The following is a 72,089-nucleotide window of genomic DNA, read 5'->3' on the forward strand; positions in this document are numbered from 1 at the left end:
TCAGATGCTGCTCTCTTCTTGATAGCATGCTGACGAATATTGGCGTTCGACACTTGCATCCTCTACTGCATGGCTGCAATTACAACGAAAGTCAGTACAATTCAGTAAGTAAAAGAAAAATCAGAAATAACCAACCAATTATACTATACCTAGACGAGGGACCAAAGTAAGACCGGCATCATAAAGGGCCTGTTCGGTTACAAGCTCTTTCTGTTTCGGGACCGCCATGTCTTTCAGCCGGTAAAAGTCTTCTTGGTCTTCGACCTCTACTGGGCTGTTGTCGTTGGGACCGATTCATGGATTGTCCTAACGAGAAGAAAAATCTCAAGGAAGGAAAGAAGAAGCAAAGAAGAACTGGTTCTTCCATCCATGAATGGATGATGGAAGATCGGCAATAAAGGATAGATCTTTTGGAGGTTGAAGAACCACCACCCTCGGACCTTCGGATGAGGTCGGAGGACAAAGAAGACTCGAAAAAGAGAAGGACGAGGCATGGTCGGCAACATCCGATACAATAAAGCAAAACTAATTATCAACCGAACTGAGTTCGGTGCCAGCTGAGCCGGACAAAGTCCGTAATAATCCAAAATATTTCAGACAAATTTTGAGATCGAAAATTGAAGATCCGCCCGAAGATCTTTGACATAAAAGGCCATCTGACCCAAAGGAGGGTTATTCACCCAACCATCGGCTCCAAGGATGAAAAGTTGAAACAGCTTCGGAAACAGAACTGCTCCCCGAGCCGCTCAACGTTCTGTTCCGAAAGTGAAGAGACCTCCACCTCCGGACTTGATTGGGATCGTCCCGAGAAAGAGAAGTCTTAGCCATTAGAGCAACTCTAAAAAAGACGAGGATTCTAGAGGAAAGAACTCAAAAAGAAAAACGAACTTGCCTAAAAGTTGGAGCGATAATCTCGAATGTTGGGGCAACAATTCGGCAGAGTCTCTGAACCAAAGACAGTGAAAAGTAAAAATTTGACTGAGAACGATCCTATATATAGGATCCCTCAACGGTCGAGATGAAGATGGTCAAATCGAAGATTTACCAGATGATGACAAATGGCAACATCTGGACCAACCATTGATCGGATGGTTCGACGCTCCTACTCCAAATCAAGCCACGTCACCTCTATCTGCATGAACAACTCCGACCCAATAACATTCGGACACGTGGCCAAATCTACTTATCAAAATCATATCGTCCGATGCTGAATCGATTTTCCGAAACGATGCCTGATACTGACAACTGATACCGAATTGATCGATCAGTGCGACAGACGACTGTACCTGCCAACATGATAAAATAATCGATCACCCATATCTCGAAGAAAACAGTATCAAAATTGAGACTCAATGTGACAGAACTCTCTTCATCCAACGTGATAAACCATGTGCAATTCACACGTCGGCTCACTTTGGACTTGAGAGTGGGGGGCAACTGTTGGGGTAAACCGACCGACCCCCAACTTTGATCACTACGACTCCGACTATGCATCGGTCGAACAGATAGTTTCGATTCTTCATCGACCGACCGAGCTAATTGCACCGACCTACTGTCGGCTAATCAACTAAGATCGGTTGACCGACTAGTATTCAACTACCATCGATCGACAGCGGACGACTTAGACCATCGCATACGTCGGTATGACAGAATTAATAACCGATGGTTGCTCATAAATTCTGCCGACATAAAGTCGGTTATACCGACGTACGGTCGGCAATCTGCTCAACATACCATAACCGTCACAAACGGTTATTGACTACGTGTCGCGGCTATTAAGGAGAAGTAACGTCCTACTAATTCTATATTTATGGCCGACAATTTAGCGTCATAAAAAGCGAGACCACATGCTCGACGGTTATACCAGAATCACCTATAAAAGAGGGAGGTAAGTGAACAGTACGGATAAGCCAACTTTGGACCAAAGCTCTGCTGCTTCATACAATCAAAGTTACTGTTCACCAACTTCCTCTGACTTAAGCATCGGAGGGTCTCCACCGGACACCAATCCGATCTGTGTGGACGCTGTCTTGTAGGTGCTCGATACTAGTGACAGGCGATGAAGAGTTGGCTGCAACACATACATACATACATGATTGTTCAGAGTATTCTCCTTTTACATATCCTCTGTTTTTGTTTTGAATATTGATTTTTTTCAGTTTAAGCTGATTCAGGATCCTTTCAGCTAGGTTCACAAGCTGGCTAGTGCGGAAAATGTAGAGGAGGTTGTTTTTTCAGATAGTTAAAAGGTTACCAAAGAACATTAGAATTATTATGCAGGACATTGCATGAATGCAGAAAACTCATTATAGGGTGCACTAACTGAAAGAAGTGCACTTTGGCATGCTATAGTCCTCTCATATAAAACGAGCATAAGCCATTGAGTACATGGTGTATATACATATTTGTGCTTTTATTAACTGTCATTCTGGATTCATATTGAACAAAAGTGATTTTAACGTTTCTGTTAGTTCATGAATGTGGCCCATGATGTAAAATGCGAGCTTTAGTCTTTGTGGTGTTAGACCTTTCATGTTGGATCTGTATTGACTTTGATTCATGCTCCTTGGCAATGCCGAACTGTCTAGTTTCATAGGGATGTGAGGACCCATCATCATGTTTGCTTGATCTCTCCAATAATATTAGGCTTATTTGTTTCGAGCTTCCAGTAAACCAGTGGCTGTAATAGTCATTGAATACGATTACAAGTGTTGCAGTTTGATTTGGGATGGTGATCATTCAGGCAACACGGTTGATTGGGTTAACAATACAAGATGTGAATGGGAAGTTGCTTTGTCCTTTGGTGACTAGGCACCTCCATATTGTATACATTTTTTTGCTTGATTTTAGATATCTTTTATGGTCGAACTATGACCAATCTGAAAGCCGCATTCGACTGATGATATTGGATCAATGCTAGGTTGATTCTGAGTGATTGTATCTCTTTTTCATATAGTTTTTCTTGTTTTGTTACTGTTTTCAGAACCATTTTTTTTTTTTTTTCTTTTTTTTGTTGATTTACGTTGTGTTTATTTTGTTTATACATTTTAGGTATGCACCTAGTTGCTGGACTTCGTTTTAGTTATTACTTTGCCTCACTAGTCACCCTTTGTGATTCTCGTGTCCTTTGCATGCAGCAGTTGTTGATTCTTTGCCAAAGTCTTTGACACATTAAATGGGATGAGGGATAGATATCCTTTATGTAAGCTTGTGTCACCTTGGGCATTATCAAGTGTCATACATTGTTATTCATCTAGATTTCACCTCGAGGCTACATTTAGTTACCAAGTGCTCATCCTATTCTTTCTTTGAATTTTTATCTTGCCTCGTTGGAAGTATTCGGTCTGCTTTCTTAAAGATGTCCATTGCTTTATCCTTTGAAATTTTAGTGAAGATTCTCATCCTTTTTTCCTTCTACGGCAACACTACCTTTTGTTAAATGCTCTAGCTTTCTATAAATTGCTATCTTTACCTTGTCGTCCATATTCTAAGTCTGTTCTTTTGCTTATTAATTTTTGCATCCACATATCGTCGTAACAATTTTTGTGACTCATTTTATTATTATAAAGAATCATATTCAAATGTCTGTGATTTATGTTATTAATTTCAGATTAATATGAAAAGGAAAAAGGAGTAAAATGCCTCAATAATTGACAAAATTAAGTGAAATTATGACTCAGATATATTGCAAATCTCGAAGTGTTTCATGTTCTCTTATTTTATACAGCTAAAACGTAAATTATGCTTAGGGGTATATTGCTTATATCATGCCATATCTTTCTATCTTGTGATGTTTTGTTTTGTAACATTATTTACAAATCCTTGGAAAGGTTATTAATTTCCAACCAGCTTAATTAGTGGTTGCTCATATAAACGAGCATAATTAATTAGGAGCCTAATAATACCTAGGAAATAGGGTTTCCACGTTTGCTTGATAGCGTAGCAAAGTTTGGTTGGTCCATTTTCTAATCTTCTAATCTACATGAGGCTGGTCCATTTTCTCAATCCAACTTTTGTGTTGGCTCACGTCCATATCCAAATGTGTCATATTTTCATTATTCTTCTCATATTTCTAATAAACTTTAGAGGAGGCTAAGCGACAATTTGGATATGTTTTTTTTATTTAATTTCATAAAGTGAGATATTTACTTTTGTAATTGCATAATTAACAATTAGCCTTTTTAACGAAATTGTGTGACGTAGCAAAGTTGTTACATCCACCAGAAGTATCATATGGGTGGACTGGATACAGCTATATTATTGTTTATTGTTCTTTTATTTTTTTTATCCTTTTTTGTTTTTTAACATTATTTCTTGTTTCTTAATGAAAGTTGTAGGTTTGTTTTGAGTTAATAAAATACAAAGTGGTATAATATCCTGCCCAGAAACATATATTTGCACTTACTTCTAAATTGTTATGATCATGCTCATATCCATACTTATTTAAAATAATATGGATACAAATTATAGCATTATTCGATTGTACTTTTATTTGTCAAATAGAAAGTAAGAACATATTACTAGCAAAATAAAAATGAAAGAAAAGGTGGGAGACCTACTTGTACTGCAATAAATTAGTTTTCAATAATAACTTAGGTTTTAATTTTTTTTTGGAGATGCACCATCAAGAATTGAATATAGAACTCGCTCCAACTTCATTTTGAAGATGACTGTCTAAAAATTGGATCCAGACTTATGACCATTAGGGCTTGTGATTTACCCAACTAACAATTCCCATGGGAAGCCATACCAAAATGGCAAATATTACATATTCAATTATTCATTTATAGTCCTTTTATTTTTTAGAGAATGATAAGTTTTGTGCAAGCTCACCGATCCTAACCTACAACCTAGATGGTAGGAACTTGGTCTAAATTACAGAAAACTCCTCCTACATTGATGTTACGTGGAATTCTCTCCCTATTTAGAGGAAAGTTCCTGCTAAATAAGATGCATGCCGAAGTTGCAGAGCCAACAAAAACTTGCCACGTACCCCATGATAAAAGTTTCCTACTGCAGCTTTTGTTTATTATTACATGCTGCTTTCCTGCTTCCGCAAGAGAAATCCCAAGAACCCAAAGAAAAAAACACGGAGAGAGGAGTGCTCAACTTCAGAGAGAGGAACAGAAAGAGAAGAAATGGTTCAGCCGGAGATAGAGGGAGACCGGTGCAGACGGCACCCAAAGCACTTGACGTCAATAGGAGTATGCCCCTACTGCCTCCGAGAAGCTCTTTCGTGGCTCTACTCCGCTGACTTTGCCGGAAGCTGTGCTTCTTCTTCCACTACATCTCTCTACTCTTCCCTCTATTTCTTCGATGTGTCACCTTCCCACAATGATCTGAAGGGGTCGAGACCGTCTCTCCATTTCAAAAGGAGCATCGAGGACCGAGAGTTGGTCAGTCGGATTGGGGGAGGAGGAGGAGGAGAGATGAGTGTTTCGGTCTAAGCTGCTGAGTGCTTCAACACCTCCCAGGAGAAGTCTTCTACCCAGTCTGTATAATTAGCTCTCTCAGCCTTTTTTTTTTGGGGGGTGGAGGAGGAGGGAGGGGAGGGGGAACAAGCATGGCGCTTGGGTAATATGTGTCTTGTTGGTTACCAGCGGTAGCTTTTATTTGTGTGGAATTAATTAGAGATTAGTGTCTGTTTGTGTACAGAGCAAAGAAGAAAGAATTGGTTGCTTTCATTAAAAATTGTGGTTTGTTTTGCTTTGCTCTATGTTTTTCCTTTGAATCCAGATCTGCAGGATTATAAAGGGAAGAGCATAGGCACTTGTATGATCCCAGTACACCATGCTCTGGTTAACAGGTTGACTAGGAAAGGAGATTGCAAACAAAGATCAGTCATCATGATCAAGACATGATATCAATGACATAGTGTCACGCCCCCAGTCCGAGATCGAAGCAGGAGGTCGCGGCAACCGCCGCATACTTATGAAGAACTCTCTCCATAAGCATGCAAGGTATCTCATCACAATATCAATGCATCACAGCAGAATAAATTCAAATAATTATTATTCAATTTTAATTCAAGTAATTAAAATAAATATCTTACATGCAATTAAATTTTACTAACAATAAAACAATAGATCTAAGTTCAACGAAGTTGACAATGCTAAATCTTGCCTCTAAAACTGTCCCAATATTTCTTCCCACGCTCAAAGTTAATTATCTGAATCTGAAAAAAATAGAAAGAAAGATAATGAGCTAGATAGCCAGTAAGTAACAAATATCTTAACTAGATATTTCAGATATTATATAATTTTAAGAACAATATTATAAATAAATATAAAAATATATTTCATGCTGATTTAATACAAATCCAATATTTTTAAATATTCACATATAATATAATCATAAATCCGATTCGATTCAAAACACTCGTAACTCAACAGCCTCGACTATGACCAACGTTTAACCCCCATTGGTGGGATCCACTGAATACCAGCACACAACCCCCACTAGCAGGGTCTACAAACACCAGCGCACAACCTCCACTGACAGGATCCACTGAGTACCAACGTATAATCCCCATTGGTGGGGCCCACTGAAACATAGTTAGGCTGAGAGTATAAATCCGGTCTGTATCAAAATACTTTGTATCATAATATATCATAATTTTTCATTGAACATGTGCATAATCGACGTACTATAATATTTCAAAAGTACTTTCCTTTCAAAACATAATTTATAATTCATGCATAATTTCAGAGAATAATTATTTATTTTCAGAATAAATATGAAATATCTCGAGAAATGATTCATTACTTACCTTTCACGGAGCACTGAATGAATAGATCGACTAACTTCTAGGAGATTCTTCCGTGCCTATTATCTAAAATTATATTTTTATATTAATTTTAATTTAAAATTAAATCTAAATAAATCTAAAATCAAAATCTCACTTAAAATCAGACTCTTTCCTAAACTCGATCAAAATCATCAAAATGAAGCCTTACACTACGCTAATTCTAGAGGAATAACTTTAGAGAGAGAAATCCATCAAGAGAGAGACAACCTAGAGAGAAAATAGAGAGAGAAAGTCCAATTTCAGAGAGAGAAAGTAAGGGTTCAGACTGAAAGAAGAGAGAGAAACTCTCTCTCTCATTCATTTTTTTATTATTTATTTATTTATTTATATTTATATATTTTTCTTTTCTTTTCTCTTTTTCTTTTTTTTTCTTCTTTTTCTTTTCTTTTCTTTTCTTTTCTCTTTTTCTTCTTTTTCTTCTTTTCCTTTTGTTTTTCTTCTCGGGCTCCTTCCAGACCGGAACAGGGGACCGGCGGGTCCCCTCCTTTGCCGGGCCATTCAGGCCACGGCCGCCACGGCAGAGGCTGGCGGTAGAGGGGGGCCACTCCCCCGGTTATGGAGAAGCATGGCCGACGGTCGATTGCGATCGCCGGCGTCGAAAAATCCAAGAAAAAAGAGGCCAAAACAGAGGTCTCTTTTCCGACCAAAAATCGGCGACACCCGTCGCCGGCAGTCGCGCACAAAGGCACGGAAAGAAGGGGAAAGAAGAGAGGAAGAGAAGGTGAACTCACTTCGGCCTCCGGTGCCCCACCGGCGAGCAATCATGGCGAGAACAAAATGGGTGTCCGCGGCTCCAAATCGGAAAATCAGGGAGAAAGAGAGGGGAAGAGGGCCGATGATCGGCTTCTAAGGAAGGAGAGGGTCCTTTTATAGAGAACCCTAGGACTCCTGGTAGTCCTAGGATTCCGATCTTCGAGATTTGATCGGAGAAGAAGACTCCTACCGAGAGTCTTCTTCCCGATCCCTTGTTTCTCTCTGTTTTTTTTTTTTTTTGTGCTTGGTTCTTTTTAATTTGGGCTTGGGCTTGGGCTATAACATTCTTCACCCCTACAAGAAATTTCATCCTCGAAATTTTTCATACCTGTCACCATTGTATTGGAAGCCTGTGCATTTGGTTGAGTAAGCGCATAAACTCTTCCCTGGGTTTTAGAAATCTGTCCACCACCCTTATGTTGTCCTTCATAAGTTCTTTGGCCAACTTGATTTTCAGTATTTAGCGGGCAGCTAGCAATTTTATGATCCATCAGACCACATTTGAAACAAGCACCTTATTCCAATGGCAATCCTTGTCTGCATGATTTTTGCCACATCTGGAGCATTGCTTACTGTCAATCGTTGAGTCTTATTATCTATTGCTCCCTTAGCTGAACTTTTGATTTATTTATTATTCTGCCCTTGTGTATCATTTAATTTTGCTCTCTTTTTTTACTTTCTTTCCCTTTCCATATGTTCTTCATTGACTTCTCTTTCAATTATCAGTGCTTTGTTTACCACATCTGCATAAGTTTTCAATTCATATGGAACCACTTGTTTTCGAATCTCAGTTCTCAGTCCCATCTCAAACTTGTGAACACGTTCTTGCTCACCATCCACTAATCTCGGAGCAAATTTTGCTAACTCTGTAAATTTTACTTCATATTCAGTCACACTCATACCCTTTTGCTTCAAATAAATAAACTCTTGCTCTTTCTGGATCCTTATACTCCGAAGAAAATACTAATCATAGAATGCAATCTGAAATCTTTCCCAGATAAGTATTTCGCCATCTTGTTCATACTTGCGCTGTAGTCGCTGACACCAGTTGTATGCTTCTCCTTATAGTAAATAAGCTGCATATCGAATCTTTTCTTCATCAAGACACTCTGGACAGCGAAGGCATTTTCCATCTTCATTATCCAGTTATCAGCCTCCAAAGGTTCAGTAGTCCCCTTGAAAGCTGGAGGAGCAAGCTTTTTAAATTCTGAAATGTTGTTCCGTTGTACTGGTTGCTCTCCATGTTGTGGTGGTGGATGCTGATGTTGTTATGTATCTCGTTGTATCTGCTGTTGTTCAAGCATTTGCTGTTGTATTTGTTGTTGCGTTTGTACCATCCTGATTAGGGTCTGCATTAACTGAGCCATATCTGGTTCCTGACGTGCTCTCGAAGTACTCCCATTAGATCTACGACTCCCTCCTCCTGAGGGGTGCCACTGGTCAGATGAGGAGTACTACCATCCCGTGGTTGTGATGTCTCTCTTGCAATTCCTTGAGTAGTTCTTGTCATTCTACGGGGAGGCATGATAATCTTGTAGTAGTAAAACCTTATTAGATTCATTTATCTATTTGTTAGGATGGGTTTATTATGATGCTCATACTTTATCGTCCCAATATTTCTAATGTTTATCCACCTACACTCATATTATGTCTAATTCTATGTGTCATAATTTATCCACTTATGCTCTGATACCATATTAATTGTCACGCCCCTAGCCCGAGATCGCGAGCAGGAGGTTACGGCAACCGCCGCATACTTATGAAGAACTCTCTCCATAAGCATGCAAGGCATCTCATCACGATATCAATGCATCACAGTGGAATAAATTAAATAATTATTATTCAACTTTAATTCAAGTAATTAAAATAAATATCTTACATCCAATTAAATTTTACTAACAATAAAATAATAGATCTAAGTTCAATGAAGTTGACAATGCTAAATCTCGCCTCCAAAAGCTCTGTCCCAATATTTCTTCCCACGCTCAAAGTTAATTATCTGAATCTGAAAAAAATAGAAAGAAAGGTAATGAGCTAGATAGCCTAGTAAGTAACAAATATCTTAACCAGATATTTCAGATATTATATAATTTTCAAGAACAATATTGCAAATAAACATAAAAATATATTTCATGCTGATTTAATACAAATCCAATATTTTTAAATATTCACATATAATATAATCATAAATCCGATTCGATTCAAAACACTCGTAACTCAACAGCCTCGACTATGACCAACGTTTAACCCCCATTGGCGGGATCCACTGAATACCAACGCACAACCCCCACTGGCAGGTCCACAAATACCAGCGCACAACCCTCACTGGTAGGATCCACTGAGTACCAACGAATAATCCTCATTGGCGGGCCCACTGAAACATAGTTAGACTGAGAGCATAAATCCGATCTGTATCAAAATACTTTGTATCATAATATATCATAATTTTTCACTGAACATGTGCATAATCGACGTACCATAATATTTCAAAAGTATTTTTCTTTCAAAACATAATTCATAATTCATACATAATTTCAAAGAATAATTATTTATTTTCAGAATAAATATGAAATATCTCGAGAAAATGATTCATTACTTACCTTTCACGGAGCACTGAATGAATAGATCAACTAACTTCTAAAAGATTCTTCCGTGCCTATTATCCAAAATTATATTTTTATATTAATTTTAATTTAAAATTAAATCTAAACAAATCCAAAATCAAAACCTCACTTAAAATCAGACTCTTCCCTAAACTCGATCAAAATCATCAAAATGAAGTCTTACACTACGCTAATTCTAGAGGAATAACTTTAGAGAGAAATCCATCAAGAGAGAGAAACAACCTAGAGAGAGAAAGTCCAATTTCAGAGAGAGAAAGTAAGGGTTCAGACTGAAAGAAGAGAGAGAAACTCTCTCTCTCATTTATTTTTATTATTATTATTATTATTTATTTATTTATTTATATTTTTTTCTTTTCTTTTCTTTTCTCTTTTTCTTTTTTTTTCTTCTTTTTCTTTTCTTTTCTTTTCTTTTCTTTTCTTTTCTTTTCTCTTTTTCTTTTTTCTTCTTTTTCTTCTTTTTCTTCTGTTTTTCTTCTCGGGCTCCTTCCAGGCCGGAACAGGGGACCGGCGGGTCCCCTCCTTTGCCGGGCCATTCAGGCCGCGGTCGTGACGACGGAGGCCGGCGGTAGAGGGGGGCCACTCCCCCGGTTACGGAGAGGCATGGCCGGCGGTCAATTGCGATCGCCGGCGTCGAAAAATCCAAGAGAAAAGAGGCCAAAACAGAGATCTCTTTTCCGATCAAAAATCGATGACACCCGTCGCCGGCAGTCGCGCACAAAGGCACGGGAAGAAAGGGAAAGAAGAGAGGAAGAGAAGGTGAACTCACTTCGGTCTCCGGTGACCCCACCGGCGAGCAATCACGGCGAGAACAAAACGGGTGTCCGTGGCTCCAAATCGAGAAATCAGGGAGAAAGAGAGGGGAAGAGGACCGATGATCGGCTTCTAAGGAAGGGGAGGGTCTTTTTATAGAGAACCCTAGGACTCTTGGTGCTCTTAGGATTCCGATCTCCAAGATTTGATCGGAGAAGAAGACTCCTACCGGGAGTCTTCTTTCCGATCCTCTGTTTCTCTCTGTTTTTTTTTTTTTTTTTTGGGCTTGGTTCTTTTTAATTTGGGCTTGGGCTTGGGCTATAACACATAGTCATTGGGGATTACATGAGATAATGATTGATTCTGTATACGTTCTCTTCTCTTGATTTGATCACAATGATCATATCTTTGATTTTGGTTTTACCCTCATTATTAATAATCTGCCTTTTGGCTGGCATAGGATACAGTGCTTAGTTAAAGCTTTTGGCTATAATATTTTTTGTCTATATTTCTTGCACACAGTATCTTATATTCCCTCCATCTCAATCCCATGTTAAACATCCAATAGGTCCATTAAAGTCCTCGAGGTCTTTTTTCAGTGAAGCATAGCCCAAATTGAAATAGTTAATAGTAGGGAATATAGGACGTAACATAATTGATTTGTATATTAGGTAATGTGGCCTAAAATTTAGAGTTTAATGACACAACGACACGTCGACACCCCTAATCAGGTCTTGATACATTATTAAGATAAAAGGTTATCGTTGCCTTTAAGCTTTTCTTATTATGAAAAATTGGTCCCAATAAATGTGACAGACTTATGTAAAGAAAATCATGCTTGATCTAGAAGGAAAAACCACAAGGGTTTAGTTAATTATTTTTCTTTTGATTAATCATGATTAGTAAGTGTTAATTCAGCCAGCAATCCATTCCACATCAGGAGCACAAAGCTTATTCCCAGGGCGGTGGGCATCCGAGCAGTCTATGTGGCCCTCCATATCTGACTGGCTAGAAATAGCCTAATTTTCAAGTCTATGCGATCCTTAGCAAAGTTTATTATGGGGAGAACCTCGGCTATGGTAGTGGAGATGATTGATATGACGTTCGGACTTTCAGAGATCTGGAGTGTAGCGATCCATGGAATGTTCATCTTTTAGGAGCCTCTTTTTCCGTCGTTTCTGAAGGTCAACTTTAATGGAGTGTTAGAGGCAGGCATGGTGGAGCCAGCATTGTGATTCACGGGCTCGACTCCAGATTGGTAGCGGGGTAGAGTTCCGTGTGACTTGGACGGGGATCGTGTTTGCCAGGAGGACTCTAGGAGCGAGTCGACTTGTTATCAAGGGCAACTTTGCTGCGAGGGTATCTTGGTTGTAGAACTGTACGAGTAATGGAGCCACTCATCCCCTCTTGCATGACATCTCGATTTTACTAAGAGGATGCACTACTTTAGTCATCAGGCAAATCTTCTGAGAGGTGAATACTGCAGCGGACTAGATGGTAGTTTTTGTAGCTGAGTATGCTAGCGATATCTTATGGACCAAGGTTGGAGATTTTTGTAGAAAACTCTGGGATCTTTTATTTTCTGACTCTCTTGATTGTATTCACATAAAAGTTATTTGAATAAATCATCTTATCCAAAAAATAAAAATAAAAAATGAGAGCACAAAGCTTGATGTAGTATCTGGTTGAATTAACGAAACCACACCCTGCATAATCTTAAATCGCAAAGGCCATTTATTTTGTTGGTTAGGTGCGTAGTTCATCTATGAATGCTGGATTGCTTAGTGTGTCGGCATGCTAGATTGGATTGATGATGAACTCTAGGACCCATGGGAAGCTTGATAGATCTACCAATCTGTTCCAGCAAAGAACAGAATGCCAGCATGAGAAATTTGTATATGGTAGATCATAAATGGCATGATCATAGTGTTAAAAAAAAAAATTTGAGTTACTCAGATTTTTAATAATTTGAGTGTTTCCAAAGTTTGAACAAGTTGATTCATGAGAAATACAAAATAATCAAATAATATAAATTCATAAATAATATATAAAAGATGTTACAGCCAAAGTAGACCTGTCAACAGGTCGGATTCGGATCGAAACCTGAATATCCAGATCCGGATCCGATCTTAGTTACTGATACTAGATTCGGACCCGAATATCTGACGGTCTATTCTTGAAGTACCAGATTCGGACCCTAATGGGTCTCGGATATCCAAATCTGGTTCCAGGACCCGAAACTCATATTCAAAGTCTCACAAAAAATACCTAAAAATTATACAATAACCTAGACAAACATCTAAAAATTATACCATCATATGATCATACAAATAAAAATATAAAAGTTGTTCAAATTCAACAAGTAAAACTCATCCTCAATTTGCTCCACAGGTGTGCTTACATTTTGTTCAACTTCAATATTAAAATTTTCAGCACTTGATATTTTCTGAAATTTAAAATAAATCACATAAAAAAAAGTCTACAAATTGATCCACAGAATATTACTAATACATTCACAGTAATAACATAAGAACATTTATCAACAAATTAATTCACATGATATTTACCAATGCTTATCTAAAAAAAAGTAGATCAGCGAGGGTGCGGCGGATCAGCTGCCTTGGTGTCGGGGTCCGACGAGCGACGGAGAGGGAGAGAAAGTCGAGACAGTGAAGGATAGCGGCGGAGAGATCGGATCTCGATAGAGAGAGCAGTGGAGAGGGAGGGGTGGTTCAGATGGCGGTGGAGACAATATGAGCAGAGGGAGGGGGCGCAGAGCAGTGAAGTCGCGGAAGGCAGTGACAGAGGGGGAGAGGCGAAGAGGAGATCGGATCTCGATGAAGAGGGAGAGGAAGCCGAGAGCAGGAGAGGCGGAGAGAAAATTAGATCTCGACAGAGAGGGAGAGGAAGCCGGGAGCAAGAGAGAAGGGAGAGCTCGGTGTCATCAGAGAGATCGGATCTTGATGGAGAGGGAGAGCGAGAGACAGAGAAAGGGAGAGAAGGAGATTGAGAGACAGAGAGAGGGAGAGGATCTCTTTTGTCCACGGTCTTGGTGTCGGGGTCCAACCACCGACGAGCAGATTTCACAACGGAGAGGAAGAGGCAGGGTGCCCAGAGCCACAGAGCAGGAGAGGAACCGAGAGCAGGAGAGGAGGGAGGGCTCAGCACCGTCGGAGAGATCGGATCTTGATGGAGGGATCTCAGTGGAGAGGGAGAGCGAGAGAGTGAGAGAGAGAGAGAGAGAGGGAGACAGAGACAGAGAGAAGGAGAGGATCTCCTTCGTCCACAGCCTTGGTGTCAAGGTCCGGCCACCGATGAGTGTATCACACAGTGGAGAGAAAGAGGTAGGGCACCCGAAAGAGTGGGAGGGGAGGAGAGGGAGAGGTGCTGTCGGGAGACTGAGAGACTCAGAGAGAGAGGGAGATAGAGAGACTTAGACTGTTGGATCTCTGATCTAACAGCTCAAAATAGTTTTAATATATATATATAATATTATATATATATATTATTCGGATCTCGAGTCTATTTGGTTTGGATATTAAATATCCAGATCCTATCCGTTTACATGATGGTTTATCGGATCCGGATAAATGGGTCCAATACTAGTACCAGACCCGGATCCGTCAGGTAAATACCTGTGGATCTCGGATCTAGATCCGGCCCGTTGACAGCTTTAAGTCAAAGGTTCATAGCTCGGCACGTAAGGTATTGTCCGCTTTAGTCTACGGCCTATAGTCCGAAGGTTATATGGATCATTTTTGGGCCTCACAGTTTTACCTCTTAAAAGACGCCTCACGTGGAAAGAATGATCCCTCCCTATATAAGATAGATTCCCCTTTGAATCCAATCAATATAGGATTAATGATTTCCTTCTTTTTACACTGCAACATAGCCCCCTCAATCAAAAGAGAATCTTTATACTCCACAGACCGTATCTGTGCACTCTTGGCACGTGAGGTATTATCTGCTTGGACCTACGGCTTATAGTCCGAGAACTATATAGACCGTTTTTGGACCTCACAGCTTTGCCTCTTAAAAGGCACCTCATATGAAAAGAATGATCTCTTCCTGTATAAGATAGATTCTTCCTTAACTCCAATCAATGTGGGACTAATGATACCCTTCCTTCTACACCACAATAAAATATAACATAATATTAATCTAATATAAAATAATTAATAAAAATAAATAATAATTTTAAATTAATGATATGATATAAATTGAAATTATTTTAGAAGAACAACTCTAAAAATTGGGCCTAGTTGTTGAGTTGGATTATCAAGTTCTTGATTGAATCAATGTCAACAATATCAGATTCACCGTTTAAACCCTGTCCCCTGAAACGCATGACAACAGAAAATTTTGATTTTGATTTTGATTGAACTTGAACTAAGCCAATTTTATGAAATCTCCAAGATCCCAAACACACGGATCCACCTTGGAAAACCAAAAGCAATTTGTCTTGCCACCAGACATGCAATTTTGCTCATCATATCCAAATCCCAATTCGAGTGCTGGCAGTTGGTTGTACAGATCTCACCAAAACCAATACCTGTGCATTCCCCTGCCTTCCTTAGAGGTAACACCACCGTCATATTCTTACCACCAATATAATTAGTAGATTAGGTGAGAATCCAATGTAGAGGTTAAACATTTATTTATTTATTTATTCATTTTGAGTGAAAAGGAAGTAGAGAAGCTGCCATCCGGCTTTTATTACTTATCTAAAGAGGTTAAACCTTTACGAACTACAAGAAAATGAGCTTAGAATAATATTAGAGATAAAGAGGCACGTAACGTTGAGGGAGACAAAGGGGACAACGCACGTGAGCACAAGCCCATTTTTAAATAAAAAACTCGAAGTGATAGGGATGCGAATAATTTACCAAGCCAAAATGGGTCATCGGCGCACGTGGAAAGACGCTTTAGGACGGAGCGCAGATTCCACGCGCGTGCGGGCAATTCCTCGCGACTTTTCGCTCACGAAACTCGCCAATTGGTGTCGGCGGTTGTTGTCACGCGTCAATACACGGGATTAGAAAAAGGCGGAAAGAGAGATTTGAGAATTGGCGTTAAACGCATCGAGCAGAAAACTTGCACGGAACGAAACATATTCAAACCAATAATATTATTCAAAAGAGAATGCTGGAGAATGACTCCTCATTCCCTCTCAAATCTTTGAAGCTCATCGCTTTCCTTCCTTCTTTTTTAGAAAATGTCCATCCTGTTTCAGCAGTAAAGGTTAGTAAAATTATTTTATATAAAATCAATCAGATTTAAACTTAAATTTGATCAGATCAAAACTAGACAATGAAAATCTTATATCGATGATCGAAATTATTAGATATAATTTACTATCTTAAAATTACTTACACATCAAAAAATATATCTAATTCAATATTATTTAAGTTGTTCAATTTTTGACTACTTGATGCATAAATTAAAGATCTCCAAATTATATGATTTTTTGTGTGTGAATAGTTTTGAAGCAGTAAATCATATCCAATGACTTAAATTATTGATGTAAGACTTCTATTATAGAGTTTTGAACTGATCAAATCTCAATCCAAATTCGATCGATCTTATTTTATCCTGACTCTCTCTCTCTCCTCTCTCTCTATATATATATATATATGCACCAAACCATGTACCATGCTTTGGGCATACTATTTACGCAACTTAAATTAAGAAACCATTGGCATATGATGATGTTAGATTTAATATGATATAAATGGTTATGTTAATGATGGGAGAATGTAGGTTTTTGAGATAAATCACTTCTCTCAGCAAGGAACAAACTCTCCGAAGGTGAATCTGTCTTAAGAACTCGTCCAGGAGGCCATATCCAAAGAGAAGTCATTTTGCTATGAGCTCCCCTAAACGAGAAAAAAAGGGATAAATCTCAATTGCCCCTATGAGAAATTCACAAAAATAGTTGTTGAACGCGTGGGATTCTCGTATTCAACTTAATATTTAATTTAAATTGAATTTGCATAATTAATAAACAAGCCAAGCTCATACTAGACTTCGCGCACTCAATTCGTCTTAAATAAGCTCAAAATCAAAATGATTACATAATTAGAGATGGTAGTTATTTTTCAGAATAAATTTTATAACATAATTATCGAATGCTAACATAATTTATGCATAAATAAATGCATTTTAATTAATATTGAGATATAACAGTAAAAAGCAAATGTGAAAGCATGGAGGAAACTTAATTAAACTTCCCGGAAGTTTTCTGTGACGAGCTTTGGAGATTAGTAAGCCAGGTGGGGTACGATCAATCTTAATTTCTTGGATTTCCTTTGGTCCGCCAACTAACCCCACTGAGTTGAATCCAAAGCCAAAGCGAACACCATACTTGTGGACTTTGAAAGAATAAGAAATATCCAAGAAACCCTCCAACCCCTCACCTATATCACCTTTGCAACCCCATGCCCATGCAATAGAACCAAAAGAACAACAGAGACAGAGAGAGAGAGATGGGTAGGCCAAGGATGGAGGAGGCCAGGTGCAAGAGGCACCCAAAGCACCAGCAGTCCAAAGGGGTGTGCCCCTTCTGCCTCCGAGAGAGGCTCTCCGGCCTCCTCGCCGGCTCATCTTCGGGAGCCTATTCTTCGTCGTCCTCCGTCTCTTCGTCCCCTTACTCCTCCGACTCCGACCTCTCCTCCTCGGCCATCACTCCTCCCTACCTCCATGATCTAAAGAGAGCAAGGCTGTCTCTTCTATTCAAGGCAAGAACTACTGATGGCCGCCGGTTGGTCGGTATCAGCGAGCCGCTGACGAAGAGCCGGTCTTTAGCTTCTGCGTTGCTCGGTAATCGGAGGAAGGAAGATAAAAAGGAGAAGGAGAAAGGGACTGATAAGAAGAAGGAAAGAAGGTTCTGGTCTAAGTTGTTTGGTGGTTTGTGGAGGTCGAGGGAGGTTGGTGGTGTCTCGTTGCACTCCAGGACCTTCAAGGAGAAGTCCGCTTTATTTGTATAGAAATAAGAGGCTCTCTCTTCCTTGTGCTTTGTAAGTTTAATTTCTTTTTTGATTTGCTTTGGTTTTTTTTTTTTTTTTAATAACAAAATATGGGTTACCATTCGTGTATAGCTCGAGGAAAGGTCGATGGAATTCGATCAAGGTTTGAAATTAATAATGGTGTTATTACACACTAGAACGGTTTTTGGAGGTCAAAGTTCATGTTGTTCTATATCAATATCTGGAAATTGGAATTAAACAGTATATATTGTCTGGAGATTATTATGTCACAACTGTCGCTATGTAACTGGTATATCATAAGAGCCATTATTTGAGATTTTCAGTTCATCCACACGATTTTTTTTTTTTAATTTAAATCTCTCTGCTAGCTGGGGGAAGAAATAGATCAGTGAACAATTCAGTAGCGTTGTTATTTTTCATTATAATTACAAATTACAACAACTGTAAAAGTGATTGTTTAATTCCTAAATAACTCGGCAAAAGCATAATTAGTTGCCAAATTATGTTTGTTCCAATAATGCGAAGGTAATGTTTTGTAGTTATCGAGAAGCTTTTTTTTTTTTTTTGTCTTTTTCTTTGGGATATTGTATCTTGTAGAGCTGGTGGATATGTTTTCAATTTAGGGTCTATTCGGGTAATCTAGTATGAATTGCTCAATTTCCAGCTAGATTTATACTTGGATATCCTATTTGAGCATAATCTTTATCGACGCAACCCGTCGTGGCCCAAATCTAAAGGAAAGGGAAAGAAGCTTTCGTGTCCATTTTCTTCTTCCTATAGACCAATGAGAAATTCTTTGTGCATCGTGGGCGGTATAGAAAATCTAACCTAAAGCACATCAGTTTATGTGATTGGTCCATGTAGCCATCACTTTTCAATACGTATTTAATATCTGTAATTTAAAAAATTTGCATGATGAAAATATCTCTGTTCTTTGAAAAAAATTATGACATCCTGTGGCATATTATGACTTCCTATATGTAGGATGTGTCGTAATATGATCCAAAAAATTATGATATCCTACGTCAAATTATGACTTTCTGCATGCAGAATGTCATAAAATGGCCCAGGATGTCATAATATGGTCCAGAATGTCATAATATAGAAAGTGTATTTTTGTCCAATATTTTTCAATGCATATTTAATGCCTACAGTTTAATTTTTTGTTTGAAAATTTTGAATGATAAAAATATCTCTGCTCTTTAAAAAAATTTATAACATCCTATGACATATTATGACATCCTGCGTCAAAATTATGACTTTCTGCACGTAAGATATTATAATAATAGATATAAGATGCCATAATTTTTTTTCAAAGGATAGAAATATTTTGTCATTCAAAATTTCAAATAAAAAAATAAAATTATTGAAAAGTAATGACTATGTGGATCAATCACTTAAAGTAGTATTAGGAATGTACATTGCCTATATCAGGAATATACAGAATATTAGGAATATACATTGCCTATGTAAAAGAAAAGCCCGAGAGATGCAGAAAAAGGAGGAGAAACATAAAAAAAACAAGTGGAGAAGATCACTTCGTTGTATTTCACTATGATATGTACATCCATATATAGAGATGAAGAAGAGAGAAACAGGCAGGAAATTGGAGAGATCACGGTATCAATCACGTGATCCTCCCAATTCAAAAACATACCATAGTAATTATAAAATATTCTAGACAATATTCTAGACAATGGACATTCCTAATATTCTGTAACATGCCATTGTAAAAAATATTCTAGATAATGTATATTCCTAATATTCTGTATATTCCTGATATAGGCAATGTACATTCCTAATAGTCCCCCTCAAGTTGGCGCATAGAGATTTCGAATGCCCAACTTGCATAGAATCTCTTGAAAATGATCACAGCCGAGAGCTTTGGTAAAGATATCTGCAAGCTGACAATGTGTAGGAACATATCGTGTAGCAATGTCTTGAGATTGTAGTCGCTCTCTGACAAAATGACAATCAATTTCTATGTGTTTGGTCCGCTCATGAAACACAGGATTTGCAGCAATGTGTAAAGCTGCTTGATTATCATAATAAAGGAACATGGGACCATGATGTGAAACACTGAGGTCAGATAAGAGGGCTCGAAGCCATAGTAATTCACTGATAGTGTATGCCATAGCCCGGTATTCGGCCTCTGCAGAGGAACGAGACACTGTTGTCTGTTTCTTAGCACGCCAAGAAATCGGAGCATCTCCTAAGGAAACATAGAAACCTGTAGTAGAGCGCCTTGTCATGGGACATCCTGTCCAGTCTGCATCACAATAAGCATATAACTGAAAGGTGTTGACACTTGAAAAAAATATGCCTTGACCTGGAGACCCTTTCAAATATCGCAAAATGCGGAAGGCTGCGTCTAAGTGTGGTTGCCGAGGAGATTGCATAAACTGTGTCAGAACATGCACCGAGTATGCAATATCAGGCCTAGTGATGGTCAAATAAATGAGTCGTCCCAGCAATCGACGATATGGACCTGGATCATCAAGTAGTTTTCCATCATCCGCCGTGAGCTTGAGATGTTGCTGCATAGGAAATTTTGTGGGCTTGGTCCCAATCATTCCGGTCTCCTGGAGAATGTCAAGAGTATATTTTCGTTGTGATACAAATATGCCCGAAGGTGATCGTGCTACTTCTAATCCAAGAAAATATTTTAAGTTGCCCAGGTCTTTAATGTGAAACTTGTCTTGCAAATATTATTTCAGTGCCTGACATTTTGAAGGGTTATTCCCTGTAATAATCATATCATCCACATAAACAAGAATGGCAATGAAAGAGTCCTCATCCTGTTTGATGAACAGAGAGTGATCGGCTTTAGATTGAGTACAACCATATTGGAGCAAGGAGTGGGAGAACTTTTCAAACCACTGTCTTGACGCTTGCTTGAGTCCATAAAGAGACTTACGCAACCGACAAACACGTGTATCACTTGGTTTTAGAAATCCTGGCGGAGGTGTCATGTATACTTCTTCATGAAGATCGCCATGAAGGAAAGCATTGTTGACGTCCAACTGATGTAACTGCCAATGTTTAGCAGAAGCAACAGCTAAGAGACACCGTACTGCAGTCAATTTAGCCATCGGAGCAAAAGTCTCGGTGTAGTCAAGGCCTTCTATTTGTGTGTATCCCTTTGCCACTAACCGAGCCTTGTATCGCTCAATAGAACCATCGGCCTTGTATTTAATTTTGTATACCCATCTCGATCCAATGGGTTTCTTTCCGAGTGGTAGATGCTCCAAAGTCCAAGTGTCATTTTGCTGGAGAGCAGTGAGCTCAGCCCCCATTGCTTCTCGCCACTTAGGATCCTTTACGGCTTGAGAAAAAGTTTTAGGTTCTTTATGAGAGGTAATAGCTGAAATAAAAGCTCGATAGGAAGCATTAAGCTTAGAATAAGTGAGGTAGCAAGAAATAGAATAAGGCTTACCTGAGGTCACTGAATTGGCGGATGTGTCCGGGGGTCTCCCCACTCTTGGGGCATCGACAATGTAGTCCTGTAATCGAACGGGTTGCTTCCTATCTCTGACGGGCCGTGAATTAGGTCCAATGATCTTAGAAGGTGAAGCCTGCTTAGGAGAGATAGTATCGATTGCATCAAGAGTCCTGTTCAAACTTGACATTTGGTTCGAATCAATGGAATTGGTTTGTGTTTGATCTGACTCATGAGAAGGAATAGGATTTGAAATCTGTCCTTGGGTCTGACTCAAATTAAGTACATGAGGTAAATTATTGGTTGCCAAAGGAAATTCCACATCATAATCAGTCTGATTTGGTTGTGAAAAAGAAGGTATAATAGAAAAGGAAGGTAATGTTTGAGAATAAGAAAACGTCTTCTCATGAAAGATAACATCACGTGAAGTAAATATTTCATGAGTTTTAAGGTTATATACACGATAACCCTTTTGACCAAGAGGGTATCCAACGAACACACAAGCACGAGAACGAGGTTGAAATTTATCACTGGACGTCTCATGCACATAACAAAGGCTACCAAAAACTCTCAGATGATCATAGGTGGGTGGTTTATGAAATAAGAGTTCATAGGGACTCTTGCCATTCAATTTTGGTGTAGGTGTTAAGTTAATTAAATAGGCGGCAGTCAAAACACATTCTCCCCAAAATGACACAGGTAAGTTGGCTTGAAATCTTAGAGCACGGGCAACATTTAATAGATGTCGATGTTTACGCTCAACCACCCCATTTTGTTCTGGTGTCCCAACACAAGAAGTTTGTGATATAATCCCATGTTCTAGAAGATGTGATTTCAATGGTCCGGCTACAAACTCTTGAGCGTTATCACTACGTATGTGTTTAATGTTGGCATCAAAATGATTTTTGACCATAGCATGAAAATTAACAAAGCATTGGTATGCCTCAGATTTTCTTTGTAATAGATAAACCCAAGTAGCCCTTGTGCAATCATCAACAATAGTGAGAAAGAAATGAGCTCCCATGTGTGATGGGGTGCGATATGGTCCCCATATATCAATATGAACTAAATTAAATGGTGAAGCAGATTTATTAATGCTCAAGGAAAAAGGCTTTCTTGTCTGTTTTGCACGATAGCAAATGTCACAACAATTATTTATGGAATCAAAAGAAGTATTTGAAAGAAAAGGAACAAGTTTCAAACGCTTGTAAGAGCAATGTCCTAACCGAGCATGCCAGAGATTAATCAAAACATTGACTTTATTTATCCGTGCAGGACGTATTGCCAAGCCTTTGAAGTAGTAAAGACCATCCCGGAGTTCACCCAATCCAATCAGCTTCCTCGTGGCAAGGTCCTGTAGAGCACAAAATGTGGGAAAGAAGAGAATAGCACAATTAAGTTCTCGAGCAAGTTTGCTTACTGAAACAAGATTGCAAGTAAAATTAGGAGCATATAAAGTACGGTGCAAGGTAATATCATTGGTCAAAGTAACATCACCATATGAATGTACAGGCATATTGACTCCATTAGGTAAAGTAACTGGGAGTGCATTGTCAAGAGGTTCAATATCATGAAGAAAGGACTTACAAAAGGTTAAGTGTTCGGAAGCACCACTATCAAGGATCCAAGAATGATGAAAAGAATCAAGAGAGGCCTTACCAACAAAATTTACGGCACTTTGAGTCTTATCTTGTCCAAGAAGGGAAATAAGTTGCTGATATTGTGTAGGAGAAAGACCCGGTATTGGAGAGATTCTGTCTGTATTCAATGGTGTAGTAGCATTCACGGCAACCCCTCCTTGGTGCTGACTACCGGTCTCGGCTCCATTGCCTCTACCCTTAACTCGATCTTTGGATTGCCATCCAGATGGATACCCGATTAGCTCGAAGCATCTATCACGGGTATGTCCTGTCTTCTTGCAGTGGTCGCATCGAAAATATTTTTTATTTCTTTCCTTGGAGCCGATCTCTTTATTCGCCCTTTCTATCATGGGCTTAACAGCGAGAGCCGCGGCTTCAGGTTGAGAAGTTCGAACAGCGGCGACTTCCTTCTGCTTTTCACCTCGAATCAATAAGGCATATGCCTTATTAACTGTTGGTAATGGCTCCATGGACAGCAGCTGATCTCGCAACGTGTCGTAGGAGTCCTTGAGACCAAAAAGAAACTGATGTAGTCTCTCTTCTTCTTTCTCAACTTGGATCTCTCTAGTGGCTCCACACGAACAAGTTGGCACCTTGGAATAAGCCGTAAGTTCCTCCCACAAGCCACGAAGATGGGCATAATAAGCGGCAATAGTCATATCATTACCTTGCCTGAAACTCCAGATTTGGGTCTTTAACTCATGAATGCGAGGAGCATTGCCTTGAGAATATCTTTCCTCAAGATCGACCCAAATATCTCGAGCACTTTCAAAAAAAGAGATGCTGTCATAGATTTCTGGTACAACAGAGTTGTAGATCCATGACATCACCATTGAATTGCACATATCCCAGAGAAAATAATCCCGCGATCCATCTATAGGTCGTGCAAGTGTCCCATCAACGAACCAAATTTTTCGTTTGGCTCGAAGAGCAGTGATAATGGTCCTTCGCCATGCAGGATAGTTCGATCCCTTGAGAAGAGATGTCACAAGGGCATTCCCAGGATTCTCTGAAGGTGAGATGAAATAGGGAGATGCCGGATCATGCGCAGCATTTAAGGTCGATGACGAACCATCCACCATAGATTCGATTGTGGTGCTCTGATCGATTTGATCGGACATGTTGATGAGGACAAGATGTAGCAACTATTTGCCTCCAGCTACGTGCAAGAGGACGCTTCAGCAACAACTTGCTGTAAGCGCTTAATCAAGGAAAAGACTTGGATCAATGGCGAACCTGGCTCTGATACCATGTAAAAGAAAAGCCCGAGAGATGCAGAAAAAGGAGGAGAAACATAAAAAAAATAAGTGGAGAAGATCACTTCGTTGTATTTCACTATGATATGTACATCCATATATAGAGATGAAGAAGAGAGAAACAGGCAGGAAATTGGAGAGATCACGGTATCAATCACGTGATCCTCCCAATTCAAAAACATACCATAGTAATTATAAAATATTCTAGACAATGGACATTCCTAATATTCTGTAACATGCCATTGTAAAAAATATTCTAGATAATGTATATTCCTAATATTCTGTATATTCCTGATATAGGCAATGTACATTCCTAATAAGTGGTGTGCTACATATTGAATTTTCTGCATTACTTGCGGTGCACAAAGAATTTTATATAGACCAAAAGGCTCATGCGCAAGGGTTTAGAGTGGACTTCGATGGGCCCTTAGAAGGTGCGAGTTGGATAGGCCACTTGGCCCCATTCTTGTAGAAATATCAAAACGAATCATTAAAAGCCAAATGATCCTTTAGACTAAATTTGGATAACCCAACAGGATTTGGACCGAATTTTTTTCTATACTTTTCGGTTCATTGGAGCAATGCCCATATCAACCCAACATCTCCCAACCCAAATCCTACACGAGGTACAAACCAACATGCCCACAAAGTAGGATTCTGGCCAGGACATAGATGGGCCATTAGAAATGAGTGGGCAGGCCAACAAGTCTGATTCCCGCATAAACATCCAAATAGAGCAGAATCTATTGGGATATTCCACTAGGATTCGGCTGAATTTCCTGCTAAAGTATAGATTAGGCAGCTTACTTGAGCATGGCCCATATCAATGCAACACTCCCCCTTCAACTACCACCACCCCACCAATCCTACTTTTTCATAATTATAGATCATGCAGATATAAGATAATGTAGATCAAGTCGAGAAAAGAGGAAACCCATCAGAGATAATCTAGCGGGTTTAAACAGATGAACTGTGAACTTTAAAAATAAAGATAAGGGGTAGAGATACTAAAATAAAACAGAACATGACCTTAAGGTTCCCACCAAATGCCAAGGCCTCGAGGGTGCTTCAAGAAGCCTTCAATCATAGTTTTTGGTACTTTGGATAGGTTATATAAAACATGCAGGGCCTCTTTTGCATCCAACTTCCATGCGTAAGTTAACCTTCAGCTGAAAGTGCGAGGGATGGGAGAGAGGAAAGGACGCGCGCGGATAGGGTAAGGAGGAGGTTGCCTTATCTGAAAAAATTGAGCTTATCTAACCCTTAAATTTTAAGATTACTAAAGTACTCCTTTATAATATTTTATTATAAAAAATATTTTAAATATTTTATTTTTTTTTCTCCGTACTCGTACCGCACCAGCTCCGCCCACCCCCCGCGACCCGCATCACCCCCCTACTTATGCTAAACCAACCCCCCCCCCCCCCCACCCCATCTCTCTTCTTTCTTCTTCTCCACCACCCACTGTGCCCCCTCCCTCACCCATGATGCCCCCGCCACCCACGGGCAGGTCCTCCACCAACTGGTGCTCCACCCTTCACCTACGGCACACTCGATACACCTCTATCAGATTGATCCTTGACCTCTGCCACCGTTCCTCCCAGCTCCTCCGCCTTCTAGGTTGGCGGCCAACAATTAAAAAAAAAAACATCTTTTATGATATTAAAATAATTTTGATTTTTGAAATATTTACTGCATCAAACATGCACATGAACTCCTCGTCCCGTTAAAATCTATATGATCCATATTTAATTCAATAATTAAAAATAGATTAAATAAAATATTAAAGTACCATAGCCAAATCCTAACATTAATCATCTCACTACTCTTCTCCCTGTTTTCATTCCTCACCTTCCAGCGGATGGCAAGGCATGCCGAATGGTAGATGCAAAGCATCCAAACAGTCCTGGAACGGTTATTAACCAAGGCATTCGATTTCTACGAGGCGCCAGCGCTGTCCGAGCCCCGGTTCAGTGAGCAGTGGCTCCCAGTCCACTCGGGGACTGGCTCCAGCTTAGGTGGGGCGGGATGGGGATACTCAAAATATTATTAATCAGTACAATCTGCTGAATGAGAACTTCATAGATTTCATTGGCATTCGATACCCTAACATCCGATTGAAATGCTTCTATCCTAAATTCAAATGAATACTAACCTTTTCGATTGGGTCGAGATCTGTCTTCTTAGTTGCAGTGTTTTTTAGGCGTAGATTAGTTATGCATCCCGAACAGAACTATTTTGGTGACGCCCAAATCCTGCATGTGACATCACACACACGTCACAGTCAGGGATCGGATACCTCCTACCGGTCAATAGAAAATGTCATCGTTATTATATACGTGGGACCAAGAGAAAACTTCCAAGAAACTAGTTCAAGTAGAATTCCAATACAGGAATCCCCGGAGCAACCGGGCATATCGAGCAGAAATAGAAAAGAACATACGTTCTTTGTTTCTCTGAAAAATATCTATATTTCATTGAATTCTTTGTGCAAACACAAGTAATTAAGGGCTAAGCTGGCCAAAAGCCACACAAACAGATTTGCCTTCATCGGCATACATGTTGATATCTCCAAATACAGGCTGCAGTCTTAGATGACCCTATGCGCTCTCGAATTCCAGCTTAGTCCTCTGACGCTCTACCTGTTCATATTCCATCCTTACCCGTATACAGCTTCTGGTATGTAAACCAAATCTCCTGCATGACCTGCAGAAAATCCCATCAAAAGAAAGGCTCGACACAAACCTGCTATTGAATCTGTACATTGTCCAGAATCCCACAATGTAACATCCTCGCAATGTAACCATTTAACTCTGCTTTCTTAGATGAATTATGTCCTGTACTATCTCGTTAACCCTGAAGTTGTCACATCCACATCATCATCATCTAAATCTATATCTTGGTCTCTCTTTGGACGATGCTTCAATCTTTGGAAAATTTCATCGAGGGACTCAGAAGAGGAGACATAGGAATGGAGAGGAGTTGGCTGAGCTTGCCGCAGTGGAAAAAACTTCCTTGCCCCTACGTTGGCCCTGAAATTCTGGAGACCAGTCTTCATTGATGCCCATGTAGAGGCTAGTCCTGTCGATGTACCTGCTGTCAAGCTGTCAGACTGCTTTGCAGCATTGCCGGTATCAAGCAAAGATACTGAAGCTGGTGATGTGCCATTCTCTTTGGACACTGATGACTGCCTGCCTTGCTGCTTTCTTATCATTGAGTATTTGCTTGCAATGGTTTCGCGATTGGTACTGAACTTATGGCCCTCTTCTTTCAGAGCTTTTGCTTGACTCCCATTTTCCATCGATGGTGTAGCCCCAGGTTTCATCTCCACTGTGCTCTTATCCTGGACAGCATAATTGAACAAGTGGCTTGAAAAAAGAAATGGATGAACAGAATTGCAAGCAAAACACAAAGTCTATTGGTATGAAGTCTTTTTTTTTTTTTTTTTTTTTTTTTGTTGTTGTGGTGGTGGTGGGTTGGGGGGGGTGTGGGGGGGGAAGAGAGAGTCGACTTTAAGGTTTGTCATGCTATACAATTGCCACTCTTTTTGTTGCATTGCTTCAACTTTACCCTTACCCCCCACCCAATCCAGAACAAAAAAGACAAAACATTCCTCAACCATCAATCCATGTGAAAAGATGGTGAGTCTAAAATACGACCCATTCCACATAACAAAAGGCAAATAGTCAGTGGAATGAGTTGGCTCATTCTGAACTGAAATTGTTAATATTAATCTTTTTTCTATGAAGCTAACATGCTAACTACCTCAATTGTGTACCTTCTATGCTGTAATATGATTGCAACACAACCAAGGATATGACATACCAGTGGTTCAGCAGCAGATTCAACATCCATACTTGTACCGTTAAAATTTCTTGCTAAAGGTATAACTTGCTCACCAACTTTACACCCTTGCTCAAGCCAAGACCTCTCTGCAGTGATATAAAAAGCCTGCAAGCATTAGTTTTCGATCTCTGTAGGTAATGTTGAAAATAGTAATGGTCTGCTACAACTATCCTAATGCCTATGTTTATGCCAATGCCTATGCGGTGATATAGAAGACCATGAATATCAATTATCTATCAAGAAAGGGGGAAAAAAAACAGATAATGGCTTGCAAGAAACATTCTGATGCCCACGAAATCTGTGTAAGGTTGTCAAGGACTGGTCATTCAGGGTGCAGGAACAGGTATTGAAAACTGAACCCAGCCTCAATCTATATCTGAAAATAAAACAAGCTCTTTAGCAGCTAAACAAAACTTGCTCAAATCAGCTTGCATAATTCAAAAACATTATACTTCATCTGATATGGATCAAAGAGCCACATGATCTAGGCCTAAGCCTTCTTATCTCAAAATTAAATGAATTGGAGCATGATTTCAATTTATGGGCACATAACGCCAAGGCCTCTCACTTGATAACTCCAATTAGGGAAAACAAGATTAAATGGGGTGGCTGAAATCCCTAGCACGTCTATGCATGGCATACAGGAGACAAATGCATAACTAAACAAAAATAAAAGTGTGGATGAAGTGGCAAGTTGAAAAATGAATAGTATGAAGACATGAAAAATATATTCCCCACCTTTCTGAAGGATAATCATGCCAGATGGATCAAACCCATCCATGTCATCTTGCTCACTCTGGAACTTGAACCATTTCCAGCTTCCAAAATAATCAATTACTCGGCCAAAGAAATTGCTTGCAACCAGCAGGGTGTAAATAACCATAATAAGCGGGTAGATTTTGTTAAACCCTCTTCCAAAAAAGGGGACGGCATCATCGATATTCCCCATTCTCTGCATGATGGAATCAGAAGGTTATCACCCTACTGTTGCATAATATCATGGAAAAACTTTTAAGAGCTTCCTTGAGCAAATAATATCATAACCTATATTTAATATAATCATAAAGGCCAAAAACTTCTTTTTTTTTTTTAATAACTTCTGTTTAAGTGAGCAACAACATATGAAGCAGAAATAGATGGAGGTCATCATACTAAAAAAATTTGTATCTAAATTCAACCATTGATCAAAAGTCTGAGGAAATAAAAAACAACATGGATTCAGAAATGGCCTTATTCCCCTATTTGTTTTGCCACCTATTACTGGAGCAAACATGAGAGACAGTGTGACCAAAGCTGTTAAGAGCAGTTTAACAGCTCTCAGATATTTAAGCATTTAAATTGTTCAAGTAGGTAAATGGGCTGCTAAGCATCTGAGCACCTAAAATGAACTTCTCCGAATTTAAAAATACACCACATTGTTTAAGGTAATAACAAATATTAATTTAAGATACAAAAAAAATCAACTGGTTAGGAGCTAACTTTTACTAAATAAAAGGATGTAAAGTTTTTATCAACCCTAGAATCAACAGAAGAGAAGATAAATATGCACAAGAAGACGATGAAAGAGGGTTATTGTAGAAACACTTAAAGGTCAAAAAATACATATAAGAGAACAAATAAAGCTATCTAGTTTTTTCTATGTCCAATAGGGGTCACTCTAAGACATTAATTAGTATATTCCAAGGAATTTTCTTGGATAAGGTATATTCCAGACGGGATATCGTGTCATTGCTTTTTGTCTCACAAACAAACAATACAGATACAGTCTTAACCAGAATCATTATCAATTGAAAAATAAGGGAAAAAAATAACAAGTGCATATATGATAAGAGAAATTACCTTTTCAAAAATAGTTTTGGCATTACCACCAAGACGAATGAGATTAAGAAAATTGTAAGAAATGGGAGGTGCATATCGCGCAACCATTCTAGCAAAAATTAGATTAAATTTCAACAGTTAAATTTCAGTATAAGTAATTTTCGTGCAACTCAAAGAACATAAATAAAAGAAATCAAGCCAGAATGAAAAACTTACGAGCATATCATGAGTAAGCTAACTGAGCTTGTTTGTCTTGGAGTTAGTGAATAGAACATTAGCATTCCAATCTTGAACAAGGAATAATATGTGCAAATACACATGTACATCAGTGGAACAAATGCAGCTATCTGAAAAGCATATTTGTAATTATTAAATTGCTAAAACATAAACAAACTGAGGAAACTAACAAGATGACAGGAAAATCTCAATAAGTAGAGACAGCAAGACTGTTGGATGCCATGCAGCCTTCTTGAACAGAATCATATGGAGGGATAAATGAATCATGCATAATGTACATAACAAAATATAAATAGTTGGATTTACACATGACCTGCACATGCATTTATACCTGGAAATAAAGTGATCTTGCCAGTGATAATAGACTGAAATATAAGCATTGAAAACACATAATGTGGTTATTGCCATATTGGATAATGTTACAGATAATGATGTGTGTCGCTCTATTGATGCTCATATACTACATAAAACATCACACACTATCATACGGGACATAAAACACTACACACTATCATCCGGGGCAATGCTCCCCTCGATAGGATTTCGCTTATAACCTTTGTGACCTTACAAGAACAATTACGTAACAACTAAACAATACCAGTGGATGACCATTATATTCTTTTTCTCATGCATCTCCTCTGCAATTGTGAGTTGATCCACTCCAGATGTTTGTGCAAAAACTTCAAATCAACAACAGTTAGAAACCAAAAACCATCATAGGCTTTTGTTCCTTGTCTAACAAGGATTCAACATTGCTGTCAGGTCCATGATCATCAAACCATCAGCAGTCCCATGTCTTGTTAGTAGTCTATAGACAAGGTAATTGTCTATGCATCTAGGCAATTACCCAGTTCCCTCAGTCAAACCAAAAAAGAGAGAAATTCATCCTCTCATCTTTGTTCTTTTACCTTTTTGAGAAATCATTCATCATTTTAGTGGATCTATTTCATTTATATCATTAGAATTCCTATCATTTTTAATAAACCAGCATGTTAACACTGCCTCAAGTCATAAGCAAATGCTTGTTTTGTGCAATCAGAAGTCATAAGTAAAATATGATAGTAATAACATCTAACACCGTACTTGAAGCTCAATTGTGAAGACTTCCTATAATTTTTGGGTCATCCAACTTGCTGAAGGCTGGAATTCAGTCTTAGGTTTAAATGAAGGACCTTAAATGGTGACATGTTTGGCACTTATATATTTCATGTTCCATTTTTAAGATTCTAATTTGGAAGTGATATATGCCAGATGAACCCTAAAAAAAAATCATGGTGCGACATGCGCACATGCTTGATATGTACTCACATAAACTTATATCATGATAGACAACCATAAGGTAAATTGCTGCAGTGTAGACATCATCTACTTGCCTATCCAGATGCCCAAAAATCTTGGCCATCACTCACATTGTTCTGGATTAGGAAGTGGATGCCTAGCATGGTAATGCCCATCCAGCCCAGCTGATCAGTCAGCCAATACCCAGGTGACTGCCTATAACAAAAACAATAAGATATAAGCCCACTTCAAAATCCAAAGAATTTATTGACATCAAGTTTTGGGAAGTAAGCAGCATCATTGAGCACTGTTTCACTTGTTTCATTGTCATCAGTCATTATCGACACCATATTCTTGAGAAGTGGCCATACACATGCTTCCCACCATTCTCCCCACGAGATGGTTCATGTAGAGTTAATTACTCCCAACGTCACCAAGGCTGGTGAACAGAATTTATAGCTAAAGAACTCCCATGCTGGTGTCCAATGAGACCTGATTTAGCTAGGTTTTTTAACAGGTCATTCTGATCCATGCTTATTTTCTTCTTCATTCCACTTTCGCTTATTTAGTCCTACACCATTTTTTTGCCCCTTGTTCCCTTCTCTTGGTTTAGGTGCCTCTTCTGGGTCATGATCCTTGCCAACATTCCTGCAAATGCACTTTTTGCAACTTCTAAACAAATGTTCATAGATCCCACTTGTTCTACACCTTTCTCGACCAGCGCTTTTGTGGGTTCTAATAGTATCTTTTGCGTGGAAGTATGATTGATCTTCTTTCGCAATATCAACCGTTAGATTGCACCTCGCACTGCTCTCAAAGCAGGTGCACAGTTCCCAAAGCACCCCCAACATCTTCCCTCCCTCTGCCTGCACAGCTCTCAAAGCGGCTATTGCGCCATCCAACAGTTGATATCCGAAAGAAGATCAATCATTATTTCATGCAAAGATACAACCAGAATCCCACTTTTGTTGCTTTTCTTAGCTGGTTAGGTGTTAAGAGTTTGGCCCTCATCATGTTATTATTTTCTAAATGCCTCATGCTATACTTCAAATTCTCTTCTTAGTTGTCAGCATAATAACCATCTTCACCACATTATTGGAAAATTCTCAAATTATTCTTTGAATTTTTTTTCTTAAGCCAGATGATTCTCCTCCATACCATTCTTCCTACATAAGTAAATGGAGAATCATTCATTTATTCAAAACTACTTCAGGACACCTTCATTAGCTACAAATTAATGATAGCATACTACTGCTAATCAAGTTGGCTTTTGTTTAGTACTCTTGCCACTCCATACCCCTTTTCATGTGAAAATATCTCAACAATCTTAAATTCATTATATCTGTTATTTTTCCTTATTCTTAACTATGTGAATTATTTTCATATTTTTGGTGAACTTTTTTCATTTTCCAAAATGCCAAAACTTTGCATCTAACCAAATTGTTCCCAAAACCTGAACTTGTGACTATGGTAATGAGTTCTGATAGATCCTTTGTCTTCATCTTCTCACTCTTAAGCTTTGAACTACTTTTGGTGCTAACTACTATTCTCTCGACTGCCCATCTACTTGTACTTAGAATTTCATTATGATCACCCTAACTCATGGGTCACATCACTGCATCCCTGCCATGTATATAGCATGTGACTGTGAGCAACTGGGTGGAATGCTATGGCACCATCCACAATAATCGAAATAAGAATAGTTAGTAGGGGAATTCAATGCATCTAATCAAGGTTCATTATGCCAGTACCGGAGTCTGGACCGGTCATCCAGCAATACAATCCGATATTGCCCCATGCCATTCCATACCAGACCCGAACCAACACAGAGAAAGGATTGCTGACTTCAACCAAAAATCCCAAAACAATTGAAAAATGAAGTCAGCAACTAAATCCAAAAAAAAAAAATTACAAAATAGGGGCCGAAGCCCCTATTTCGATTGGGGGGAGGGTAGGGCCCCTCCTCCGGCCTTGGCAGCGGCGACATGGCAGCCTCGCCAGCCCTCTGGAGGCCTTTGGGGGGCCTCCTCTCTTTCTCCCTCCACCCTCATCGAGCTTGGCAGCAATGCAGGCAGCTCGGCTGCCTTCCAATGGACTTCGGAGGCCCTCTCTCCCCCTTCTTCCCTCCCTCCTCTTCCTCTCCTTCCTTCTCCCTCTCTCCCTCCTTGCCGATTTCTCATTTCGAATGTCAAACCATCCCGATAGACCGTCAGTCTGAATTGGCATGCCCTGAATCGGACGGTTCGGCAAACCATGCATTTGATCCAAAGATCATGCTAATTGCTGCATCTAATGTCTTCTAAGGGGATATTCACGATCAATGCCTCAACCTCATCCAATTCTATTTGGATATCGTCATGCCATCTTTCATTCTCACATCATCAGCATTGGGACAATTCAAAACAAGGTTTAAAGCCCTGTACTGGGGTTGTCTCAGTTTGGGGCAGGATCAGCATGGTCCTGGGACAGACTGGAACAATAGGAATGCAAAGGGATTAAAAAAAAAAAAAAGATGGTATCTAGGATGCCAAGCCATCTCAATTGTTGGGATGGGTATGGAGAGACCTAAGGTCCCAATTGCATTCCAGGACCCAATCTCTCTGCTCCAATATAGTATGGCTGGACGGACTGGGTCCTTAATCCTTGTGGTTCAAAGATTCGATAGTTCCTGGTGTCATCTATTTAACAATCTCCCACCCTAACATAATGCATACAGTATATGTGGACCATTTTGTTAATGCTCTTGCTTCATTCATTGCATGAATGTATAGAATGTTGCTCTTTATGTCCAAGTACCAGAATTGGTTGCCTTTTCTTTATCACTACCCCTACTAACATTAAGTAGGCTAGTGAGCCTATGGATCAGTCTATTGTGGCATCTGCCTTTCAAAGGCATTCTCATATCTCCCCTAAGAACGTATGATGGCAGCAATGGATGACTATGGAGGTCATTAACATTCATCAATGTCAGATATTTACACACCACTCCTTACCATGACAATCAAAATCTTCTTGAGATATTAGCAATTTGGCCTTTCATGAATGGTCTACCCAGCAATGCTGAGAATTTCACTTTCACTAAGAATCAAATTGCCACACACATTCTACATTCTGTTTTCAGCATCCATGGAGCAAACTCTAGGTGTCTAATTTGCCAGAGGGGACAAACTCAGAGAAATGGATGTTTATTTTACTCAGACAAACAAGAGATGATCCAAACCCTCTACACATATCGCAAGTAGGGCATCTACCATATTTATCATTTTGAACATTAAAACGTTTCTGATCTTTCTCATTAAGTTCCAAATATTAAATGAAAAGTTACCAACTTATTATTTCACCTCATTTTATTATTAAGGACTAATACACGTATAAATATAGGTCCCAAAATTTGTGTAAAATGCTACTGTGTACGTTGAGAGTAATGTTAGAACTCTCGCAGAATATTATTAAAATCCATAATGTTTCATCAAGCACCAATCTTAATAATACTTTTGTAATATAAACCAAGATGTATGGAGATACAAGTCATATAGCTCATGATTCATAATGCAGTACACATATAAATCGTAAGAGCTTTTCCAGGAAAATAAGTGATAGACAAATTTTTCATTTTTCTGATTGAATTCTGAAATGGAACATATTCATTCTCAATATTGTAAATCAGAAAAATAATCTTGGTGCAAATGGACAGCCTACTAAAATATTCCTTGTATCTTCAGTGCAGATCAGTATATAACCTTGGAGCAAAACTATGCAAAACCTGTTCCTCGTATGTTCCGAATATTTACCTGGACTAGCACTTCTTGCTTTCGCACAGCATGTATAAGAATGGAGAAAAGAGATAAATCGACTCCACTTGGTAACAAAGTGGCCTCAGCCAATAGAATAGCAGCAGACATGCAACCAAGGATCACAGCCAAGAGTTTCTGGAGTTGCTTTCTTAGTATACAACGCCATAAGAACTCTGCAAGAACCACAAATAGTTTCAATAATTGTTTTGCATTCTCATGGAACTGACATATCTCGATTCTCTAAAAATATATCACACAATAAAGATTCTTTGATGTGACGATCATTCAGCATACTGAAAAATTTAAGCATATTTCCATAATCATGCATCTCCACTTGAAGTATCAAACATCAAGAAAACAAATTAGTGTCTCTTAAAGGACCAGAAGAATACCCATAATATCAAGAAAGAATCCTAGATTGCCCCTTCGACTTTCTCTAAAACTTGAAACATATTTCCTGCAACAGTTGGTTGCCAAAGATTGCATCAAATAAAAGAATTATTTCGCAAGTCATCAAACAGAAATTTAGCATGCTGATATTTTTCAACATCTTCATAAAAAATAAAGGTAATTCAGGATCTTATTACTGTATCCATTATATTAGCAGCATAGCATCATCATTTGTTTGCTAGCATGCATGACAAATCTAGAATCATTCCCCTTTCCAAGTTAAAGAGTGAATAAATCAATGACCATGGTCCAAAGTTTCATCTGAAATTCCAAGACCAAAACCTGAAGTTTCAGCTTCAGCCCAAACCTGATCTACTCTTTTGGATTTTCAGAATAAACAAACTTAAGGCTCAACTTTATATACAGCATTCTCATTCCAACTATTTGCAGCCTTTTTCAATTATTTGAAAAGCATTTCCTCTTGACCAAAACTAGTTTCAAGTTTTGGGAGTATTTGGAAGCCACTGTTATCTCAAATCCGAAAGGGCATTATTAAAAAAAAAAAAAAGGTAAATCTTTTGGCATAGTTTTTGCTATCCTGAAGCTTAAATTTCATAGAAATTTTTAATATCATATTTAGATTGCTGATGATATGGTATATATAAAAACAACTTGTTTGAACATTTTATCTCCAAGTATTTAATAAGAAACTATGAAAACAACATATTGAAGTCCTAAGCAATTACGAAATGATGTTATCACTTTTTCTCCATTTTGATTGATATTTTTATTTTTCTTTACAATTTTCAATTGAAACAACCAAACTTAGATGAAACCACCAAGCATTGCCGAAATTAAAATTCATATGGTTCGACTGGCACTGAAGCGAAGTTTTCAAAAACTTACCATTGACTAGATCTCACTTATGAACAGGTAGACCTTAGCATATTTATACACAATGCAAGTTAGATTAACAAGTGAAAGAGAATAAGGAAGACTTTGTTAACCCCCACCTAATGCAATTGTGCTCCTACCAACTTTCTCCCTCCTTAATCTTTATATAACTTTTAAATTAAGCCAAATTGGTCTGGTTGTTTATCCAATTTGATAATTTTGGACAAATTTAGACAACTTGAAACTTAAAGAGCAACTACCAGAGTACAGGTCAACATGAAGGCTAAAGTCAAAAAATATTGAAATATAAGAAGTGAATACACTTAAGAGCAGACTTTCAGAAAGGCAAATCTGCAGTCAATTGAGGAGAGAAAAAGATATACCGAATAATAAATTTCTTGTAGAAATACCAAGGCATCCTACACCATGTCCAGCAGACATTGGTGACAATCCATAAACTTTATTCGATGATCAAATTGTTTAATTTGATGAACGAATTGTAAGCAAACAGCTTTTTTCTTTTTTTCTTTTTTTTTTTGGTATCCCTGCAATATTTGTATCCTAGTCTTTTAGGATTTAATTGTGTAATCACATCCATATCATGTTCCATCTATATCCATATCTGCATCCGTGCACCATCACTCTCCCCTCTCCACCACCCATTTCCTCCTATCATCCCTTTGCTTTCTCACCACCCTCCCCATTGTTTCTCATCACCTTCTGATATACTTGTAGCATCCCATCTTTACTTCCAAAAAGGAAGGGTGAGAAGAGACAGAGAGAAAGAGATAATGGTAAAGAATACATAGATGGATCAATAGACCAACCTTAGATCAAGTGCAAATGGTGAATGAAGGGGCAAGCATCCATCAAGGCTAAAGTGACCATGTAACTATCCTTGACAACCAATCCACATATATCTAATGATTGAGAGGTTTATAGAATTTAGAGAAATTTCTGTCATGACCATGTAACTATCCTTGACAACCAATCCACATATATCTAATGATTGAGAGGTTTATAGAATTTAGAGAAATTTCTGTCAAAAGGACCCAGCTAATATTGTATACTTTAAAGTTTAAATAATTGGTGCATAAATCACCAGAATGCTAGAGAAAGGGAACTGACAGGCAACATTACAATATCAAACAAAATTTATTTCCAGATTTGTCCAGGTTCATTCAAAACAAAATTTCTCAGTTTAGAGCGTCTAATGGAATAAAGGGGGAAAAAGAAAGGGAAAAGGAAGAAGAAAAATGTTTCAATGTGCATACAACCTTTAAATGAAATCAGCAGTAACCTTGGCTTTATATCTTAATTTATGATTAACAAGAATCCATTTGACCAGCTTTTCTAGTTGAGCAACTTAGTAGTAGTTATGACCATTTTATTAAGTACCATAGTTTAGACCAAAGGGGAAAGGTGATTGCGTAAGATCCAGATGTCAAAACAAAAAATCAGCGACAACGTGAAGATAGAATAGCCAAAAAGTGTTTACATAGAATACAACACATAAAGTATATATTTGCAAGTAAATTTGTACTTGAAGTTTGGATAGGGGCTTATCTTGGTATCCCATTTTTGCTCTCCAAAGAGTCGAGGGAAAAATTCATGAGGATGATACCGAGAGTGCTAGATGGTATCATTTACCAGGAAATTATATTGCATTTTGAAAAGCATTAAGAGCTTCGCAATAAGTCTTGAGATGATCTTCCATACCAAGTACTTCATTGAGGCAGCTTGGTTGGACTATCAGATGTAGTTCATCTACTATGCAAGTCTTTCTTGGAGCTTAACTAATTCGACATTCAAGAAACCCCAGTAGTCGTCAATTGTTGATAAAGAAGATAGAATAAGTTATGCTGGAGTGTATAAGCTGATATTTTTCATACCAAAGAATAAAGACACAAAGTGTGCTTGGTTGGACTATCAGATGTAATTCATCTACTACGCAAGTCTTTCTTGGAGGTTAACTAATTCAACATTCAAGAAACCTCAGTAGTCGTCAATTGTTGATAAAGAAGATAGAATAAGTTATGCTGAAGTGTATAAGCTGATATTTTTCATACCAAAGAATAAAGACACAAGGTGCACTCACTTACTTTGGCTCAAACAACTCCAAAACTATTTATCAAGCAGTTAAGAGACCCTCAGAGTTCAGTTTTCAGAGGCTTGTGTTCTCTCAACTAATTATTTTACCATTATCTACTTGAATGGAACAAGAAAACTTATTTCTCAAATCCTCTGGATCACTGAAAATAAATAAGATGATTATGACTCAAGCTTGGTTCTATCAAGTTTGCAATGAATAATACATGGAGTACAACTATCAAGAAGAGCAAGGAGAAGTAAGATTTTCTCTTTTTTTTTTTTTCTTATAAAGATATCCTTTATTTTGAATAGAGTATCACCAGAATGCATTAAAGAAGTTTCATGTAACCAACAGGGAAACTATACAGAATTACAGACAATCATAAAAGAAGAACAGATATGAACAAACCATCCATTTGAATCACGATGCTCATAATTTTTTATCGTATCTTCCAATTCGAGGGCTTCCATGACATAAGCCATATATTCACTGCAGAGAGTAAAGGACAGTCAGGATGCGAAGCGAATAGAATTAAATTTTTCTATACTGAAGTTAAATGGCAAGTAAAGCCAATTTACAAGCTATCAGGAAGGAGAAATGTCTAAAAGGTCTCATTCTAAGCTCATTCAGCACTTTCACAAATAAAGAAGATCACCTGTAGTCTTGCAAATTCAATTCCCTGATCCTCTTTATTTGCAATTCTATAGAATTGCTGTAGCCATCCAAATATGAATGACCAATTTAGAGCCATTTATAACTAATATGCACCAAAAAGATAGTAATAGCTAATATGCACCAAAAAACATAGTAACTACACTTAATTGATTGGACCTGCCTTTTGTATCTGTAATACTCCTCTCGAGCTATCCGAAGTTGACGTCTCAGTGCAGCCATCGTCTTATCATCAGTATCATAATCCATATCATTTTCCCCCAGTCTACCTCCTGATGGCTTGAAAGATGGATCTTCCCGCAACTAAAAGAAGAAATATTAGGATAAGGAGAGAACTGGTTAAGTTGAATAGAAACTTGTCTTTGGCAATTTCATGACCAAAATTTTCAGTATTTGACCATGAAGCAGGAGTACCATTTGATGCAACATGCTATCGATAACATCCATGTAGGGCCTTAAAGGATCACGCTTTGACATCTGATTGGATGTGGCTTGTGCAACCTAAAACACAATACAATACTGAATATTTGTTGCCGAGGAAAATAAAAGTTTATGACATTATATGATCAAAACACAACATTCATATCAATTGGCCTATTGCAGAGGACTATATATTATGGAATTTATAATGGAAGACCATGGACCTGCCAAGAAAGCGAGGCCAACTAGTACAGATTATGTATGGAATGGGGAATATAGTGATGCTCAAATAGTTGATTGGTCAAAAGAACTCATAATCACATCATTTCAATCAGTTGTTATAGCTTTAACATACTTAGTTCGCTCTTTACCACTCATATTCTAGCCCACATAACAACAGTGGCCTCATTTAAATAAGGAGGTGTTTGCATAAGAGAATGCAGTAATTTTCAATTAACAGCAGCTAATCATTTCCATGAAATCAAAAGCAAAATTGATTAGGGCATTGGTAACCAAGATATCTTGCAGTATGAAAACCTTCATGCAAACACCGATACAGCTAAAGGGCTTTTAAATACCCATAAGAAATAGTCATTATCACCAGTGGAATTTGACAAGAGAATATGCTTACCACAATTGCATTGGAAAATTCTTGATGAGCATCATCTAGCTTGACAGCCATTTTCGCAACCCTATGAGAGAGAACTTTTTGGCGGTTATTCCAATCTGCATTCCTCCAAATGCTCTTAGGAATCTCGCTGAAACCAAAACCAAGAAGAAATGCACCTGTCACCAGCCCAAAGGTATTTGAGCAAGCCATGGCTAAGCCCACAATACCTCCACTCCTGTTGAAAAAGAAATCAAGGTTCAGATCAGTTTAGAGAAATCATACAGACATTAGGGTGGACAAAGAAACCTACCAAAACAATAACAGTAATTCAATAAATTGGTACAATATATTGAATAAAATAAAAATATCACACTAAATAGTAAAAAAAGCCTTCAAGTTGATTGCCACTAAGCCAACTTCTCAAAATTATGAGCATACCTTTTGATACTTAATATTTCATTTGAAGCCACTCTTTCCACAAGCCAAGAGAAAAATGACAATATTCTTGACCTTCCTCATACGAGCCCTAATTAACAATTGTTCAATTATATCCATGTTTCTTCAATTTTATCAAATTCTGTTCTTTCTAGCTACTACATGTTTTTAGGCAGCGAATAAAGAACTGCTGTGCCTGAAACAGTAAAACGTTGGCTAACATTTGCACGCTGCCGGAAAAAAGTCCTTAGGGCTAGGCTGCTGTCAATTACTTTGCAGTACAAAGCAAGTATATTTTGAATAACAAAATTTAAAAAAAAAAATAATCTTTCAAGTAATATGTGAAATAGTATGAGACCAAGGTCCGCCATCTCGATAGAGGATCTATCCTATTACAGTGTCAGTACGCAGTTCGGTACGATATGGCATGAAGTGTACCAAACAATTCAACCCAGTACAACATTCCATGTATGAGACAGCATACACATGTGATAACTTGAAAAAGAAAACCAACTTCCAAACTCACATATTTGTACCAAGTCTAACATTAATAAAGAGTGATATAAACCTTGCACTAAACTGGCATAATAGCATGAGCTAAAGTGGTCAAATAAGTGGATAAATAGTAGTTCAATAGGAGTAAGAGACAAACCAATCCCTATGCATGATAACAAGCAGAATGAGACCAAAAAGGCCAATAGATCCCACAATTATATAGAAGAGCAAGTTCATTCGAACACTAGTTCTTAGTCTTTCTTTCACCGTGAAATCTCCAGCATCTTCATAACCCTGAATAGTAGGAACCACAGCCCTGCTTAGAGAGATAAAATAACTCAAAACCATGAGAATAAATGTATTAATTAGTAATGTAAAAAAAAATTACACATATAAATAACTGCTAAAAAGACTTATCTACATAGACCAGAAAAATAAAATAATGGTCTAAAAATTGCATGTTCTATGTAGCAACGCCATTGAAATTTAATTAGTATAAGAAATACTGTTCAAATAGAAACTAAGAACTTAATTAGTAAAGGGTTAGAGGCATACTGGCAATAATGCACTGAAGCATAGAACAAGCTTGTTATAGGTTAATTATAATATTTATAACATATTTTAATGAAGCCAAAACATAAAATAAATAATTCCAGAATCTGAATCAAGATTATTACTTTAATAACCATTATTAGCTATTACAAGGGTCATTAGCATCACAGTTTAATTATATGTGTGTGTATACGTACGTATACGTATCTATATGTCTATATGTATATGTATATGTATATGTCTATATGTATGTTGTGTGTGTATTTTACATGTTCAAAATATTAATAAAAGTTTGGAACCTTGAAGTAGTAATAGAAACTAAGTAGTACTCATTATCATAATCAACGTTGACATTGTGGTTTTACTGCATCTATAACAGCAATGACGTGCACGGATGCCCAGCCAGCCAACACTAAAACACTCGCATGAACAAAGAGACACCAACCTCACCCCCCATGCATGCATGCATCCACACACATATAAGAGAGAGGAGGGTTGTAACGCACACAACATGTACTGCTCAGGTTTGGTAGTTAAGAAACCTTGAAAATCCCATTCTTATTCCCATGAACTTAAAAAACCAATAGGGATTTTGGGTCATTTACCCTGTGCATTAAGTGCATCAAAAAAGTCAAGTGATAAGCTAATGATGACACATAAATTAGGGGTGTGCGCAGGTCATGTCAGGTTGGTTTTGGAGATATACCCAAAACTGAACTGATTTAAATTGGTTTCCTAAAATTGAAACGGAAATTGAACTGACCATCTACAAAAACCACTTGAAACTGACAAGAGAAATTTCAGTTCAGTTTGTCAAATTGATGTTCAACGGGTTGGGCTAAATAGGGTAGGCTAAGTCTGATGTTTAAAATAAAGTTTCCAAACACTACAATCCCAAGAGATAGAACATTATACATGATATAGGCATCCCTCTCTATAGTTGCAATCCATCTTTACCCCTTAATACTTTTTTATGGCTGATGGCTGATGGACCACCCTTGCCACCTACAAGCAATGCTCTTGAACCTCTCAAATCTTACCTACCACTCTCACTCCATTTACCTCCAGTCTTCCCAACTCTCTAATCCTAGCCCTATCCCTCCATTCCACCACCCTCAGACCTCACCCAACAAATCAGCGCATATGTGCCCTACCAAATGTTGCTCAGCCTACAAACCTTGGAGATGGACACAGAAAGAAAGAGAGGAGAATAATCTAGGACATCACACTATAATATATTATTTCATGGACTACATAACAATATAACACAGAACAAATATAATTATTTAGAATCATATGTTTTTCAAGATTGCCAATGATATAGGCAAAACAGGAGTTGCACTTATTGATGAATAATTGAGAGAATATTCATGAATCTGGATCCCTTTTCTCATAAGCAGTTGTTGGTCAAAATATGCGATGTCTCCACAATGTTGCCCATTGAATACTGGAAAGATAACCATATGAAGGTCCGATGCCACAGTTTATGGTGTTAGTGACTTGGTAAGATTTCTCCTTAAAGCTAAATTAAGTAATGTAGCTAGATAACTTGATTACATTGGATAATGAACCAATACTTGGTGAAACATCTCGAACTTTTTCAGAATTATGAGTGATAGACAATCATGTACCATTAATGAACAATTACCATTTGAAATTAGTACAAGATCAAAAGTCTCTGCATGTTCATTATGTTGTATGACCTTTGAATCCAAAAATAAGAATAGAAGTAGAAAAAAGAACAAGATTCAATAGACATGTTGAGAAGTTTATGTTGTTCATAACTCAAAATGCACAAGAACAAGGGTGAGAGGACCGATATACAAGTTCAAAGCCACAATCTAGTGATCCATGGGATATAATTCAAAATTGTTGAACATGATGATGTTATCTATTCTCTTCAGTGGCATTTATTTCGGAAAATTGGTTTTGCCAACTTAATCATCCTTTAAACCATTTTCATCAAATCTATAATTAAATTTTGGATATATAGTTTCGTTTTAACTTCAAAAGTAATAAGCAGAATATTGACAGCCATTCAGGGAAAACTCATTCACTAAGGAGATAGGAAATACCACAGAGTTATTGAGGTGTGCTAGAACAGTTATTGGTTACTGCAGCTCAACTTATCTGTAGAGCACTTGATAGGAAAAGAAGTTGCACAAGTATAAGAAAGAATTATGTACTAACTACAAATATTTAAGATTATTTCCATAAGAATAATGGTTTTACAAGAAAAACATATATCAAATTCCATTATACAAAAGTGACTACAAATATTTAAGATCAATCTCCATAAGAATAATGGTTTTTGTAAAATGAAACATATATGAAATCCATTATACAATAACTGGATTAATAAACTCTCAGAGTTTTACACTTTAGACAGCCATCGCACTTTGAGTGAAACCTTAGTATGTAGAATATGTATCAATATCAGGACTCATTAACATTACCATGTTAGCAGAAATGTACTCCAATATGACCAACTCCAGAAGAAAGCAATGCCACCCTGCTGACGTCCTATTATTGTCTGCATGGAACACAATTATATTAACTAATTAGAATATAGAAGAGAGAGAGAGAGAGGGAAGGGAGAGAGAGACCACTTTCTTATCTAGGTAATTGTACAAAATTTTGTTGAACAAGGTAATATATCAAAGATGAAGTGGTAAAAAGTGTTGGAAAATGAAACAAATAAGAGAAATCAAAACCTAATCCTCAATCCCACTTCCAGCCCTAACATGGTGATGGATATCCAATTTTAGAAACATAAATTCTATCATCAGGAATCCACAGTCTCATTTTATCCTCACCATATCCATTCAAAACACTTCTTTTTCTTAAAAACATGCCTCCTCCTTTCTTCTCCACCAGCAACCAAATCACAAAAATAAAAAAGCATAATTTTTCCTATCTTCATTTAATGAAATATCATTGCAGTTCATTAAAAAGCTGGTTTTTTTCCCTTTTACACCCAAGAAAATGCCATAATATGCAACCTTTCCAACACCACCTACTCAACATTGAATACAGTTTCGTATCCCTTTGCAGATGGCAATAGACGCATTATTTCTTAATAATCTTAAACGCATGCAGAGTATCGTGAAGATGAAGTGGAGATGGTTGGACAGAATGACTTTCCAATGGGTGCATAATTTTTTTTCTCACAATGACTACCTAAAGTTGTTAATCTTTAGGTTTCTTATCCTTATTGTCAGATGATGATTGCATGGATTCAAAAGGAGTGAGTGACAGTCCCTTTAAGAATGGCTCTCATATAAATTTATCTGGTAAAAGAAGATCATCATCCAACATACCCCCCTTACCTGAAAATTTAGAAGTGCTTTCCGAAACCATAAATTAGTGTTCACATATTGCTTGTTCTGGGCGAGCACTAAAAAACTAACATCACTTTTGAAAACAAGGGTGCCCATAAAATTCATATTTAATGGCACAGGAAGGTAATTTTTGACCATCTGATCCAGACTGCGAGCAAAACCATTTCATCATGGAGTAGAAAATGGGCATTTGAAAATGAATGGAATGCAGAGACCTTTTCTTTAATGAGACAGTAGATAAAGGCATTTAATTATTCCTTGACCTCAATCAAAAAGCCTTCCTGTCTACATGAGTTTTCCTTTTCAGGTCTTTGAAAAAGTTTTGTGCATTACCCTCGACCAACATCAACCCTCCAGATTTGCACCCTATTCTTAAGCCAAGGCATTTGTGGGCATGAAAAGAGCATTTTGTTAAAGACTTCCAAAATTAAATATACATACAGAGAGAGAGAGAGAGAGAGAGAGAGAGAGAGAGAGAGAGAGAGATGACACTTCGAAATAGCCAATACTATAGGCATAAGGTAGAATCACCAATACATGTATAGATGGAGGATCACATGAAAAAATCCCCCTTCCTTTAAGTTTATCTTTGCAAGACTTTCCATTTGCAAGTTCTTTTATTTATAATATATTCCTCTTAACTACACTAAGATCTCATATTTCTCTACTCTCCTAAAATATAGTGAAACTGCTGATGTACGCCCTTGCCGAATTCTCCCACCTGCCAATTATTTTGCTATAGGTAATACGGAGTGTGAAATCTTCAACCATCAAGTTCACTATTGATTTCATCAAGGAATTTTAAATAATTTCTATTTTCATGTAAGGCCCAATAATATTTATTTGATGGCACCATTCACCAAAACAAAATAATGACGTTCTCACGATATCTATGTGAAAAATTTCTTCAACCAGAAACTTACATATATCCCACCTACCTAATCTCCCTCATTCTGTAACAGTGCAAAGTTTAAACATTAAAGGCATGAGGAAGATAGAGCAATTGACTTCATTCATAATTAATGAGAAAAATGCAAGTTGCAGCATTGGCACAAGCCTGAAGATGAAGCTAGATTTACATGTCGAAGATCTAGCATACATTTAGAGAATCAAGGTGAAGTTATGACAGAAATGGCTGGAAGCAAGAGCAATAGAGGTAAGCAGAGCCTTAGTCTAATATATAATAGACAAGAGATGAAAGTGGGACTTCAAATTAAGCAGGAGAACAATTGAGAAGTAGCATTCCTATGTCACAAGTAATAGGTTAAATCCTCATGCTTTCAACTTTCATGGCTAACTTCAGAGTTGCATAAGAAGAAGAGCTATGCATTGCACATCAAGATAACAGCAACCATCATATTTTTTGTAGCATATCAAAAGTAGTCTTCAGTTCTTTTGCTTCACAAAGATGATTCTAGAGTCAGTTCTACCATGCTGTCCCAGCAGAAGCACACCATTTAATTGACCACTCTTGCTTGGTTAACTGATGATAACATTATGAGACCCAACGCTAAGCTTATTTTCTAGGTGATTATTCTAAGAATTATACAGTACCTCCAGAATTACCACTCATCCCACCTCCCACATTCACTCGAGCTCAGAGCTGCAGTGATTTTAAATTAGATGGGATATGTTGGTGGCAGTTTAGATTTCTTTTTCTTTTCTCTGGTGGCTGCTCTATAATTTGGAAAAACAAGAAGAAAGATATGATCTTGCATCCCAGGATTTGAGCAAAGTAACTACAGTATCATGCCAAAACAGCCTATGGCATAGATAACAACAGAGTATATCCAGCCAACAGTGACATACTTGCAGATTCTACATCTATAATTACCAGATGAAAAAGCAGCGGCATACTATGTGATGTACTGCTTTTGCTGCTAAGCATTTTGAACAAGTCATTAAGCATCTCCTTTCCCCGGGGGCAATATCAATTCCTCAACTCCATTATTTCTGCTTGTTGGGCCCATCAGAGAATCATATCCAGTTATTGTCATCTAGACAGCCTTGTTTATGTAACCATATATTAACAAATTTCATGTTTACAATCATAGACCATAACAAAAGGAGTGTCACACATTTGGTTTGCAGGCTGTACAGCGAGCATCTTGAGAAAGTCCATCAACTCATTATGCATTAGTTTTTTCCCATGGGGATTATCATTCAGTTTCTCAACTCTATTGTGTCAGCTGGTTAAACTCTTCAAGGAATCTCATACCTTCCATGCTAAGGCATCATTTTCAAGTGAGTGAACAGGTTGCTAAGGTACAATAGAATTTTCTTCCTTTAGTGCATTTGATGGTAAGTGCATAGCTTTACCTATGTTATACCTATTTCTAGGTTATTTGTTGTAATAATTTGGCAATTATAAGATACTTGAGCATCCAAGAAAGTTCAGTTCACCAACAAAATTTTCAAAGGCTATAAGTTATATAAAATAATATGAATCAAATTAGGTACTTCAAGCACGGTCCCATGAACTTCATGCTGGCAACACGCACAGATGTTTAAAGTTGTGTTCAAACTCTTAGAGGGTGTTTGGTTCGCGACCGAAAGCAAAATCGAAATTGGAATCAAAAACGATCGGAATGGGAATCAGAATGACCATATCCCTGAAGGCGTTTGGTTCATGATCGGAATCAGAATTAGAATGGATGATTCTCATTGTTCTTGTTTGGTTAGATAGGAATCAGAATGAAACCTTATTGGTCTTTCTATTTTTTCCGATGTTTCTTCTTCCTTCCAAGGCGAAGATGGAGAAGCGCCAACCACGACGAACCGGATCTCGGGAGGTGAGCTCCCACTTCCTCCTTTCCCCGGCCTCCTCGCCCGCCTCTGATGCCGCCAGCCGCGCCCTCTCCCCTCTTCACCGCAAATCCATTTCCGAACCCGCTGCCTCCTCCCACGACCTGGGGCCCTCCTCTCGAAGCCTGGTACCCTCGCTGACCACCTCGGCAATGATCGCCTCATCGACCTGGCCAAGCAGAATGCCGGCGACAAACCCACCTCCACCACCGTCGCCACCTCTCCTCAGTCCATCATTCGCCAGTGGAGCTGCTCCGAGTTTAGCCATTTCGAGGACAAGGACGGGACGGAGAAGAAGGGCCGAAGGTCCAAAGATAACCGCCCGATCGGTGCGTCCATGCGGTACACAGGCAAGATCCGCTTTCCCAGATTGCCTAAGCCTGGCTCACCTCCCTCTCCTTCCTCCACCGCGCCTCTAGCCTTGACACCCACCGGATCTCGGTGGATGAGAACACGCTACCCCTCCGACGGAAGTCCGACTTCGGCCTCGACTACCCGAGCTCGGAGTCGGACCAGAGCGAGACCAAGATCACAAGTCCGAGAATCCCGAAATCTGATGCAGCGAGTGTGGTGGCAGCGAAGGTGATTGGCAAGGCGAGCTCGATGACGGCGTATGGTTCGACCTCGATGCAATGGGATGAGATCTTCTTCAATATTTTTTTTTTTAATTACCATTCCGGTGGAATGAGATCTCAATCCAACGGAGAGAGTCCGGATTAGATTGGAGAGAGATTGGGCCATTCCCATTCCACCCTAGAATCGGAATCGGAATGGGACTCCCCCCAAACAAATAGCTAGAATGGGAGTCACCCATTTCGATTCCCATTCCAGATCTCCATTCCCCCAACCAAACACGCCCTTAGATTCTCCTTATAAAGATTGTACTTATTCAATGTGATCCATACTCCAATGGAATGACAGAATACTAAATGTTTCTAGGAAATTTGCACCATACTCCAATGGCATGACAGAGCACAACATGTTTCTAGGAAATTTCCATATTTGGCATTGCCTCTCATACTACCATTCAATGACCAGAAAGTTCTACTTCAAGTTTTGAAGCGAAATTTCTAAAACTAACCACCAAACCTTTTTTTCTCTCCAGCTCTTATATTTTCATTCAATTAGCAAAATTCCACCACTTTTAGCACCAACCGAGATTCTCCATCAATCTCAGACATTCTCATCAAAACCTCGCTGTTCTTATTCAGCCAAATCTAACAAAATGTCACACATCAACAAGAGATCGAATTCAATATTTTATAAACGTAAAGCAAGCTCTTCGATACATAAAAATGATCCGGAAAATCTTGCAACAAGGATTCCATGAACAACTACCAATTCCAACCCACCAATCTAAGCCTTTCAACATCTTCTCCTCAAACGAGCACAAGATTCAAAAATTACTAACAGCAAACGAAGAAATTTCTGCGAAAATCATTCGGATTATCACAATCCCTGGATCGCCCCACCTCATCAAACACCAAATAATTAACCCAAAAAAAATTACCAACACAGACCAATTCAAGAACAAGACGATCTATCAAAATTGGACCGAGTGGAAGAAAGATCTCACCGTCCAGATGTCGGCGGGCACAAGAATAATGATGGAGAGGGAGCAGAACCAGGCGTATCCGACGGTGAAGAGCACGTATCTCGGCACGTCCGGCCCGGCGAAGTACCGCAGCGTGACCATCACCATCCCGAGGGTGAGGGGAAGCGAGATCAAATAAAAAACCCACATCTCTCTTCCTCTCTCTCCGTTCGAATTCTCCTCTTCCTCCTCCTCTTCTTCTTGGCGACGAAGTAGCGAGGTTGGAACCGGTCAAAGAGGAGCGGATCCGGCAATAGAAGATCTGGGCTTCGCCGAGGGAAAGAAGGTGGAGAAGAGACGAGAGAGAGGAATACTAATAGAAATTAGTCGATCATTTGGGGTGCGCCAACTCGGGGGCGACGGTGACGACAGCGAACATATGCGGCGCGTTTGGTGCGGTCAGCGGTGGATGTCCACCGGGCGACAGATGGAAGGAAGGCTCCGCCAACGGAGGCGCTTGGAGTCACCGACCTCCTCGTTGGATGGTGGGTGATGACCGACTGATAGTAAAATTAGGTCACCGCCTTTCATTCTGACGGCCATTTAATGGTAAAGATCGGTTTATTTTGAAAAATAATTGGTGAACCAGGTTTATGGGACAAAATTAGGAGAAAATTGGCTTCTTGTCAAGTTTGTTCCAAGACGATGTGGTCGGCGGGATGCACGAGTTAATTGTGTCTTAAATTTATCTTTTTTTTTTTCCCTTATTTACTAACTCTTCTTATTTTTATTCAATATAATTTAATTTTTTTTCATATTTTTAAATATTATGATGTTTTGATTTGATTTATTTTATATACAAGTATGCATACTCTGCAACCAGGCTTTGACACACCAGTTTCTTGGCCCATAGCCCATTATTCACCTCCTATTGGTAGCTTACACAAGCCTGGTTGGTCCAAGATCAAAGTAAGTGGCATCGTTGCACATTGAGCAGACACAAAACAAAACAAGGTTTGATTGTGTCTTAGATTTTACACCGAATTATGAATCCATGGAGAGAGGAATGCATAGAATCAATGATAGTTTATGGAGGAAATTTGAAAGATATAAACTAGCTAAGTAGTCTTGGCTAGCACTCCTCTTCTCGAGAGGTTTAAATCCTATGTTGTTTATGCATCATATTTTTCAAAAAATTTATTATTTTACCACTATTATTTATTGTCCCCTGTATATATATAATGGAGGTTTGATTTGTCCAAAGCACTCTATCTGGATACAAGCATAATATAATAGTATTGATATCAATATATCCGCTATCACTAAAGCTCATTACTTGATGTATGAAGATTATGTTACCGCTATTATTTATTATCCCCTATATATATATAATGGAGATTTGATTTGTCCAAAGCACTCTATCTGGATACAAGCATAATAGTATTGATATCAATATATCCGCTATCACTAAAGCTCATTACTTGATGTATGAAGATTATGAAAGCATCTAGATAAACTTACTGCAGCATCACAGTCATGATTTATTAAAGAAAGGCAAATTACAGATTGTTGCATTAGTACCAACAGATTGTTGCATTAGTACCAAAGAAATTTTGTCATACTGCAAAAAATAAAAACAGCAAGGCCTCATCTATAAAATTGATTTCAAAAAGGCCTTCAACAGCATCAGTTGGAATTTCATCCTCACATTGTTAAAGGCCATAGGCCTTTGAGACAAATAGTGCTGTTGGGTTCAGACCTTGATTGGTTCAAGTTATATTGCACTTCTCATTAATGGAGAACCTTTGGAATGAATACAGGCAAGGAAAGGACTCAAACAAGATGACCCCATAACAACCACTTTCGTTTGTTTTAGCTGTCGATATTCTTACTAGAATGCTGCAATTAGCTGTAGGAATAAATTATTGGATGGTATTGACTCTGATCACACAAGAAACATCCTCTCTCTGCAATATGCTGACAACACGATTATTTTCTGCAAGACAGTTAAGAACAACATCACAAACTTAAAATCCCTCTTATATACTTTTGAGCTCTTAACAGGTTTGAAGATGAACTACCATAAGAGCTTGCTTTTTGGGATTGTGATCAACAAAACTCAGTTTCATTCCTAGGCGAAATGTTGGAGAATCCCTCACGAATGCTGAATACGGATCTCCGCCCAAGAACACAACGCCAATGACAATGTCAATGCCACAAGAGGAAAGACAAAGAAAGAAGTATAAAATACAACCAAATAATGTGGATTGGCTCAAGACCTGTCTCCGCGGGGCATACAAACTTTACTACGAGAGAAATCCAAAAATATAAGAGATCACAAACTCTCAAATCTCATACATCAATCTCTCAATAAGAAGTACATATTCCTTGCAAAAACTCTGAAAATCCTCAAAGAGACACTCCAGATACCGTAAACTCCACCTCATTGCAAGCCTTTTATAGAGCTTAAGAATACCTAAAATGGATAAAAAAACCACCATGTTACGCTCATTTTAACCGAAATAACTCTCAGCCATCTGATAGCCATTCTGATGCACAAATATCGTTAATCACTGTATTTTTTCACTTGCCTACGCATCGGATCCACGTCTCTACAGTAGTCCTAGCGCACTCCAATCGACAGCCATCCGATCACACTGATCGGACGGTCCAGAAGCCTCCCACCATAAATATTGGTCCAATGGCCGGTTCAGGATGCCATAATCGGTCCAGCTGCCGGTTCAGCACCAATTTGGCCCGATTCAGTTCGGTTCAGCCCGATTCAAGGTCGGTTCAGTTGGTATTCAACCGGTTCTCCATCAGTTCAGTCGATTTACCACTGGTTCTTCATCGATTCATCTCCAAATTGGTTGGTTCACCTCCGATTCGAACTCAATTGAGCTCAATCTTGTGATTTCTCCATCTATCCTTGAGTCTTGGACTTCTATTAACCAATCAAGATCGAATTTGAGATATCAAACTCAATAAATCTCCATCTCGACTAGACATTCGGCCTCCACATGGATTTGAGAGCTTGTGAATGATCTCGTCCCATGCCCTAGGGCAAATGCCTGGCTGCTCATGTATGGACAGACATGAAAGTCGAGTCAAACTACTCAATCCTATCTCCATCATGTGCTGTGACCTATCTAATCTGAGACCTACTCGGGATAGCCTCCTATGGCGATAAGAACTTTACTCTACAATGTCGCCTATTATCCTTCCGAGTCTTTCATCTCGTGTCCAATCTACCTGCACCCAGAGCTCTACCTCTTGCTGAGTTTCCTATCAAGAGATAGTGTCCTCCACACTTTTTTTTCTTCAAAACAATCCTACTATCACACACAACCTTCAAGCCTCTAGTATCAGCTCTCCATCTATAGTTGCTTGAATTCAGTCTGCTGAATGAAATCAGATTACTCCTGAAACTGAATATGTATCAGACCTCACCCAACTTCCTCACTGCTCCCTTATATATCTGTGAACTGACTGTCCCAATGCTCTTGATCGCATAGCTCAATCCACCTGGCAAATGAACAGCTCTTTCGAGAGTCAAACAACTTTTCTCTATAATAAACATGATGCGAACAAGCCGAATATAAACTCTATTGAAGGAAATAAGTAGATACCTCATCAGAACCAATATACAAATTATCAGTCTCATCAGTATCGCTACTATGGACCGCCGCTATAGTAGTCATCATCCAATCTTTGAGCTGTGGACAATTTTTGACTCAATACCCCAATTCATCATACCAATAGCATCTGATTTTGCTCAAGTCCTTCAACTTGGACCTGAACTATCCACCATGCAATCTTTTACCGCTTCATCTTGTGCCACCATCACCTTAAGTCACCGTCAAAGCCGAGTCACTATCTGAACTTGAAGCTCGGTTCTCTCACTTGAGAACTTTATTCTGAAAAAGTACAAAAATGACCTCATCCATCTTGATGGTACTCTTTCTCATAAGAAGAATAATTACCAAAGATAAATGAAGAAGGAAGCAATGAAAACAAGATCAATGTCCTAATCTTCTTCTTAACCTTCTCATCAATGTTGAAGAGATCAGTGAGAATCTTTTTGAAGTTGCTGAGATGCTTCTGCATGCTCTGCCCTTCGTTCATCCATAGTTGATAGAATTACTTTCAGAGAAAGAGAGCATTAGTGACAATCTTTACCATATACATCTTCTCGAGCTTCAACCATATCACAATTAGAGAAGTTTTGCTAAGCACATGGATCATCATATCATCCATCAAGTATAAGCAGATCGTACTTACCCTCTGCATCTGAAGCTGCTTTCAATCCTTCTCCTCTACAGTAGTCAGCTTCTTCTTTCACAAGAAAGCATCAGTCAACCTTTGTTGGATGAGCACATCCTTCACCCTCACTTGCCATAGGAAAAAATTACTATTCCTATCAAATCGATTGATCTCTATCTTGATCGAGCCTGTCTTCTCCATCTTCTTCAATCTCGATTAACAACAACACCAGCTGGACAATTCTGTGCTCTGATACCACTTATTGGAGAATCCCTCACAAGTATGGAATACGAATCCTCGCCCAAGAATGCAGCACCGATGACAATATCAATACCATAAGAGGAAAGATGAAGAAAGAAGTATAAAACACAACCAAATAATGTGGATTAGCTCAAAGCCTACCTCCATAAGGCATGCAAATTTCACTGTGAGAGAAATCTATAAATACAAGAGGAGATCACAAACTCTAAACTCTTATACACTAATCTCTCAACAAGAAGCACATATCCATCATAAAAACTCTCAAAACCCTTAATGAGACACTCTAGCCATTACAAACTCCACCATCAGGTCATAAAGCTTGTCGTAAGCTTTTTATAGAGCCCAAGAACACCTAAAAGGATAAGAAATCATTAAGTTATGCTCATTTGAACTGGAACAACTCTCAGCCATCTGATCACCATTCTGATGCATAGATACCGTTAATCGAGATATTTTTTCTACTAACCTATGTATCGGATTCGTATCTCCACAGTAGCCCTAGCGCACTCCAATCGCCAGCCATTCGAACATGCCGATCAAACAGTCCAGAAGCCTTCCACCATAAATATTAGTCCAGCAGCTAGTCCAAGGCACCGTAACTGGTCCAGCAGTCGGTTCAGCGCCAATTCAGGCTAGTTCAACCTAATTTAGTCTGGTTCAGGATCAGTTTAGTTGGTTTTCAGTCAGTTCTCCACTAGTTCAATCGGTTTACTGCTGGTTCTTCACTGGTTCACCTCCAAATTGATCGATTCACCTTCGATACAAATCCAATTGAGCTCAATCTTATGATTTCTCCACATATCCTTGAGTCTTGGGCTTCTATTAACCAATCAAGATCGAATTTGAGGTGTCAAACTCGAAACGAAATTGATGGGCAGCATGCAAGGCAATCTCCTTACAAAATATCTTGGTTTTCCATTTCATCATGTTAACCCTCAAAATGCATATTTGAATTTTCTTTTAGAAAAGATGGATAAATTGACTGAATGGAAAGCTAAACTCCTGACCACTAGTAGAAGGTTCGCACTAATAAATATAGTTATTAACTCCATTCCCATCTATTGGATGACTTTGGCTCTTCTCCCAGCCAAGATAATTGAAAGAATAGGCAAGAAGAGAAGGAGCTTCCTTTGGAGGGGAAGCAACACATGCTCAAACGGTCATTGCCTTGTAAGATGGTAGCAAATTTGTGGATTAAAGATGTTAGAGGATTAAGAGTCATCAACATTCATCTCTTCAATCAATGCTTGCTTCAAAAATAATTGTGGCGACTATATAATAAAAAACAAAGGCAATGGAGAAATCTCATCCTCAACTTATACTATAAGAAGGTACTCTCAACCATCTTCATGCCCCAATATATTAAAAAACTTCTTCGACATCGAAATATATACATTCAATGCTTCAATACTTCAATACTAATTTTTCTATGGGAGATGGCAAAATTTGTTGCCTTCTGGCATGATAGATGGCTAAGAGAAGAGCCTCTACAAAAGTTATTCCCAGCCTTATTTGAACTCTCTCTCAAACTATGGATATCTATAAATGAATTTTACAAGACTTTAAAATATTCAGGGTCTCTTCCACACTCATTTAACATCTAGGGATATCGAAGAACTTGATGTTCTCTAATCACAGAGATCGACATATCCAATGACCAAGACAAAGTCAACTGGAGATGCGCAAAAGCAACTCATTCATTGTTAAAAATTGTTATAACCTTTTTGGTCACAATGGTATAAATTCTCAATTGGCAAAGATCAATTGGATGATGCCTCTTCCAGAAGAAGCAAAGATCTTTATTGGCCCTAAAATTGATTTTGATGAGCATAAAATATTTGAGTAAATACTTAATACTAACAAGTTGTTTAAGCTTTTGAAAATAGATTTCAAAAAGCTAAAGCTATGTTTCAAAGAATCCCTTATTTTCTATCTTAAACATCTAAAAAAGGAGTTCACACCATAAAAAAAATCAAGAAAGGTTTAGAGCTGACTCCAAGCCTTGAAGAGTCGACTCTAGCATACTAATATCACATGGCACAAACTTCAAGTTGACTCTTTCAAGAAAGATAGAGAGAATATTTTCTGAGATCGATTCTCGAGTCGACTCTTAAAGACTTCGAGTCGACTTGAAGATAGTCCGAATTGACTCCTGATATGTTCGAGTCGACTCAACTTCAACTGACAGATCCGATGGCTATTTTTTTAAAAATTATAATTTTACACAGAAGTCCTCCAATAACTAGTTCTTACCTCTCAATGATTAAAAATCCATTTTTGGACACTCTAATAAGGATATATAGGTGCCTAAGACATTTATGAAGCAAGAGAATAAAAGATAAGTGTATTAAATACCAAGAGAAAGAAAAAGAAAGACTAAAAATTAGTTCGAGCATTTAGTGAGCTATCAAGAAGAGAAATTAAATTTTCAACCATCTGCTTCTTGAGTCTTTAAGTGATTTTCAGAAAGAAGAAGGATACATTGATTGAAAAGCTTCTCATTTCTTCAGCTTGAGCTACATCAAATATTTATTTGCTCTTGAAAGAGCTCTTCTTTTGTGCTACATCTTATATTTAAATTATTTATTGTTATAAATTTTAATTAAAATTGAAACTGAAACTTGAGAGATAGACTTATCTAAGCCTTAAATTAGATTTTGTATAAATCTAGGAGTGATTTAGAAAAAGATTTTAGTTAATGTATCTAAAAAAAATTAACTGAATTTGATGGTGATTTTGGCAAAATAATTAGACGATAATCTTAGAGATTATAGTTAAATTTCTAAGAGATTGTTTGAAAACGGATGTAGTACTGAGTTTAGCATCAAACTACTATAAAATATTATCTTTATATGTGATTTTGCTTGCTTCAGTTTTGCTCTAATTATTTCAGATTAATTTTTCTTTATATACACTGCTTCTACTGCACTCTCACACAGAATTCACAATTGAGCATATATATCTACTTTTAAGTTTCAAAAAATTTTAGAGAATCTAATTCACCCCCTTGGTTGGGTTGTTTCATTGGGCAACAATCTTCGATTGGTTGGTGTATCAAAACAAGATATTGATAGCAGATAATATGAATAAAAAGAAGTGGAAGAACCCCCCAGTCTATTGGAATAGACGAAGAGACAATAAATCATATCTTCCTTTTTTGTAGATTCGCTAGCCAGATTTGGCAAAAAATAATGGTAGCTCTTTCAATCCCACTTCCTCCCAATACCATGGTTGAATTGTGGACTCTTTGGAGAGAATGGATCAAAAAAAGGACTTAAGGCCTACTTGGGACTGTGACAGCAGATTCATTTGGGACTTTATTGTGTTGGAGTATTTGGAAAGATAGGAATAATAAGGCTTTCAATTTTGAGGCAATTTCGAACACCAAACTATTTCAACTATGCATAGTGCTACTCAAAGCTATGTATTATGCCATGAGGGAAGATATTTTATCCCCATAAACAACTTTATGACTCTTCTCTAGAATAACCCTAGATCATGGATAAAAGAATGCAAGTTTTTTTGTTTAAAGTATCATTCTGTATTTTTCTCACACTCCACTTGGATGTCCCAAATGCTTTTGGAGAAATAAATACTATATCTATAAATTACGTATATTTTTATTAATAAATACTAGGTGGTTTGACCTTCCTTTACATAAAAAAAAGGCTCAGCTTGTACAAAAGTTGTCCCTTTGCTATATAGATACCAGTATTAATAATGCTAATATTAATGTGAGATACCGATATCAATAATCTTGCTATTAATATCTCGGTCCTCATTAAAGTTCATTACAATAGATATGAACAATGCTAATTTTAATGTTTATTAATATGCAACATAAATTTGATTATTAAAATCTTCTATTCATAATAATTTATGTTATTATTCTATTATATTTGGGTAATAGTAGAAAAGAAAAAATTATACTCAATGCATCATGTGAGACCAACATTAAAAATATCAATATTAATGACAAAAATTTTTATATAGATGCTCGTACAAAGTTTTTCATTCACCATATAGAAACTAGAATAAATGATGATAATATATGTGCCGGTCATTATTAAAATTCACTACTTAATGTCTAATGTAAATTTGGCTATTAGAGTTTTATTTATTATAATTTATTTTATTATTATGTAGTATTCAAGAACATATGGAAAATAGTGAAAAGCCATGCCTCATTCATTTTTCAGAGCCTATATTAATAATGTAAATATTAATGATGAATTGAAGGCTCAATTTGTATAGAGTTCTCACTACATGGACACCAATACAAATGACATTTCCACTTGACTACTTAGCTTGTGCACTTATTTTGAATTTATGATATTGATGTTGATATTAATATGTTGTCCATAATTAAAGTTTATTGATTAACATGTAATAAAAATTTGGTTATTGAAATTTTCTATTTATTATAATTGATAACATTATTATATCATGTTATAAAAATAACTGAACAAAAAAGAGAAAAGACATATATCATACATCGCATAAGGCTGGTATTAATAAGATCGATATTAATGATAAAGTTTCCACGCAAAAGCTCAAGTTGTACATAATTTTTCATTTACCATGCATATAAACATAGATATCGATAATATTAGTTAGGGGTGAAAGTGGAGAAGATAATATCCATCTGAATTCATTTTCATATATGAATCTATTTAGATATAGATAAAACTTTGAGCATCCAACTAATATTAATATTCATATCAATATCTATCAAAAAAAAATAGACATGCATATAAATAGACAACCATCTAATCCATATCCGAATATTCGATTCTATCTGTAATATTATTTAATTTTATATAGCACTCATTAACTTTTAAGAAAAATATATAACTGCATTAACATGCTATTAATTTGATTCACCATCCACCTAGTAATATCTTTAATTCTATGATCATAAAGTTTAATTATCTAACTTATATCCATATTTATATTTATATTTTCAGTATCCGATTTTTATCCATATCTATTTAAAACAAACATGGATATGAATTTTTTTGCATCCGACTAATATACATATATATATTTATATTCGTAAGATAAAACAATTATCGATAAGGATATATTGATATCTAATCTGTATCCGATCCGATTTCAACCATAATATCAGTACAAACATTAGAAGTTTATCCTTGGTCACCAATAAAGTTTATTTGAACAAAAGATTGTCTATTGAAATGTTCTTTTTATTATAATTTATAACATTGCTCCATTATATTTCAAGAATAGAAAATAAATTTAAAAATAAGAAAAAAATATATTGCATGCACCATATGACTTATATCCTCATTGCTTCTATTATCATGACTTACCATGTTTATTATAAAAAGTCCACAGTGGTGCAAACTCCTTAGGTAAAAAACCATTAATAATTGATAACCTTTTCTAAGGGAAGCCGATGTTTAGGTACATTGGAATTATTAGAACCTCAACGCGCATGGACCCGAATTTGGCCGTTCCCTCGCTCGTGGCTATCTAAAACTCAGCACATCACAGGATGGATGATGTCTTTAATTGAGAGCACGGTTCCATGGTTGGCTTCAACTCGCATTTCCTCCATTCTCATTGTGCCCTTCCCAATTATTTGAATGGGTTTGGCGCTGGTGGGGTGGCCCCGAGACCCTTTGATGAGCACCTAAACCAACTATACCCTGCTTTCTTGGCTTTGATGAGGTCATGAGCAATATGAGCAATAATACCACTTGTCTTTCTGCTTTACCTTTTGGCAGCCCCACGCTTTTGACTTCGAGAAAGAACAATGGAAGATCAGAGGCTGCCAAAATGCCATGGAAGCTTTCTTAGGTAGCGATGTCCGCTTTTGTTTCTTTACAGACATTCCATGGCCTCTTTGTGATGTGTCCACTCACTCTATTATCATCCATTACCTTAACTGAGCCATCATTAATCCATTTACAAAGCAAAACTCATGTAAAAAGATACCAAAATTGCATGCATCACTTCATTTTGACATCCCATTGAACAACCAACTTCATACCTTGGGTATCGATTATGTGAGGTTCATTCTGAAAGCTGATCATATTCATATCAAAGGTGACTCAAGAATCGTTCTCGAGTAGATTTTAAGATTAGTGGACACGCCATCTTTTTTTTGCTAAAACAAATGGAGGCTGGAAGGGAAGATCTGACGCATCTATCTTCCCTGAATGTGACTATAGGGCCCCAACCTCCATTAGAGAATGTTCAATTCGAAGTCGAGTTTGGATGAATAGGCACCTTCTCCCCACCATATGGGCGAACCCAACGGATGAGTATGTTACCCCAGTACCACTGAGGGCCAATAGAACAGATGCCGTTTCCAGACGCCGTGCCCTCTTTGCTAGTGAATATCTTAAGGATAGCTATAGATCACAGTGCATTCCAAGATGTTCATATCTGTTGAAAGATGAATAATGCTGCTACAAGGGTTTGAGAAAAAGAGAATGAGGTCAGTATTGAACCAAGCTAGAGAGCTGCTGAGAGTCAAACCAATGTAGACTTCGAACGGATCTGCAAAAGAAATCCCAAAATCGATGGGGTACCCTCCGATTTAGAACTCTCCGATGCTTAAGTCAGTTGGAGCCTTGAGAATAGACTGTGGAAAATAGAGAATTGGAAGGCAAGAAGAGAAGTTTTGAGTGAAAAGAGTAAGATCTCGATTATATTCAGTGGGGAAAAGAGTTCAGTAGAGTCTCTGCTCTATGAGTTCTAACTTATCTTTCTGAGAGTATATTATTTCTCTTTATACAGAGAAGATTCATTTAGGCTGTTAGATCATCAGAAGAGTTTGTTAGGCCGTTAAAAATTTATTAGGCCGTTAGTTTGTTATAACAGAACAGCCAACCATGTAGAGATTGTGGGCTATTTGGCTACGTGGTGATTAATTATGGTATAGTTGGAAGATAGTTATCATAGAGTTGGATGATAGCTGTAATAAAGCTATAGAGTAACTGTCTTTTTTCTAGATCAAATCGATTTTAGAATGATGTCACTGACGAAAGATCGGATAAAAGCTAAGCTAATCACAGTACTCTGTTGAGACTCAATCCAAATCAATTCAGATCAGCACAAAATCGATCCAAGAATTAAATCAGATTGGTATTCTACCGATTTGACTCGGAAGCCGATGTGATTTTCAGATGATTCTTTCTGCTTCTGCCACATGGTTAGAAGTCGGTTAACTATACCTACAAATGATACTGTAGATTGGGTGACTTCTATATCATCGAGTATTTCGATAAGACTTTATAGATTGATTTTGTATCTATTTTTTTTTTAATTTTATGATATTTTATTTTTTGATTTTGTACGATACATTGAAATGATATAATATTTTCATTATATATATCTATAAAGTGTAACGTTTCATGTTTAGTTCTTCAAATAAACTAAGTGCTTTGGCAAATTTTGATCTTGATTATAAGATGATTTTGCTGGGAATAATAAATATTATAATATTTTGCTATCATTACACGAAGGTTTTTGATATTGGTACATAGATGGTCCGGCCTTATGACTATTGCAATAATGCACAAGAGACGACACCCAAGTCGTGACAAACTGCATAATTTCTTTTAAGCTCTCGACGCGTCATTGAATGGTGACTTGCATCACTCGTACTACTTGCAATAAAACGGCTATCATGAAATATTCAAGAATATTTTATGGCATGGCAAAACCGGCAAAGGTATGCCATGGAGTTGTTTGACGGCTGGATAGCTTAGAAAAGGGGAGGATTTTTTTTTGATAAGGGCGGAAGTGCAATTTCGAGTGAGAAGTGAGGCTGCATTCTCTACTCTCTAGTGAGAAATTTTAGAGAGGCGATATAAGATAACCCGCCGATCATGACCAACACTTAATTTTCAGGGATACATAAATTATTTTCAAGTGTAGTGTATTGTTCCTTTAGATGGAGACCAGTAAAATAGTCTCACAATGCATGAAAAATATAAAAAAATAAATTTATTGTAAAATAAAGATAGAATTATTCATACACAAAAAAAAATATTATTAAAAAAAAAAAAAAACGTAAACAACAAAAGTGTGATTATCATGAGAATATTATTGCTATGAAAATTAAGCTGCTTTCTTGATTCTTAACTACTTTGTAAAATTTGTAATATTTTATATTATTTATTAGATTTTGTTTTAATTAGCCAGAGACTTGTTTAAGAATTCAAAGTTTTTAATAAAATTGCATAAAGTGTGTTTTTTGATATATTTTTAACCAACCTAGGATTTTAATATGGGCTTTCTTTCTAACTTAAATCTCACTTAAGGCAACATAATTAAACACATCTAATACAACTTCATCGAATTATATTTTTGTTCAAAAATTTAGATTAACCATGGTGAACCTAAGTTGAATCGATCCCAAGTTTCATCAAAATAATTAAAATAAGAATAGGCTCAAGTTCAATAGGAGGAATAATATTTTTATCTTTTTTTTGATATTTTAGTAGATGATATTCAGAACAGATAGGAAGGGATCTAGGTTCAAATAAGATGAATCATATTTCCTTCATTTTGAAAGAGGTTGGTTTCTATCTTCTATTTGTTTAATATATGCAAATAGATTAGTCAATTTGTTATTTTTCTTCTTTTGAATATTATTTCTCTTTAATCCTTCCAAACTTCCGACGAACAAGCAAACAATCATGATAATGATGAAAAGCATCCAAATAGATGACTTATTGATAATTTTTCTAGAGTTGTCTTGATTTTACTCGTGAGGCACATAAAAACCCTTTTTTTTTCTAGGGTTGGATTGGTGGGGGTCTGTGTTGGGGCAGTGTCCAGACTTATCACGCTATTTTTGATGACATTCGAGAAATAAAATGCTTCCGAGCCCAAACCTGACAGTGATAAAGCCGGTACCGATTACACCATGATGCACAAGTCATGAGAATTGAACCTTATGAATTGAACCTATCCCCTCCATTATCCCTCTTGTGGATGAAAAAATTTAGTTTTTAATACTTTTCCTTCTACACTCTTTTTAGCTTTTACTACACAGTATATGAGGTATTATTCGTCTTGCAGTTTTGTTCCTTAGGATTATAATTCAAAATATGCTATATAAATAAAAGTTTTTCGTAACTCACAATCAATATGGGACTAATAATACCCTTCATTCTATACTATAATATAGTCTCCTAATCAATGGGAGGTCAGTTGAGTCTGTGTAGAGATGATTCTAAGAGCTCATGATCCAGCATATGAGGTATTATCCATTTCAGCTATGGTTTTCACAATGTTGTCTCTTTAAATTTTAATTCAAAAAAAAAATCTCACGTAGGAAGGATGGTCTCTTCCTATACAAGCAAGAGTCCTTTCCGACTCATTATCAATGTGGAACTAATAATACTCTTCTTTCTGCACCATAATAATTATCATAACAAAAAGGATTCATATAGCCAGATCTCTCTCCACATCGGTCTCTAGACGTTCATATAGCCAGATCCCCCTCTTCCTACCATTCCAATTTATGTCCATGGGGCATGACTTTTTGCATAAAAAGATTCTAGAATTAGATTAGAATAAACATAATATATAATTTAATTTTTAAATTATTCTTTAAAAAGTTGATTATATATCATAATCTAGATCCAGTGCCATGAGGCATAGGATGATGGGGATGGCATCAGGAAGGAGAGAGAGAGAAGAAATGATGCTTGCAACCTCTAAATCAATGCAAACAAAAATATCAACGGTGAATAAGTTATTTTCATAATGCTCATTATAAATTATCAGTTAGGTATATTTGGTTCGTAATTGAAATTAAAATCAGAAGTAAAATTTGAATGGAATTTAGACATCAGGGAAAATTAAGGTTGGAGGATTGTCCAACATGCAACAATTAATAACTATGATCACATATCCTTTCATTGTTTTGGTGGTGGGGGATGATGATGCAGTAACATGTTATAGCTGGTGCTATAATCCTCCAAACAAATTCCACGAGCATACCGTCATTGTTGGGACCAAACTTTGACAACAATGTCCAATCTATCACAACCTGACACGTTGAGAGTAAAACGTAAGTTTGCACAACTTTAGCTCCAGACACCGATATGGAGACTCTACACAACCCACCGTGGTCCCGATTTGGTGACCTCGATGGATCCTCTCCACCCAAACTGCGGTGCAGTGCTCCTCGTATATGAACTCATGTGAGCGACGTGTTGGCCACAAGACAAACGCTACGACTTTTGGCACGGGATTAGGTAGATTAGCATTAAAGATGTCCGTTGTTTTATTCCCGTCGTCGGGGCCGTCTGACCCTGATCGGATGGTAGGGCAACAGCGGGGTACGTGGCAAGTGACGTTGTGGGTCACCAGTGAGCTGTCAAATGTCTCGCGATGGGAGCTACATGAGGTCAAACGCTTCACATTTTGTTGTCGAATCAATCAATGACACGTGCATGTTGCAGCGCCTGCTGGTCCCTTAATGCTAAACTTATTTTTAATTATATATATTTTTCCGATACGAACGATGACCATATTATCCGAGTGCAATCCATTAAATCAAAATATAAAAAATTTCACAAAACCAACGAGCATATCTCAACCTATTTTTAATCCTAATCGTTAGAATACTCCATGAAAGATGTAATTCAATTTATCATATTATTTATTTTTCAAAAATTATATCAGATATGCATCACGATCGAAAAATAAAAAACAATCCAAATATTATAGAAAAATGAATGAATTTTTAACTACTTTATACCGTTCTGGATCCATGCGATAACGATGGCAGAATCTCTCTTTATGAAGACTTTTTTTTCTAATGAAAATAATATCTATCCAGACGACATAAAGTTTTACTTCCGGAATGAATGCATCTTTCAGTTTCCTCCAAGTTAAAGAAAAAACAATATAATTATATCTATTTTCATATACAAACATATTCATAAGTTAAAAATAGAAATAAAATAATCACATAAATGAAAAGAAAGGTTAACCCATACTTGTTGTTACATGCAATAAATCCTCTCATAAAGTAATTATCTTCAACAGTGAATTCAAAAATTTTATTTTATGAGATTAATATAATAATAAAAAAAATTATAGAAAGAAAAAAAATAAAATATTATTTTTTAAAAAATAATAAAATATATAAAAATGATAATATGCAAACTTTAAATATCTTTTATAATAAAATATAAATTGATGTGATTTTTTTAAGATATAAAAAATAAATTGATATGGGATTTAAATATAAGAGATGGATGGATGAGATTGGGATGGATATTAAAAGATAAATAAAAAATAATTAATAAAAAAAGAGAGATGTCAAAATGATGTGAGAAAAACAGAGGAGAAAAGAAAGAAGATATGTGGGTCATTAAAGAGAAAAAAAATATAGATCATAATTATTTTTTTGATGTAATTTTTTTATTTTTTATTTTTTCAAAATTTTATATGAAATATGGAGTCAATTCATAAAATTAGGAGGATTAATTTTGGCTTTTCCTTATGTTATGGGGTTAATTTTGATTTTTTCTTATGTATTGTGCCAATTTTAGCTTTTCCCATGGCTTTTTTTATTAGTAGTTTAGTGTATAAATATATGGATCAAATTTTTTTATAGGATGAATTGACCTCATATTTTCTCTGTTGCATCTGCCATTGGCTATCTTCACCGCCTTATCCCAGTTCTTAGGCTATTTGCAGGAAGCTCTGTTGCATCTGCCATTGGCTATCTTCACCGCCTTATCCCAGTTCTTAGGCTATTTGCAGGAAGCAAGGATGGGCATTATTTATCAAAGAAGATAGTATAGTATGCAGCTTGTCACTATGTCGGATAAGTTTTGATTGAATCCAGTTAATAATCTGAAGATTGTGGTTTTGGCTTCAAACTATTGTTGTTTTGTAGTGGGATGTTAATTAGTGTCGACGGAATTTAGTATGCAACTCTGGGTTGTATTCTAATTTAACCAAGCCCTTTGTAATATGGAGAATCTTTGTGCTTGGTTGACTTATTTATCTATTTAAATGCTCAGTCAGGAGTAGAGGGCGAACTCCCTGTGTGCTCTGTTTCGTTGTTACCGTTTTGTGAAATGAAAACTTCGGATTCCAGTTCTTAATATATATATATATATATATATATTAAAAAAAGGGCAAAGAAATTAAGATGTTTATTTATTTGACGGTCTCCGTTCAGGATGTTCCTGTGGTTCTTTTGTGCATCCTACGTGGATGCTAGACAGCCGGAAGAGTTGTACAATTCCCGAATTCAAAACAGTAGGATCCACGTCGGAACATTCCACCTCTCCCGAGGCAGTCGAATCACGTCATTTTCTTGGGAAAATAAACAAAAAGAAAGAAGAAAAGCGCGAGGGACCAAAGTCAAAATAAAAGCCAAGCTTAGATCCAACGAAAAAAACAGGCCAACCAAGACCCGCTCCGATTGCCGATAACTTCCCGCACCTCACGAATTCAAATGACCACGTTTCGCGCGGCGAGCATCCTCACCGTCCATTCGCTGCATCCCGGCACCCCTCCTGGAATTCGCTTCCCTCCACCCCGCGGTGAAATAACCTCGGTCGTGTAATATGGAATAAAGTTGGAGTTCAGTTGGTTAGTGGTTGTTAATTAATCGATTAGTTTCTGGTGGGCTACCCAGATAAAGCGAGGAAGTTGCACTACCTGGACATTTTTAAAAGGAACTCCGTTTCATTACCACCTAACTGCCAAGGATCGTTCATTGGCTTCTGAAATTTCCCATCTTGGTGACATCATTGTAGACTTTTGATAAAGAATGGTGGGCGGTGGAAGATTAGCACCGGAGAGAGGTTTTCATTTTCTTCGTCTAACACCCCCAACAACCGGAGGACCTTTTGCTTTCAATTTTCTAACAATGGACCAGTTCAATATATGGGTAGCAGCTCATGTGCTTGACCATTCCTATCAAATCTTTTATTTGTTTGTGTTAGGTGCTACTTTTATTTGGTTTGACCATTGACAACAAAGATGATGACCATGACCTTAAGTTCCAAAGATTTATACTTCTCAAGGAAAGATAATGATCTTGATGAAAATAGAGAATATAGTGTTGTAATTTCTATCTTTGGAGTGCCATGTATTTAAAATGCTTGGTTGAACTATCTCATGATCTTAACTATCTTCTATCAAAATTATCTAATTTATCATAGTAAATTATTTGAATTCGATTAGCCTATCAAGATTTAAAATTTTATAAAATTTATGTAATTAAATTTAATGATCCATAATTTTTTTTTTTATATAAAATTTAGATTGATCTATTTAGAGATATACAGATTTTTATCTAAATATATTTAATTTAAATTAATTTTTTTAAATTATATTGATCAATAAAATTTTCGACGCAGACGGTCAAATATACGTTAACTATAACATGTTGTCTAAGTAGCAGATATGCAATGATTAAATCATAAAAAGAAAAAAAAAAAAAGAAAAAATAAAGAAGAAAATTGACTTGCACGGGTCCATTCTGACAATTTGGACGTCAAGTCAAGCTGTTTGAAAGTTCCAACAGGAAGTGATTTTTTTTTTTTTTTTCCTCTTACCAGTTACGAAGATGATTCTCGTGAAAAAAACGGACAAAAGAATCACGTGTAGTTGGCGGTGTTTCCGATGCTTATAACATTAATAATAATATATATTTTTAACTAAGTATACCGTATTTTATTCTAAAATCAAAAAATAATGGAACGCATGGATCTAGTACTTGATCTCAAACATCCTCACTGTCTCATTTCTTCTCAGGAGGTTCCCTTACCACAAGCATGTCTTACAACTGCATTGTATGATGTGGAGTTAAAACAAGGAGTCAGTAAAGTAGCGGTACAATTAAATATCACAATGGGATGTAAAATATCAAAACATATATTAATTTAAGAGATGACATAATTTATTGTATTCCAGTCGCCAGAGTCAGGCAGTTAGATGTAACGCACACCGTCTAACATTCATTAACAATAAATATTAATCTTCCAATAGATACCTTGGAGTTGGTAACTCAGTACATAAAACAGCTATTAAATCAGCTCATTGTAATATAAAACTCTGGAAAAAAAATATAGATTATACCCTGAGTTGGTACTATCAAAGGTGGCAATTGGGTCCCATGAGTCCAAACCCACCATCCACCATTCATCAGCAATCAGCAGCCTTTATAGAAACAATTATTGTTTATAGGAGTTGGTAATTACTCAAGTGCATGAATAAATTTAGCAAAAAAACGGAACATGAATAAATAAATATGAAGTGACAAGACCAAAAGGACTTTTCTATAAAAATAGAAATGCATGAGGGCCTTAAAAAAAGAAGCCAAGCCAAAGACTCGCCGCGGGACACCAGAACGCTCCCTTCTTCAAAAGGCCAGAGGACCAATCCACCCTCCTTCCTCCCGCGTGCGGAGAAAGCGCCCTGCCTTCCCCTCCGCTGCCATGGCCGCCGTCGCCTCTCCCTCCGACGACTCCGCGGGCTCCTTCCGCATCTTCCGATCGTTGGTGGAGAGGGCGGACCGGAAGTTCGCCCGCGTCCGCGACCTCCCCCCTTACGGCCGCGGACCGCAACTCCTGCAATATTACCGCAAGGTCTTCAAAGCCTACACCCGTCTTTGGAGGTTCCAGCAGGAGCACCGCCGGGAGCTCGTTGGTGCCGGCCTTCGCCGGTGGGAGATAGGAGAGATTGCTTCCCGCATCGGCCAGCTCTACTACACCCAATACCAGAGGACCAGCGAGGTACGGTACCTCCTCGAGGCTTACGTCTTCTACGAAGCGATTCTGAGCCGAGGGTACTTCGAGGCCGAGAAGGGGTCGTCGGCCTCGTCGTCGTTGGCTAGGCCCGATCTGGGGCTGAGGTACAAGGAACTCAGGTTCTATGCGAGGTTCTTGATCGTAGCCATGCTACTGAACCGGACGGATGCAGTGAAGCACCTTGCCGAAAGATTCAGGGCTCTGGTGGAGGAGTCGAAGGCCGCTTACCCGGTATGCCAAAATTGGCTCTTTTATTTTCGTTTCCGTTTATGTTTTTTTGACATATTGGGTATAGTTTTCTTTTAATTGCCTGTATACTTAATTTCCTGCAAAAGGTCCACTTGTTCATTCAGTAAAAAGAGTTTTTGTTCATAGATTATGTAATGACTGAGGACCTAACCCAAAAAAAATAGCTGGAAGGGATTATTTGGATTTATTAGCTCTGTATGAATAACCAAGATCTACCCGGTGCATAACATGGGACTAAATAAACGCCTGTGTTCTCACATATTCTCCCTTAAAACCTGTTTTCTTTGTGAGGGTCCAACTCCAATCAAATCCAATCACAAACACTATGATCAGCTTGTGGTCATTAAGGAGTAGATGCTCCGATGACTACTTGGGACAAGGATTGATTCTTATCGTTAAATGTGAGAAAAAAAATCCGACCAAAGTTCTTATTTTCCTTTTGTAAAGAAACTAGTAAGATATTACACCTGTTGGTTAGTGATGGCATGCTGTTGGGAGGACTGAGTTGGTCATCTAATCATTCGCAGGCATTATCGTATTTTATCTTATTTTACTTTGATTTTTATTTTTTTAAAATTTTTTTATTCCAGTGCGGAAAAAAATATGGATATCTTCTGTGTTGAGCACTTCGAAATTCTTAGATTTCTTTTTTTATAAAAAAAATGGATTTTATGGTTGGTGATTTCTGTAGCATGCTTCAGAGTGAGTTTACCTTATCAAAGATTTCTGCTTGATGAAACTGCTGCTCTCATGCCTTTAGTGATAATGACAACCCATTAGCAGAACAGAATGTCGCTTTTCATACACCAGATTTATGTTTTGTATTAGTTATTTCTTGAAAGATAATCCTGTCCTGGTCGTGGAGGTTCTCTGCCCAGATGGAGGGCCTTTACATGCATAATCCATTCCATTGGAGCTTATGTAATATGCTTATATGTTGGTGGATGTCGATGACCAATTTACTACACTTCCTTTGAGAGGACTCTGACCGCCAATGAGCAGCTACTCAGCATGCTTGTGCCCTTCTCAGTTATACTAATGATAGTGTAGTTATGAGAGAGAATGCAATTGATGATTGAGTTCTCAAGCTTCTCATCTTGCATTACTTTGTCTTATATGGTGATTTGCGCTCTGCCTCTATTCACAGTTATTGTTTTAGAAGGCTGAAGATGAGTGGGCCAGGGGACTTAGCAAGTGCTGAGAGGTGAAAGCAGCCCAAAAGCAAAAAAGGTTTAAAAGCATACAAGAAGTTAAGAATAACTTACAATCCAAAAGATGAAACACGATTCATTAGCTAAGACATGGCACGTTAATGGGAATTACCGACTTGTCAGCTTTTCATACTAATCTACAAGTTATTTTCCTTTTCCCTAGTCAAACATAGAGACAAACATGGAGGGGATCTTGTCTATGATGCTAAATAGGCAGCTACCTGAGCTGTGTTTGGAAACCTTGCTAAAAAGCGAGGTTCTATAATTGAGTCCAAACCAACTTATTATCCAATATGCAAGGATTCAGGTCCTAGTGGGATGTCTTATGTGATACCATCTCATGTGTCGGGATAGGACCGTCTTGCTAGTATCCCAGCATCCTAGTATTCCGATCGGAACATCTTGGGACATCCTCTGTCCCAAGTGTTGAGACGAGGGGGGACAGTGGTGCATCTCATTCCATGAAAAAATCGGGATAGCCCTATCCTATAGGATCTAAAATTTTTCAATATATCCAATTAAATTAAAAAGCTAAGTGGTTTCACTCATTTCAATGTAATGGTTTAGTTGATGGAATCCTCTTATTATCCAACATGTCCAGTTAAGTTAAAAAGCCAAGTGGTTCCACTCATTTTGAAGTAATGGTGAGTTAAAGAATCCCAGCTCTGTTCAATTCAAGAGAGTCCCTTTGAATGACCTAATTTATCTCTATCCACGTCTTTATCTCCATTGCATATGATGAGGTTCACCACTTCTACTCTTTTTTCATCAAAGGACAGATAGTTACATGCTAATAACCTATCGATTACATTTGAATTAGTGGAAGGTGAACTTAAAAGCCTTTGTGAAAATGGCCTCAGATAGACCTCATTCCTAGCAACATTCTGGATGTTAGCGCCTTGACAAATTTAATGCTCTCAATCCATGATAGATTCCTGTTTATTTAGTTCATTACATGTTGATATCCTCCCTGAATTGTAGATCAGACTACCAATTACATCTTAGCTTGTTATTCCAAAAATTCTAGTCTTGATTTGATCAAATATCTTGCAGTTCTGCACAAATGGTTTGCTAAAGTATGATGTTTCTCTCATGAGTGAGGATGAAATGAGCTTTGTTTAAAAGATTCACAAGACTAGGCCCCCTTTATTATAAAATCTTTCTTTTTCTTTCCTGTGTCAGTGGTGATGCATCATAATGTTTCATCATTATTATTTTTGGTAGCAATCTTTGTCATTATTAGCATAAAGATATGTTACCGTACTTCTAAAAGCTCTGTTTTTTTTTCTTACAAGTCATGGTGCCAGGCAAGTTCTGTAAGTTGCACTATGCCATGGGCAAATGGTGGTGCTTCTGTTTATATGCCTAAGAATTCTTTTCATTGGTATTTCGAGAATTCTTTTCATGGGTATTTTGTCTGTCTTTTGCTTCATGCTTTTTGTATTTTCTGATCATATTTGCAGAAGTTATCCACAGTGACCGTTTTAAACTGCTTGTTTATTGCTTGATTTGTCATACATTCTTGTGTTATATATGCGGACAAATTATCCATATTATCCTTTATATAGTCTGATAGGGACTTCAACCTGTATATCTTTAATTTGAGCGCTGACCAATCAAATCTTCTTCTTCTTGTTGTTGTTATTGTTGCCACCCAGGAGACTAATTTCAAAGAATGGAAGCTAGTGCTGCAAGAAATAGACAGGTTTTTGAAAGCCGATACAGCTTTTACAAAGACCAGGACTTTGAGATTCAATGTACTATTTGATTCTCATTCATCTTCTGCTCCATATATTTCACGATTCCATACAAATAGGATTTTGAGGCTGCAAGATGCTTTGCTAACAAGCTATCGCCGTAATGAGGTT

General features: G+C 37.5%; 3 protein-coding genes across 3 annotated transcripts in view; 2 read left to right on the forward strand and 1 right to left on the reverse strand.

Moving 5' to 3' along the window:
• Positions 1-17,186: 17,186 nt before the first annotated feature.
• On the forward strand, positions 17,187-18,093 carry LOC105058453 (uncharacterized). The gene has a single exon (XM_010941398.4). The coding sequence runs from the start codon at positions 17,421-17,423 to the stop codon at positions 17,919-17,921; it is 501 nt and encodes a 166-aa protein (XP_010939700.1). The 5' UTR covers positions 17,187-17,420; the 3' UTR covers positions 17,922-18,093.
• An 8,593-nt stretch (positions 18,094-26,686) lies between these two features.
• Positions 26,687-50,001, reverse strand: LOC105058452 (uncharacterized). The gene is made up of 14 exons (XM_010941396.4): positions 49,512-50,001; positions 44,246-44,322; positions 41,395-41,553; positions 40,329-40,542; positions 39,692-39,778; positions 39,441-39,580; positions 39,014-39,094; positions 35,622-35,686; positions 35,227-35,402; positions 30,137-30,267; positions 29,942-30,029; positions 28,841-29,054; positions 28,082-28,188; positions 26,687-27,599 (listed from the first exon to the last, which is right to left on the reverse strand). Exons 1-14 carry the CDS (start codon positions 49,677-49,679, stop codon positions 27,099-27,101), a joined length of 2,208 nt encoding a protein of 735 aa, XP_010939698.2. The 5' UTR covers positions 49,680-50,001; the 3' UTR covers positions 26,687-27,098.
• An 18,361-nt stretch (positions 50,002-68,362) lies between these two features.
• LOC140854128 (uncharacterized) overlaps positions 68,363-72,089 on the forward strand; it is a 10,608-nt gene continuing 6,881 nt past the window's right edge. The window contains exons 1-2 of the mRNA XM_073249584.1: positions 68,363-68,992; positions 71,880-72,086. Of these exons, the coding sequence (XP_073105685.1) occupies positions 68,450-68,992; positions 71,880-72,086 (750 nt within the window). The 5' untranslated portion in view covers positions 68,363-68,449. The remainder of the gene's footprint in view (positions 68,993-71,879; positions 72,087-72,089) is intronic.

This window comes from Elaeis guineensis, chromosome 15, assembly GCF_000442705.2.
Source record: "Elaeis guineensis isolate ETL-2024a chromosome 15, EG11, whole genome shotgun sequence".
Classification (NCBI taxonomy): domain Eukaryota; kingdom Viridiplantae; phylum Streptophyta; class Magnoliopsida; order Arecales; family Arecaceae; genus Elaeis; species Elaeis guineensis.

What these genes read in the sequence shown, in the direction of transcription:
- LOC105058453 (XM_010941398.4), top strand. Translation starts at nt 17,421, where the DNA reads ATGGGTAGGCCAAGGATGGAGGAGGCCAGGTGCAAGAGGCACCCAAAG.
- LOC105058452 (XM_010941396.4), bottom strand. Translation starts at nt 49,679, where the DNA reads ATGTGGGTTTTTTATTTGATCTCGCTTCCCCTCACCCTCGGGATGGTG. An exon ending in GAGTATTACAGATACAAAAG is followed by an intron (nt 39,095 to 39,440) that starts GCAGGTCCAATC and finishes TACTCTCTGCAG; the next exon opens with TGAATATATGGCTTATGTCA. An exon ending in AGCTTACTCATGATATGCTC is followed by an intron (nt 30,030 to 30,136) that starts GTAAGTTTTTCA and finishes AATTTTTGCTAG; the next exon opens with AATGGTTGCGCGATATGCAC.